The 72,089-nt window shown below is 42.0% G+C and overlaps 1 protein-coding gene across 2 annotated transcripts; it reads right to left on the bottom strand.

The window, feature by feature from the left end:
* Positions 1–52,482: 52,482 nt before the first annotated feature.
* Positions 52,483–71,241, bottom strand: LOC310908259 (overexpressed in colon carcinoma 1 protein homolog). 2 transcript variants are annotated; one of them, XM_083859098.1, is made up of 5 exons: positions 71,187–71,241; positions 64,092–64,116; positions 58,495–58,530; positions 55,099–55,233; positions 52,483–53,756 (listed from the first exon to the last, which is right to left on the bottom strand). In XM_083859098.1, exons 1-5 carry the CDS (start codon positions 71,227–71,229, stop codon positions 53,657–53,659), a joined length of 339 nt encoding a protein of 112 aa, XP_083715224.1. In that variant the 5' UTR covers positions 71,230–71,241; the 3' UTR covers positions 52,483–53,656. The 2 variants fall into 2 exon arrangements, with proteins under 2 accessions (XP_083715224.1, XP_083715225.1); XM_083859099.1 differs by lacking the exon at positions 52,483–53,756 and adding an exon at positions 57,443–57,522 and having other exon boundaries at positions 53,946–55,233.
* Positions 71,242–72,089: the final 848 nt, after the last annotated feature.

Below are 72,089 nucleotides of genomic sequence, written 5' to 3'. Positions count from 1 at the left end.
TAGGGCAGCTATCCACCTCCTGCACAGAGCCCAGTCTGGAGCCACTGGGACTCTGTGAGCTCACAGACCCACATGAGTGTTGGAACCCCTGCTGCAAGGCTGGGACCTTGGTTTTGTCCTGTACTATAAAATGCTTTGCATAATTCCTGTCCTTAAAACACAGCAGAAAGTTTCATAATCACTCAGAAATATCTGGGACCTATTATTTAAGGTTTTATAGAAGAAAAACTGTCTATTCTAAAAACTGTCTATGTCTATTTTGTCTAAACATCCATGTTACCATGCAGAAAGACAAAGCACCAGCAGATCTGCAGAGGATATCATCTGATGTGATTCTTTACCTGTGTGAAGATCTCATGAAAACAAAGGGCAAACTAGCTGGCACAGCTGGAGCTACCACATGGCTTTGCCTGAAGCTCTGGACATTGCAGTGTCCAGAGGGAGACTGAGCAGCCAGGAGTGGAGCCATAGACACCTGCTTTTGCTCTTTGCTTGGAGAGGAATAGTCACAGTACCAAACCTGTGCCTGACAGTGCAAGGGCCACCTCTCCCATGATGCTCCAACATGCTTAAAGAGGTCTGTGCAACATGGAAAAAGAAAATAGTTATTTCTCTCTCCCCCATCCCTCTTCTGCCTCTAGATACAGGAAACCTGCCCACTCATGGATGCTGCTGCCTCCTTTTTGTGCATTCCTGCACCTGGAGCAGCTGATACAGGCAGCAATTGTCTTCATGCATATGCTTCACACCTGCTGGCTTGTGTAGCCCACCATCTGTTCTAAAAACAAAGACCCTTGAAGTTTCTCAGAAACCTCACTTTTAATAGAAGTTCTTCACTGAAATCAACAAAACAGAATGCTGAGTCTCAGTTTTACTTTCCACTTAATGCCTCCCTCATGCCCTGGAGAAGGGCTGTATAAAGCTCAGTATATGAAGTCTCACGGTCAGGATGTCACCCTCAGAAAGACAGTATTTTTTGATGAAATACAGTTAACCAGGGTAGTTTAGGCAGACACTTACCTTGGGGAGAGGCCTGAATCCATGATGTTGTTGCCAGGTAGAATACTGAATGGTGCCTTAATGTACCAAGAAGTTATTTTAATGAGCATTTCTTTGCAGTACAGCTGCATCTGGTCTCCACATTTTCACTAATTTCTGCCGTTTCTGAATAATTTAAAATAGCTCCTGTTACCTCACTTTCTCCCCTTCTGCCCATTGCATTTTTTTAGTCACCGATGTCACCACTCTTTTCTTCAGTCACAGCAGAAGCAGTCTCTCACTCCCGCTTTGGCTTCTCAGTTTCCAGTCTTGTCACCTCACTCTTTCTCTGTTCCTGAAAATTTATGCTAGCTTGGGCTAAGCAAGTTTCTTTTGCTCCTATTTCTTACCACCTCTGGTTTTGTAGGTCTGGACTCTACACCGGCCACCTCTCCTTGTCCTTCTTGGTGTGCCTCTGAGGAGGTGCTGTTGTCTTTCTCAAGGCATGGTTATTTATTCTTCAATTTCTATACAAGAGGATATAATGATTCATTCTCAAAGATTACTTATCTTGGACTTCAGGAATGTTATTGTGTTATTGGATGCAAAATCAGTGCCTGAACTGTTGGCAAGATTATTTAGGTAATGTTCAGAAATACATCTAATAGCCATTTCATACCCCATGTAAATGCTGCCTTTGTCCTGACCTTGAAAGAAAATAGGTGCAAAGTTACAGATGTGTAAGAGACATGCCCACTCAGGTCTGGAGCCACACAGCTCCAACTTCTGTCCTTTGTCAACTAAAGCTATTCCAGTGGATGTTCATGGTCCCACTGCCAAGCCACCAAAGGGCTGATTCTGAAGGCCATTTCCTTTCCAGTCAGTTCTGACTTGGGGGTGGGGTTCACACCAGCCAGCTTCTCACCTGCCCTTGCCCAACAAGAAGTCAGAGACTCCTCTTCCACATGATGGATGAGTCCAGCTCCAGACTGAAGGCCACGGTTTGCCATAGAGCTAATCAGTAAGAGTTTCACTTTTCTAAGGCCTCAGCAAGACAGCTTGAAAGTGGATGTAAGAGCCATCAGGTTGGAATTAGGTCACTGTGAAAGCAGGACTTTCCCATGGACAGCACATATAACTGCCAAACACAACGTGAGTTCTGCCTCGATGATCTCATCGCTGAATAATTCAGTGAATCCTTTCAGTTAACATCAAAAGGCTTGAGGAATCTTCAAGGAGGGCACTCTCTCACCACAACCCTGTAATAGAGTTATCACAGGTGTGAGGGCTCGGGGAGCATGGGGAAGACTAAACTGATAATTGTTTCATGTGGGAACATCAGAAATTAATCTGCAGGTCCAAGGTCACCCAGTCATCTCTTTGGAGACCTTCCTCAGAATTGCTCTCCACACTCCGTTGCAAAGCGCAACACAGTTAAGTTGGCCTGTGCAGTCTCTCTGATAAATCACACATGAAGTTAGAAAGCAAATGTTGGCTTCTTCTTTCTAAATTACTTTTCTCCATTTTGTTTAAATCTTACAAGTTATTTGATTGTTTCTTTTAGTTTCCTTTTTGGCAGCCCTTGACAGTCATACAAACAGCTGCACAAATTGCAAAATAAAACCTCCCCCTTCTCTTTTATTTTCTGGTAAGTTATGTTGAGAAAATAAATATGAATGGCACAGATGTTCCATTTTTCTTTCTTCCTAAAACAGTTTATGACATCTTGCAAATGCTGGAAAAATATTTCTTTTAAGAAAGAGATTTCTTTCTCAAGCACACTGTGTTTCAGAGAAGTTTTAAGGACTGTTACAGAGCAAAGCCTGTTTTTTCTCTTTTTATTAATAATATCAGAGAAATAAACTGAATGTCTTCAAATTAATTTTACTGGTACTTATCTGGATTAGAAAAACTATTAAAGTTTTCAGTGTCATTCATCAGCTGCTACAAATTTGTACATTTATGTAGGCCCCCAACTAATAGCTTCAAGGAACAGAGTTTCAAAGGAAATGATACATCAGTTGCATTGGAAGATGTTTAGCGTGGAAAGTAAAACATCACCCCCAAACTTACAGGAAAAATAAAGAAGGTGACATTTTCTCTCTGATTATATAAAACAAAGAGAACTATGGTGGCTGAATAAAGCACTGCAATCAAATATATAATCACACTGTACTGAAAGTCTGCAAGTAGAGAAAACAGTAAGGGAACTAGATAAGGTACCATTCATCATGCATTTCTTCTGCTGTCAACTCACTCTGTCACTCTCATCATAAGTAATTGGACCTTTCTCTCCATCACAACCACATGGGCTGGAAAGGACCTTGAGAGGTCAGCTAGCCCATCCCTCTGCCCCAGGGCAGCATCAGCTACGCTTACTGTCACTCCTGACAAAGGCTTGTGTAACAGCTCAAAAATCCTACGGACAGGATTCCACAACACCCCCGGGCAACCTATTCCCCTGTCATGGGGGACTTGGACTTGGACTTTGGAGAGTTTTGTCTGGTGTCTCAGTCATGCCTGTCATGATTTAAATTCTTGGCTGCAAGGGCACAGAGGAGAGATGACTCCTGCTCACCTTCCATCACCCACCAAAAAGTGCTCTTCCATACAAACTGTGTCCCTAACCCACAAGTTCCCTTAGAAAGTCTCTTTCCCCGGAATATTTCCCATCTTCTGCAATCAGAAGCAGAATTTTGGCACAGTGAAAGTCAATGTCCCAATGCCCACTGTTCTCCCCACAAGGTTATAAATTCGACAAAGAAAATGAGAAAGCAAATGGATGATCAGTTTATCTCAGGGCATTTCCTGATTAACAGTAATTTCACAGTGGCCCCTCCCCTTTTAAACCCTCCTTTGCCCCACAGCTGTGGTACAGCCAATATGCTCATTTTGCTTTTCAGACACCCAGTAATCAAGAACTTACCCTCAGGTCTCAGAAAGAATGTAAGGATGAAACAACACCTTGTTTAAATGGTGCTGATAATTAACATTCCCGTAGACTAACTCCATGCTGTGGTTATGTTGTAATCAGGCTTACAGTTTTCCATAAAAAAGCATTTTGTGGAGGAAAAACTGTCTCCAGCTAAGTTATTGAGAAATGTTCCACACTGACCATTTTTTTTTTCCTCTTTGCAATAAGTTCATAGGTTTTATAAAGTAAATAGACAAAGTTTTCTTTTTACCAAAGAAAACCACAAGATTTTGATAGCAAGGACATGAAGTAGCCTGCAGTGCTCACAGGAAGCATCCACAGTGTGAGTTTGTGCCCGTGCACTTCCATCTTGGTAGTGAGCATTATTTGTTGTTTAGATCCAATCTGAACCAACTCTGATGCCACCCTGGCACACACAGGTTATGAAAAAACTATTTCTCACCTGGTAATTATAAATCGGAGTAATTGTCATCAGTAGTGCTGAATGAACCAGACTGGAAGTTAAAATAGAGTTCACTGTTACTACACCAATAGCTGAGAAAAAAAAGAGACAAATCCTTAAAGGTGATTGTTAATTGAATGATAATGATTTTAAGATGAATTGGGCAATTCAGTGTTAAAACATTACATGGGCAGAGCACGAGATGACTATAATTCTGGTTTCTATATGAAAAACAAAGAAAACAAAGGCAGGAAGAAGGATCATGGGGGGAAAAAACACAAACAAAACCACCCACTCCCAACTTCTAAAACCAGCTTTTATTTTTAGCCAAGCTCAAGTTGTAAAACTAGTAGATCCTGATACTCTACAGAGAAGTTCTTTATTTTTCAGTTTAAACTCTGTAAAAAGATATTATGAGGTTGAAAAGAAAGGTTCAATAGATCAAGACTTCCATGAGATTTAAATGTTACCATCTGCAGTATGAATTGGGGTCACCCACTATCATGATTCACTAGCAAACAAGGAAAGAAGAAAAGGAAAATGTAATCAAACAGCTATAGCACAGGCCATAAATCAGATCTCATTATTTGGCTCTGCCAAAGGCTTCCTGTGGGAGCACTTCCCTACTCCCAGCTTCTTCCATCTGCAAAATAGGAGCAATACATATGCTTATGCATAGGTATTATGCATTAAAGCTCCTCAGTGCAGCAGTGTAAATGGTCATTTACTGATTGTCAGTTCTATTCTAAAATAAAGATTCTTCAACTTCTGCTTACATTTGTTCCACCTCCAAATAGATCTTGCTCAATCACAAGCTATATATCCAGTATAATTCTTGCCTTTTGAAAAATAAGTTTCTTTGTCACCCCTGGTATGTAGTACTGCAATTTGTAAGGAACCAAAGGCCTCTGATGGAACCCCATAATGTGAACACAATAGGAGCAACTAATTGATTTGCACCTGAATTCTGAGTCATCCACAGGATGATTCTGTTTCTCAGCCTGACTGTAGAACACACAAACTCGCTTATGAATCTTGCAGAACCACTGCTGTTCAAAATATTTACATCAGAAGAAAAGAGCAGATGAAATTAAGCAAGTGAGATTTTTTGTTTGTCTAGTGCTCAAACTAAAACCTCGATCAAAATAGATGAAAACAAAAGATAAGGTTTTCATCAACTCTGAGCAAATAAACCACCAAAGCAATCAGAGCATGAAGTAATTACAAACCTGTGTGAAAAAACCACTAACTTTCAGATACACTGAAAACAATTTTAAATCCATTTATTTACTTTGACATAAAAATTCTATTACAACTCAATTGGCAGTTAGGCATAGCAACAAAGGAAGATTTAGGCATGTAAAATGCATCCCTAATACCACAGATCAGTCACTGCCTACCAGGAAGGTGGCTAAACTTCAACAGCCCCACAGATTCTGAGCTAAGACCTTCCCAGGAATTCATACATGCACTTGGGTGTCCACAGTCTTGACAAGACTGAGTTCTAGTCCATCTGCTGCACACCTAAAGATCCTGTTGTCTTCTTCTATTTATTGAAAGGATAAGCTTGAGCAGTTTTGGAACTCTTAACATAAGCAAGACGTCTGAACTCCTCACAAAATGGAATAATAAATTATTTTTTTAACAACCAATGCAGTTTTCCATTCCATCTTATATGTAAAATTCAATAAAAACTACAATGTGCCTGAATAGAGGGTTACTTCATCAACATGTCCTGTGAATATTATGGTGATATATCTTCCTGCCATCCTTCTTTCCCAAATTACCTACACTAGTCACCGTCTGTGAAAGTACAGGCATCCAATTAAGGAACAGGAGAGAAGGGGAAAAGAGAAGAGACAAAGATGCAAATCACACATTTCCATGAACAGAAGAATAGTATATGCCAGAAATTCCAACACCCAATACAAATTTTCAGTAGGGCAATGGTTCTGCTCTTGAGGCTAAAAGTGTGATCTAATGTGGAAATAACTGAGCTTCATATCAAACAACATTTTTATTGAAAATTCCACTTACGTTTTCACTTTCCTAAGTGATATTACACAGGAAATGCCAGTAGCTGCATAGATCTTTGAAAGAGAGGGTAGATGAAATAGGTGAGAGTGTACATTTCAACAGACCAGACTTAAAATAACATGTATTATGACTTTTATGAAAAAGCATAGTACCTACTTATTTTTCACTGATTTTTTTTTTCTTTCATTCTTGGGGCACACAGCTTTGTCCAATTCTCACTTTTTTTCTCATCCCTCACTTGAAGTTGTTGGGCTGGGTACCATACTGCTCATTACAAGGACTGAAGAATGTCCTTTACCTTTTGGGGTAAATGAAACAACATTTATGAAATTATTTCTCATCTGTGTGAGGTTTAGTTTAAAATTCATTGGCTCCCATGTCCCCAGAATCGTTGAGTAATTGGAAATTAAAAACTTCAAGTTATTTTTCATGAGTTAGAACAATAGCTTTTATATCTGTTGGCACATATAACAGACAGGGTACTGGCAACAGGCAATTTGCAGCATGAGTTGCCAATGCCTGTGTGGATATTTCTAAGAATAACTCAGTGTCCAAGAATTTGGCATGTTATATCACAAGCAGGGACTAGCTGACAGCTGTTTTAAATTACAGTGGACTGAATGATATTAGCTTTATTGTAGTTGGACTGATGCTTTGCTTTCTGTTAATCGTCCTAATGTTCTGATTTGTACTTTAGCCAGCGGTTGCACAGCATTTATTTATAACACTCAAGGTTTAAGTCACAAATGACAGATTGGTTGGATTGTCTTGTACACATGGAACATGATCAAAGTAAAGGACTACACAGTCAGGGAAATGTAAGCTTCTTTGCAAGGGACAGCCTATATATCCAAGGCTAGGATTTTCCTTGCAAAGCAGAAAAGACTGGCTCTCAAACAGACCTATACTAATTTTCCTAGAAGGAAGGCGTTTATTCGAAGTCTTGCATGCTATCGTGAGCTACATATTCACATCCCACTTCAATTTCTTCTTGGGGAATAAGACAAAAGGTTAGACATGAGCCTGCAAACTGCTGCGCACTTCAATTAATTACAGAGTTTGGAAGTAATTTATTTTATCAAGCACTAATGTCTACTTGGGGCCAAATTTTGTTCACATTATAGACAATATTTAATTTTCTAAAGACTTTTCTGGGAACAGAGTATGTCTATTAAATTTTCTTGCACATGAACCTTTAACAGTTCATTAGAAGTTTCCTACTCCTTCAGGAAAAAAATAAATGGACATAGATTTTGTTTTGCTCAGTTGTCAAAATAATGAAAGAAATCATTTACAAGGAACACCAAAAAGCTGAATATTCTGATTCAAGGTGCAGGATAGAATTCTTCTACTCTGTTTGTCACTGGGAAGCCTCAGAAGGATTCCTATGTCCAGTTTTAGCAACCATACTTGAAGATGCAGATAAATTTTGAAGTCTACAGGAAGGCAACAAAAGCCATAAGTCTAAATATAATTCATGAAAAGAAATGAGAACTGTGGGAAGGGGATGGCATAATAGAATAATATATGTTAGCAGGGTTCAACTATGTGAAAGACTATGATATAACAGGAAGGATAAGCCCATTCTCCATTTCCAACACTACTAAACCAAGATGCAGCAATAAAAGCAGATCAGACTCTTGGCATGGGTTCTCTCATGGAAAGGTAGCAAAGCGTTGAACTGCAGGCCAGAAAAAGTGGGGAATGTTTTTCTGCACAGATTTTTGAGAAGAGTTTGGTCATGCCACAGATGGAGAGATGTGTAAAGAGACCTCTCAAGGGCACTCACAACTCTGTCTTCTAAGACATGTGATCTGTAGGGGTTTTTATTACTCCTTCAATTTATTTGAATTTAATAGCCTGGATGATAACCTTTGCTATTTGTCTACTTCTACTATTACTATTTCTACTTGAATATACTTGGAGTCAATGCTGCATGCTATTGAAAGTATGCTGTCCATATGCTTTCTTGGTTCTGCTGAAGCAATGCCATAGCAGTGGTAAGACCTCACAGACATGCAGAAAAAATTTATAATAAGTAGGACAAACGAAATACCACACTTACAGACTGATCCCAAAGAACTCCATTAGCAGGAAATTGTGTCAGACCCTTCTACGTCAATGGCTTGAAAGCTAAGATTTTGTTTTGTTTTACTTTGTATTTCAGCCTACAAAAGAAAAATTAAAGGAAGCACAAGACAGAAACCAATGCCTGAAAATGACAATATGTGTCTCTGTATTTTAAGGATATTGCATTGGTCAAGCAGTAGTACAGTGAAGGTAGACTTGAGTCTTGCATTTAGCACTAAGGTCTACCCATCTTTTTATATATATAGAAGCCCATGTACATTGCGTCCTTTGAAGACTCTGCTTAATTATACATAGTCAATTTAATTCAGTAGAGTCAAGTCTCAGCTGGTTGTTGAATCTTTTCTCCTAATCAGCAAAATTGTGAAAGAAGGTGAGAACCTCTTTTTAAAGAAGAATCTGTATTTGTTTATTGGGAAAGGTGGGACAGGAAGGACTTATAGATATGATTGTCTGGTAAGAAATACTGCAGATGTAAAACCTGTAAGTGAAATAGAAATGAAAGCCAGCTTTGAGATATGATCATGGCAGGCAGGAAAACGGTGATTAGCTGGAGATAGGTTGAAGGACAAGAAAACAAAAGGACTCAGGAATGTAGCCCTTCCACCTGCCAAGGCATTAGGGAGAAAACACATAAGAAAATAGTCTTTAGAGTTTAGAATATAGGATGGTATGGTACTATAGTAGTTCTTATAGGCTGCATGCAAAGTTTGTAGGTTTTGTATCTTGCACTGGTTGGTCACTGTAAATTAGAATATTCAACACAAAAAGAGATATAATGTATTGTAAAAAGGTGATCTCGCTCTTGCTTTTCCCCCCACACTCTTGCTCTCACTCTCTTTTCCCTGCTCTCTTTGCTCTCTTCCCCCTGCACTCTGACTGCTGCCACCTTGCTCTCTTGCTCCCCTCTTCTTAGCTCTTACTCTCTTGCTCATTCTCCCTCTCTCTTTGGGACTTCCCTTCAGCTGAGGCTGGTGGCTGAAAGCAGGCCCTTTCTACCCACAACCCTTGCAATAAAACCACGTGTTCTAGTATAACTCAGATCAGCAGAGTTCCTTGTCCCTGTAATCTCCAGATCCTCCTACATTTGTTTAAGAATGTCTGGATCCTTCGTGGTCTCTGCGATAAATATGCATGAGAGAGAAAATTTCCATGTTCATATGGTAAAGTTTACTGACCATTGCTGGCTCTGTGGTCTCTTGCATTAGAAACCTAACAGTGAACACATCATTTTTTGTAAAGAGCCAAGACATAGTCAGTAGAGCCTGCTAATTTTGTAAAAACAGCAATAAATAATGAAAATAAGCAGAGTTGTCAAATGCTCCAGTGATAAATGGTAGTGATACCACCAGTGCTGCAGCTGTGGCCTCCTTCAAAACCTCCTTCAAAACCACTCTATCCACGGGTAAACCAGAACAGAAGACTTTTTTCACCAGTGTTCCTTCTTTCATGCACATGCACATACACACACACTTTTTTCAAAATTTACTTTTGTAAAAGAAATTCTCACTATCTACTTTATTCTTTTGGATGAACTCCCAAGTGCACACATTTAAGTCATTAATGTATTTATTCCTTTGTTCCACTGTCTCATGGGGATTCCCTCTAATTCAGTATCTAGGGACTGCAAGGGATTCATAGAAGAGAGAGTAAAACATCCAAATCTCTCATGATTCCAGAAGTGGATAATTTCTCTTTATCATTCCAGCTATTCCTCCCAGAGTTCTTCATTAAAATAACCACACTAAACCATTCTTCCTTCTAAAGGTAGGTAAGCTTTTGGAATGGATTTATTTTTAATCAGTGCTAACAATCTCTTATGGTCTATGGAGTATGCTCAATATGAAAGGGATAAATCTTCAGACTAAAGTATAAAAATCTGCTAACCATTACCTGGATTTTGAGGGTATATGTACCTCCAGCTTGCTACTTTGAACACTTGCCCCTTTGCCTGTCTTGAACTGGCTGAGGAATTTCCAGATCTGATGTATCATTAGAAAAAGGTACTGGATTGCACATTAATGATACTCATTGAAATTTAAACGTACTGGGCTTTCTCAACATGAAAAAGGAAGTATTTCCAAGGAATGCTTGGAATGTATTCAGCCAGAAAATATATTTAATTATATTGAAACTGAATCCTAACCTTATTATAGATGACTACCCTTGCTGATAGCTAAGGACAAAGAAGGATTTAAGGAAAGAATTGCAAAAATATGGTCTAGTGGCATAAGCACTAAACGAGGTTAAGGGACAAAGGTGCTAAACTTACCATACTTAAGCCACATTAATCTTTCCATTAGTACATAAAAAAGATCACAACTTTCCATCTCAAGTCATTATGTTGATGGGGTATCTTTGATCTGAAAAAACAGCAGTGATCCCAATGGGAAGCAAGAAGTGTTTTTGATTTTTATCTGTAAAGTCTAAAATTCCTTAGGTGAAATTCAGTATGAAACGCACCCAATGCAATGATGAAGGTGAGTGAATATGTCAACATCTGTGCTTTATTAAAGCTGGACTATTTTTACTAGGAACTGAACCAGAGAGACCAAATACCCTGATAAAACCAGAAACTCCAGGAAGGGTTCTTTGAAGGTATTTCTTGCTGTCATGTAGCTGAAAAATATATCTTAACGTTATTTTCCTACATGTTTAATATAACCAGTTTGGTCCACTGCACATGGTGATCCAAAACTGTCATCTTCTAAAAATGTACAGGAAATTAGACAGATTTCTCTTGCTCATCATTGGTATCAAATGCTTCATGAAAATGTGTTTTCTGATTCTCTGAGTAATGGCACTTCTAATAAAATACAGCTAAGTGTGGCTAGGTCTGGAAACTTAAAATAAATAATCAGAAGCATATCTCATTAGGATTAATTACTAGGATCTTAGGTTTCCAGAGATGTGATTTTTCTGATGAATCAATACTGTAAAGGGAGTATTTTTAAGTTCAAAATTCAAAAGAGCTATACTGATCCTGTGGCTTGAGTTCCTGTTCATCACAATGTTCTGCCTAGTTAACCAGTGCTGGAGTTAAGCCAACCCAGCAGAAAGGCAATCAGTGTTGCTCTGGAGACACCAGTGATGGTGATTGCACAGAGAAAATCAAGCATAAGGGTAGGAGGGAGATGGAAAGTAGAGTGTGTGGAGGCTGCTGGTTTAAACTCTGTGTTAGTGATGGAATCATTCCTTAATCTAGGTGAGCTTCAAATTAGGTCGTACTCACAATGCAGATGCTCCATTTCAAGAAAGAATTACTCTAAATGCATCTCTGTGCACAGACAGTAGCCAGAGCTTTTCTTCATGGCTGGGGAAACATTAATAAATGTTATTTTCTGCATTTTTACCTCAGTTCAAACTCTATATATTCATATATGGAAAAATTCAACTTTCATTAAGTTGGCAAGAGGCCAAAAAATGAGGTATCATACAAAACACAAAACATGATAAAAACTGCTGGAGACATCCTCTCTAAGCTATGCAAAGAAGATCCATCGCAAGAAAAATATCATCTGTCTGGTTGATGTTAATTCAATTACTATTAATGGTATAGTTCTGTATTTTCACAGAATTTCTCATGGTTCTTTGAAACTTGCTTATTAGCTATGCCTAGAGAACTATGGCAGACTTGCAAATTCTGTGAGATAGAAAATAATTTAAAACAAAGGCATTAGAAACCCAAAAGTAAATTACAAACTAATTACAGAAGAACTTTAACACTGCATAATTGGATATGGATGTTAGTCTGTCAAGATGTAAAGAGAGGGAAGATTAATTCAGTCTTTCAGAATTCAAAGAACTTTTGTCCTATTTCCAGCAAATTGCTCTGATGATAATACAAAAATATAAAACCAAAACCACAAATTGGTATCAATGTCAGTATAATACTGTCTCTGGAAGTTCAAAGGAAATTCATGACATATCAAGCCAGCTTAAGGCCACTGCATTTGAATGTAAGAACTAGTTTTCTTTAGCCAGTACAGATAAATTGTGATAATTCATGGGTCCCTCATATTTTTTTCCCCTTGGATCCTCCATTTGAAATACACAGGAATGTAGAAGGTAAACCAAGAAATTGATCCATCATAGTCTTTAATGCCAAACCTCAACCTCACAAGATTATCTTCATGTGCTTAGGCTAATTGCTGCTTGGATATATATTCATCCCACAGAGGTCCCATGCAGATTCCAATCCTCCACATCAGTTCAACAAAGATCTGCTCCACTCTCCACTTTCAGCAGTAGGTGGATGCATTTTCACTGAAATCATTGGGTCCTTGCAACTGGAAATTCCCTTGGGCTGCAGAGTTCAGAGCTAGACACAGACAATACCAAAGTTCAGGATTACATCTACAACTAAGGAATTGCCCTTCTAGAAAACCTTCATCTGTAGTTTGCTATCAGTACCATCACAGCAAAATTTTAATTCTTTTTCCCAACAGTATTCAAACTTTGCAGAATGTCATGTGTCCTAATATTCCCTTTACTTTCTCCTTGAGCTCTGGGGATTTGTCTCCCTATCAGACAATCTGTTCTAAGGCTCACTCAGAGCAACAGAATTTTTGAAGATAGATTCAAGAAGCAAAAGCAGTTACAGTGCATGTTGATGTTGTATTTTCTCTTTTCATTGTGTTTTCCAGTGTGAGATAATGTTTGCTTTCCTTGCTGCCAACATGTTACTATCTTCTATCTCTTGTAACATATCTACTAAGACCTTGTACATTCCAGTGATGTTTTAAGCCAGAAGCTCTTAAAGCACAGGTCATGACATATTGCCCAAGGGTCAGAAGCCTATTCCCTTCCCCGCCTCTGTTCTTCCTCTGAAACAGACTTGCTTAGTCACTTGCCAGTAGTCCTGGAACTGCAGCAGCACACTCTATAAATCACTGTGCCCATTCCTGAGTGCTTACTCTGAAGCCCATGGGAAATCAGCCTGGAGGATTGCAGGACACATCCAAGAGAGTCACACAGAACCCAAACAACTGTGCAATCACTGCGGGAGTGAGGTGAGGACACCTCATCACAGTGATTAGCAAGATAGATGACACAAAGGAGCTCACGATTCAGTTCAGTTTTCAAGTGTCCAAGGCTCTCTGAAGGATACAGATGTAGGGAGGCATATCAAAACTTACTGGTAACAAGCTTCACAAAAGCATTTTCTGTGTGAATCTGCCCCTTAGTGGAACAAGGACACAAACCTCCTTGCAAGTCCTTAAGAATAGTGCTCCCTGGTTATTTTAGTATGTTGTGGACAAAGGAGAACAAAAAGAGGTCTTCAGAAAACTCAATCTTTCCTTTTGATCCTCAGAATGTTAAGTGACCAAATGATGAAACCCCTTGAATCTGCCTTAATCGTGCAGGTAGCAAGAAATTCCCCATGCACCAGAGCTGTATGTGTCCAGTTCATCTGGTGTGTTTGGCGGATGACTCCCTCTACACAGGCAACTCCTTGAGATGAATCACGGCATTGGACTCTTTAAAAATGCTCTGGCATTGTTCCACACAGGTATGTGACGTAGATGCCAACTAGCAGTAACTTGGATATCATACCAATGGGAAATAAAAAGCCTGACTTCTGCTAAAATGAAATAATATGGATGGAGGAAACAAAGCATGTTATGCTTGAAATGAAGTCCCATCTGTGTGCCTGACACTGAAAATAGCTACTTTCACTGGGAAAGACACTTCCACTTTTCCTTTGGACTCTAGACACTTAAATGCAACTTCCTTAACCTTTTGGTACAGACTTCTGGCAGAAAAAAGCCAGTTACAGATGATCCCCTTTAGGGTGGTGTGGAAGACAACATGATTTAGGACAGAGGGATATTACTGCAGTCTTCTGGCTGTGTCACCTGATAGCAGTACACACTTCTTTTTGGGTATGGGTTATACTTGACATACTTGTGTTGTGGTTTGAAAGCAAAACGAATGAGAGGCTCCAAGTCAGAGATATAATTTAATAAAAAGAAAGTTAAAAAGGTAAAAATAAAATAAAATAAATGCAATAACACAAAAGGACCACTGACAGAGTCAGAATACAACCTGAGCAGGATGGTGGAAGCAGTCCAGGTGAGGTGCTCTTCCTGAAGCAGTGATCCTGTAGAAAGGTCTGGTAGCTCTAGTCCTCTGGGAATCCAGTAGGTAAGTGCTGCTTGCACTGTCCCACATACCAGCTTATATCCAGGTGAGAATGCTTGGCTCCTCCCCCTGGGCAGAGCATCTCACAATGGGATGAGGAGTTGTGAAGTGGGTCCTTGATGGCCCATTAAATAGAGATAACTCCTGGAGGGAGTTACCTGTGAGTCATGGGCCAGGCGTTGATGGGCCATTAGCAGAAGACACCCCAAAGGCAGGGGCTTGGGAAAACACTAGCCCACCTGGTTTCAACAGTTCATGAAGATGGTGATAAAATAAATACTTTGTGTACATCCTACACTGCAACCCAGGACATAATCCACCCCTTATTCTATTACCATCTACATCATATCCAAATCAATACATTCTTACAAAGATATGCATACACATAGAGAATAAAATGTTACACACTGTTCTCACTTAAAATTAAGTCTCCCTGTGGTACACAATGGGTTTCCCCATCTTTCTGCATTACTCACCAAGTGTGACCAGGTCCTTGAGCAAAGACAATCCCACAGATGGGTCTGCCTTTTCCTGAGGCGGGATTAATCCAAACAGTTCCTGGGACCCTCCTGTCACCCTAGAAATAGAGATGGACTCTGTTCCTACATACCTTGATGGCTTCATAGTACATTGGGCCCTAGTGTCAACCAATGCCGTATGTTCTTGTGCGTCAGATGTGCCAGGCCATCGGATCCACACAGTCCAGTAGATCCAATTGTCCCTTTCCTCTTCCTGGCTAGAGGCAGGTCCCCCCTATTCCTGGTCATGGCATACATTGTTCTCCTCCTGTACGTATGTTTCTGAGGTCCCTTCAAGAGGATCAGTCATATCATCATTCCTGTACCGTCTGGAGTTCTGAGAGACTGGGGCAACCTTGATTCTAGATGGGCTTCTTGTGGTAGGCATTCTTCTTTTCAGTTCACGTACTCGGGCTGCTAAGGAGGAAGTGGGTTTTCCATCCCACTTCTTCATGTCTTCTCCATGCTCTTGAAGAAAAGACCAGAGGTTACCCCGTGGTGTGTATCCTCTCTCCCTGGCTGGGGGACGCCTGCTGCTAATGGCAGAGACTCTCGTCGGCTCTGGTGAGATATGGTAAATTTCTTCCTTAAGTTCTTTTTTCAATTTCTGATGGCCTTCTTCAATCAAGCTCCAGACTTGCTCAGCCAGTCTTGTTTCCACAGACGAGACATGGGTGCGAACTGGGGCGGCGACAGTGTCCTCGTAAATTCTTAATTTATTAGCCAAGACACCCACCTTGTCCTCACCTTCCCTCCATTGCAGTGTTGCCAGGTAACGTGAGTACATCTCTGGTCCAAGCCGTGCAATTCTCAACCACATCCGGGATGTGCACTAGACATCATCTGGGCTTTTAGGAAATCTCTCGTCTTCTGAAAAAATGATCTCCAGCACAGCCAATTCCCTCAGGTGTTGGATACCTTGTTCTATTGTGCTCCATTTTCCTTGGTGCACTTGGAGGTCTTCTTTACAAAGGTATCTGTCTTTCACACTTGTTAGCAGTCGCTGCCAGAGGCTGAGAGGTTCTTGGGTTTTCCCAATCCCCTGGTCAATGACCACATCCCGGGACAGCGATCCCAGTTGCCTGGCCTCAATTCCATCCAGAATGGTGTCATTGGCTGCAGTGTCCCAGATGCAGAGCAGCCAGGTCAGGATGGACTCGTTGGTCTGGCGAGTGAATTCCCTTCGCAGGTCACGCAGCTCACCCAGGGATAGAGAGCGAGTGATGATCTCTATCTCTGTCTCCTCTGCTGGCTGCGAAGGTCCTGCTGCATTCTCGTCAGTCACTACGCGGACTGATTTGCTCCTTGACTTCTTCTTCTGAGTGGTGGCAACTGCTACTGGTTTAGGTGGTTCCAGCTCAGTGACGGTTTGTGTGGAGATGCTGACGGCACCTTTGGTTCCTTTCTCCTCTGTGACAGTCTGCGTAAATGTGGACACTGTTGCCTCACTTTTGGCTTCTTTCTCCTCTCCGATGGTCTGTGTGGATGAGGACACTGTTGCCTTGCCTTTGGTTCCCTTCTCTTCTGTTTCGGTCTGTGTAGACGTGGACACTGTTGATTCACTTTTGGCTTCTTTCTCCTCTGCGATGGTCTGTGTAGAAGAGGACACTGTTGTCTTGCCTTTGGTTCTCTTCTTCTTTGTGACGGTCTGTGTAGATGCTGATGCTGTTGTTTTGCTTCTCTTTCCCTCTTCCTCTTCCTTGAGAACACGCTGTATCACACCATGTAGTGTTTTGATCCTAAGCATGGTACGGGCTGTGCAGAGAAGACAAAGCAGGACTAACAACAACATAATACTGCCCTTGGTATTAAGAGGGTACTCAATATTTTCAAAAACTGCTGTGTGATGCCTGAAAAGCTGGAAAAAATCATTCTTTACTCCTCCCCACAGGGGCTGGGTAAGATTGTTGAGGCCCCAGATGTAGCATCCTAGACCAGAAAATGAATCCAAAACTGGGTATATATTTTGAATGCTGTTCATTGCCTCAGAGTTTATCAAACAATGGATATAATATACCAATAAGGCAATTTTAGTACCATACCCTGGTCTACACAGGAGCATTAAGACCGGCAGATAGTGCCCCATGTGTGGAAAAATATAGAGAGATAGGTATAAGACACATGTAAGCATGTTGAGCATCATAGCAAACAGGTGTCTTCTCCAATGCAAAACTGTAGTTCTGACTTTTCTCAGTGCCTCTGGCCCCACGTTGGGCACCAAAAAATGTTGTGGTTTGAAAGCAAAATGAATGAGAGGCTCCAAGTCAGAGATATAATTTAATAAAAAGAAAGTTAAAAAGGTAAAAATAAAATAAAATAAATGCAATAACACAAAAGGACCACTGACAGAGTCAGAATACAACCTGAGCAGGATGGTGGAAGCAGTCCAGGTGAGGTGCTCTTCCTGAAGCAATGATCCTGTAGAAAGGTCTGGTAGCTCTAGTCCTCTGGGAATCCAGTAGGTAAGTGCTGCTTGTACTGTCCCACATACCAGCTTATATCCAGGTGAGAATGCTTGGCTCCTCCCCCTGGGCAGAGCATCTCACAATGGGATGAGGAGTTGTGAAGTGGGTCCTTGATGGCCCATTAAATAGAGATAACTCCTGGAGGGAGTTACCTGTGAGTCATGGGCCAGGCGTTGATGGGCCATTAGCAGAAGACACCCCAAAGGCAGGGGCTTGGGAAAACACTAGCCCATCTGGTTTCAACAGTTCATGAAGATGGTGATAGAATAAATACTTTGTGTACATCCTACACTGCAACCCAGGACAACTTGTATGGAAACAACTCTGAAGTTAAAGCCTTTCAACAGAGCAAGGTCCACAGAGAGACGCAATGGCCTAATGTCCCTTCCCACAAACTTTACTTTATTTATACCCTTAGATCATCTTGGCTAAAACATCATTACTACAGCATCAAAATATTTAACATTTCAAAATATAGCTGAAAAACCGCTGTCCAGGTTTGGATTTTCCTAGAAAGGCCTCTACCAGGAGATAGGCTTATCTAGTTCATATTTCGAGATACATTAAAGCTATAGAGGAAAGTTGTGCAAAGACAGATCCTGCTTTATGAAGTGTGGATCCAGGGCAGAACTCCTCTTTTGTGGCAAAATTTTCAGAAACACTTAGGATTTAATTCCAAGAAAATTGCATAAATATGGCTCTAAGGTGATCACTTGTACTGCAAACTTTTTGGATCTTTATTTAGCTGGTTTTGTGATTAAATCATGGGATCAATAGAAGGGGTGGATTCACTTGTTCTGGTTGCAAAATGAGTGTTTTGAAAAATAATTTATATAAAGAAAAATATGGTAAACATGCAATTTTTAATGCCGTTAGGAGGGTAGAACTGGAACTGGACATGTGCTAAAAAAAAGGTTAATGTCACATTGTGTTGACTGCCAAGTTGAGGCAAGGCTACTGATTGCTGGCAACAACTCAGCAAGCCAGGAGTCATCTTTATGCCTTTTGGCTTGTCAAGAAGATTATATTTAAATTGTTTCTAGAGCTGAGAAATGTGTAAAGATGGTGTCCTTCTTCAGGAAATCATACTGAAGAAGAGCAGATGATGTCACTGTACAAAAGCACTTAAAAACTAAGAAAGAGAATTAATTCCTTTTTCATTGATGATCCTGTATCTGATTGTAAATATTGCAGTCCTCCAGCTCCTATAAATATTAGATTGTATTTATGTTGTTTTTAATTAGTTTGGACAAATAGTTGACAATTTTTTACAGAATTCCTTATATATACAAAAGGCTCTTGATTTATTTACTGTGCTCCGTAGGCTTTGCTAGATGAGTCACAGCAGGAGTAGGGCTATTAAAACACTGGAGAAGAGTTGGAGGGGGAAGCATCTTCTGTACAATGAGAAGCTGCTCATTGGTTTCTCACCTTCCCTGATCACCTTGAATCTTCAAGGTGTCTTTTCTGAATATGTGGAGCTTAAGGTTATCCATTATTTTTACCTAGGCAGAAGACAGAGCTTTCCAAAGCCCACAGGCATTACAGTTTCATCTCGGTGTGTACTGGGTAAAGCAGGGCACTGCTTACACCAGGCACTCTGCCCACAACCCACCCACAGGAACTTTCCCTCTCCCAGGGGATCCCTGGCCCCTGCTGCCCCCTGTGCCTGGCAGACCCTGCCCAGGAAAGAGCCAACAGAGGGCAGCCACAAATCCTCCCTGCAAAGCATGGGACCTGCTCCATGCACACCACCCATTTACAGACCATCTCCTCTAAATTCTCAGGTGGGACAGGATTCATACATCCCTTTCCTGCACAGGCAGCTTGTGCACCAGGAGGCTATGAGAAAACTTCTGGGGGATCACAGGAGTCTCCCATCGGCTCCAAGTGCCCCAGGCTGCTCTGGGCAGTGCTAATGTGCATTGCAGCAGCCTCTCCTGGCCCTGGAGATGACTTTAGCCTCCCTACCTTCAGGATGGAGACTTACATTAAACATGGGGAAGAGAAGAGGACCTTGGAGAGTGAGGGAGGCAAAAATAGACCTCAGCATGCCTTGTTTCTTCCCCAGCATTCTGATTTTGCCCCAAACACTGTGCAATGAGTCCCAGGCTCTTCTTATCCCCTTGGAAGGACCTGAGTGCTGGCAAGGGGACAGAGTGACTGCGCTGATACCATGGCAGGAGAGACTCTCTGTTTCTGGGAAAGAAAGAAGAGGGGATATCCCTTGAAGACCTGTGAGTTTTTTACTACACACTATTGCATGTCCATGGAATGTCCATGGAATCAAGTTCCCTCATTTCTGCTGTACCATCTGCTGTTTGAGCTGCTCCCAGTTTCCCAGTCCTCACTGGCAAGATAAAGGAGAGTGTTCTCTAAAGACCTGCTATATCAGCTTTCTGAGGTTCCTCATTAATATGGTTGTATAAACAGCTGAAAACTAGAAATTAATCTCTTTATAACTACTCACAGCCTCTCAGATTTTGACAGAAATGGGAAATCACAGCTAGAAAATCTAAATCCTGCCTTTGATCCCTAAACTTGGAACTAGAGATTAATTTGACAGATGTCTGAGCCTCATTAATATTGCTATTGTCTTTCTCTGAATAATGAGCCTGATGATCACCATGCTCCTTTGGGACAGGCAGGCTTTAATAGTACCCTCATTACCATAAAATTATGAACACCACAGGTGTCGCCCCTGCATTTCTTGCTTTCAAGTGTTTGAGTCTTTGCAGCAGCTTTCTCACGCTGCTTCACATAAACAATATTGTATTCCTAGAATTTATCAGTATGTTTTGCATATTTGTTCTCTGAGAGAGAATTTGACTGATGGTCATATTGACCAATGGAGTCAGGAGGTTGTAACCTCCTTGGGCCAATCTTGGCCCTCTGTACAAAATGTATATAAGCTACTGGAGTCAGATAATAAGGAGCCTGCCATGTTTGACCCTGCTGTTGCAGGCTGTCCTCTGTGAGGGTCCACACCCACGTCGCAACGTGTTGCCCCTCTAAGGGCAGGGGTAACACACACGAACTGTAGGGTTTTTCACACAGTCATGAAAAATGCATTGGAAAGGGAATTTTGCAATCTTTCCAATTTTGTTAAAATACTGTAGAAAAAATGGGAAATGCTGAAAATCTCTTGCAAAAGGATTGACATAACTGAGAATGTTGTCAGCTTATTTTACAGGCTCTGCTCATGGCAAAGTCGTTCAGGTAGCCAAGGACCCAGTGGCACTGGGCCTATGCCAGTGTGGCTGCAGCAGGAGGAATTCTTGAGGGAACGAGGCCACAGCCAGTGCTCCTCCATGTTCTGATGCTTATCTGGTTCCTACGATGGCTTGGGAAAATCAGAACCTGAAGCATGTCTGGACCCAGCAACTCTTGCATTCCCTTTGTCCTACTGACACCAGACCATTTCTGCTTCAAAATCTCACAACTGGGGGAGCTCAAAAAATAATTACAAAATGCAGGTCTATCTTTAAGATCAGTTCAGGAATTTACTGAGGGAAAGGAGATGTGGCTGGGAAAGAAATAGGAGAATTAATGCAATATCTGTTCAGGGAGTCCCTTTTGGTTTGGGAATAGGGCCAGTTCAATTAGCCTACTTGAAGTTCCCAGAAGATCTCAGGAGGACAAATAAGAGATGGCTGATGTAAGATTTTCAGGGTTTTCTGGCTGTCAAGACCTCACGGCACAGTTCCTGCTTTCCTGGCACTCCCTTCTTCACTCTTGGGTAAGGTGAAAAGAATGATTTCAGGAGCTGAATGACCAAGTCAGGGGAAAAAGATAATCTCTAGACCCAGTTAAAGAGGCTTGTCTAATTTTTTATTCTCTTGGGAATTACTAGGCTAAGACTGCGACTTCTACCACCCAAGTTACTGACTCCCATTCCCTTTCCCACATTTGCCAGAATTCTCTCTCTGATGAAGGTTTCCCCATCTCTGTCCTGAAAAGGATTCCATTAATATCTCCTGTCCTTTTGCTGGCAGTCTGTTCCAAAATGCACAATCCTGATTTCCTCAGCAGGGGTAGAATATCTTCTCTTATTAAAAATACCGAAGCACAAGCTTAGCCAGAGGTGTGTTTTATTTGACGTGAAGAGATGCAGTAAAAATGCTTCCCTGGGACAGCTTGTGTTTTAGCCATCCTGCAAGGTTTTGGCAAAAGTTTCCAATGTTCTGCTGGACTGTTGGCTTGAGATTTTGTTAGCCCCTTTCAAAAATGGCAGTTTCCACTCTTTCCAAGTGCAGATGGATGGAAATTTCCAAGTCTTTTGTCTGGAGCTATGGCAGAGGCAAAGAGAAAGCCTGAGTCTCCTTTGATTAATCACAGGGGAATGGAGTGGAGAAGGGTGATTAAAAGCTTCATTTCTAAAATTGGCTCCATCTGTGTATTTCAAACACACAGTGACCTAAGACAGTGACCACCAAAGTATTCCTTCCCATTATCATGTGTGGGAAGGATGTTGACCTGCTGGAGCTATTCAGAAGAGGGCCACCAAGATGATCCAAGATCTGGAGCACCTTTCCAATGAGGAAATGCTGAGATATTTGGGATTGTTCAGTCTCTAGAAAAGAAGCCTTTCTGGCATTTTTGTCCTTGAAGAGAGCCAGTAAGAAAGATGGGGACAGACTTCTTTGCAGGGCCTGGTGTGAACAAGGCAGAATAATTTTAAACTAAATGAAGGCAGATTTAGATTAGAAACAGGGAAGAAGTTTTTACCATGAGGGTTGTAAAACATGAACAGCAGCAGGTAGAGGTAATGGGATATCTGCACTGAAGGTGAGGAAGAGTGATCCCAGACCTCATCCACCACCAGAGTGGTCACTTTGCTGCTCATCTCTTGAGTGGTTGGGCCAGCCATGAGCTACCTTACACCACACTGGTGTTTATAGGCAGACTTCAGGGCACATCACAGGACTTTGAGTCAGAAGACTTAATAATTAGATAATATGATTAAAGACAGGTTATTTACGGCTTCTGTAGCAAGAGCACAGCATTCTTTCCCATGTAAACTAACTCAAAGTTAAGAATTGTTCTCAAATTATGTGGGATCAAAAACTTCACTAAATGATTATCTGCAGTGCAAACACACAGAGAATTAGAAACCAGGGAGCTCTCTCAACTCAGAGGAGAAACCAGCTGAAGCAGAGTCTGTCTCTCAAAGCTCAGTGATCATAAACAGCAGTTTGGACTAGTTAATGCCAGAACACATTATTTTTCTATTTAAAATTCTTGAAAAATGGGAAATTTACAATAAAACTGACATCATCAAATGGCATTTTAAAGACATCTCCAGCAAGTAGGAGTCAGTTCCTCCTTGGATTATCAGCTCTTTGCAGGGTTGAACAGGTTATGAGAAAGTGTATCCATAAGACAGAGTATCTTCTGGAATTGTCTCAGAAAACAGACTGTGGTTGGCTACAGCTGGCAGAAATTCACTAATATATGAACAAAGACTGTCCTTTTAGCAGTAATTCAGGAGCCCCACAGTGAAGAAAGAAGGTGCTCCAAGCCTCAGTTCCACCATTCACACTCCTGCCAGGCATAACGTGGTGCAGGGAAGAGAGCACTTGTGTCATACCAAACCAAGCAAACTCCCACTAGACTAAAAGAACAAACTCCCACTGCAGCTTGTGCCAGAAGAGCAAGGGTGAATTTTTGGCTTCAGATTCACAAGATCACAGGACCCAAGACATAACTGGCTGTCTTTGGGGAGGGCTTTAATGTTCTCAGCTTCCCTATAAGAGATCTGCCGCAGCAGAGCCGAGTCCCAGCCCTGCCACCTCTGCCTGAGGAAGGGCAGTGTGGCACTGCCTGGAGGAGGCAGGCAGGGAGGAGGAAGGTGGCCCAGGGCTCTGCCTGCAGCCCACAGGAACCAGCTGTGGCAGAGCACAGCATCCCAGAGGTCATAGAGCAGCTGACAGTCTGCCTCTGCAATGAAAGGACATTTGCTGAGCTGCTGACAGAGAGTTAGAGCCACCAAAGCCTTTCTCTTTGGTCACAGGATCGATATTCCTTGCTGGATAGACCCTCAAGACCAACTGCCAGACTGTGCACCAAGGAAGTCAACAAGATCTTTGCAACAAGCCTGCAAGATACAGGGTTTGGTCCTACAAGGACTTTTCTCAAATCAGTTTGGAGAGCTACCAGGGGAGGAAAAGAAGAAGAAAAAGAAAAGAAAGAGAAGAAAAATAAGAAGAACAGCCACCAGAAGACAGAGCTTAAGGCTACTGCACTTTGTTTATTTCCAGGCACTGAGAGTAATGCCATGAGCTAATGCTGCTCTGCCTGCTCCACCATTTTCAAGGTGGTCCTGTAAGGTGCTACGCAAGTGGGCCCTGGGCCAACAGGACACTTCTACATGTGCTTGGCTTTAAGCATGTGAGTAAATGCCCCTGAGTGCTGGTTGCTCTGCTGTCCTGAACTGGGGCCAAAGTGCTCCATCCCTTGCCAGCTCCTGAGATTAGCATCCAACAGGCCTCTCTTGGGAACAGTGAATACAACCCCACATGCCAGTATGCAAATACTTGCACCAAGTAAATCTATATCATCTTGTTTTCCTACATTGACATGAATGGATCAGTTCAGGAGATCCTGTTTCAAGCTCCTTCTCCTTTATGCCCACATGTCATGACTTGGATCCAAGCCCTTTGTTTCACAGTGAAGACATTCAAAATGAGCAGCCTGGAGGATGCTTACTCCTTATAATAGCATTAATCCTGTAGCTGTAGCACATTGGCTTTTCTGTGATCCCCATTGTGTTTTCTGGCTGGCATTTTCTCTGGTATGTTTTAGTTTTCAGCCCTCCACCAAACCTCTGATCCAACTGGAACAGCTTCTCTCATCCAACTGGAAGAGATGCCAAAGTGACTTAGAAAACACTGTTCAGATTCCATGGAACAAAGCAAACCACATGAATGGTCTATTAGCATTCAAATTACAGAATCCTTGAAACGCAGAAAGATAAACATGCCATCCATGTGAGTCCAGCCAGCCTAGCTCTGCTACATGTGAGAACCCAGGTTCATTTCCTACACAGAAGCCTTTGGTTAAGCACACGATCCAGCCTGCCACACTATAATTTCTTTGGTGCACTTCCCCTCTCTCTATTCACTTTTCTTGTGCATCCCTAAGGATGCACAGCACATTCTAAGGAGACAAAGACATTCAAACCTCCATCTCCAGGCTACAAGGAAAAGACCCAGTATGTCTCTGTCTGCTGCTGTCTACCAGAACAGGAGAGCATTTTATTCATCCTCCAGGCTGGCACCACTGTGATTTCACCAGTTAACCAGCCCCATCTTTTGTTTTAGAGAATTTTCATCTCTAACTAAAGAAGCTTTTATAAAGATGTTTAGTTTCTTGAGACCAAAGCCAAAAGTCCATCTTTTTGTAGGTTTCAAGGAGTGTGCAAAAGCCATTGACAACAGTCCAGTTGCTGATACTTCCAAGTGCCTTTTAAACATCACAGTGCAATGTTCGTGTGGCTAAGATGTGATGACCCCACACATTCCCTCTGTGTCCTCAAACTGGTGGTGTGCCCACTGGTCTAAAACTAGCTTGAGGGATCTATCTCAACAGTATTTCTGTCCACAGGAACAAGATCTACTGCTCCCATAAATATTTCTTTTCTTTACCTTGGATATCTAGCAGCATTATTTGGGGGCTGGGTGAAGAAACCAAAAGCTTCTTGCTCTCGTTTGGAAGTTAAGAAGAACAATCATAATGCACCACATTCCCATGAGAAGGCTGATATTTTAGTTCCATAAAACTATGCTTTTTAGGAAATTCCAGAGTGATTATCTGGGAAGTAGTTTGTAGTTACATGGATAAGAAGCAAAATCTACTGACATCCATAACCTTTCCATCTCTTACAGTGCAGGTTTCAATCACATTCTGGATGAAAGGGGAAACCATCAAAGGAGAACAGGGATTCTTTCAAGAATTTGTTTTTGTCTATCAGAAGAGGTATTCCTGTTTTTTGATGTATTTCCTTCTGTTCCTCAGATCATGTCATTTACTGCTGCTGCCAGTCTGAGTAGAATTTCCCCTTGTTACACCAGATTTAGGATGGCTTAACAGTGTATATCACTCTTCCACATAGAACCAGCTGCAGTTTCAGCAAGGAAGTTCCAAATATATGTAGTTTGGCTACATGTTTTGCAATGTGTTGCATATTCAATACATTTTAAGTTTTGGACCGCAGGGCATCATCATAAAAAGGTCAGCCTTGTCCAGAAGAAAAAGTGACCCTAGTAATTGAAGCTGTACAAGGCTTACTGAAACGTGTCCCAGTCCACCCATATTAGCTCAGGCTCACTTGATGGGACACATTTTAGCCTGTAATTCGTCTGTTAAGGCTGCTCTGCCAAGACTGGTTTAGAGTTCTGCCATAAAAATAGTGACACCCTTCAAAAGCCTCTTTGTTCTTGCTTGGCCTTCTCCCCTTAAAGAAACTGTCTTTTGACAGATGTCTTTTTATATAGGCAATATTATATGTAGAGTACATATATATGCACTATAATGTACTATATGTACACGTATAGTACATTATGTGTACTTCAGGTTTGTGAGAAGTAGGGCACACGAGACAGAAGGAGATTCCCTTTCTTCTTTCTGCAGTGGATACCGTCCAAAAACAAACAGGGGCACTCACCAAGGAATTCACCTCATCTTACTTTTCCTTCTAAGTGTATTAATGATAGTTGAATAATTTCAATATAATACCAATAAAAATCATTCAAAACTAAATTTTATTTTTATTGATAATTATGCAGAACAGTTTGCTAGATGTTGAAGTCCTAGTTGTTTCTGTACACAGTATTAATCCAAATTTCACCAGATCCACAGGATTTGCACTTTGTCATCTGAGGAGACTGCTGTGGATCAGACATCCCAGGCTTTTGCCTCCCTTTGTTGGAAAATGCTGATGGACAGACAGCTTGGTCTTCTGATGAGAGAGACAGCCAGCTAGTAGATGTCATGTTGACTATGGTGTAAGGAACTTTTTCCAGCAAGACACAGAGGGATCAATGATTGCAGTCATCCATGACACTGCAATTCCAGCATATACAACTTTCCACATAGTTTTCAGTGAAACCAAATATTGCCTTCTATTTTCAGTGACAACTCAAGTACATGGGGTTGAACTACATGGGGTTGTTTGTCATTTAATCCACTTCCCAGAAGGCCTTCCACAGAAGTGTTAGAGCTGGAAGGAAATTTCTCTGAAGTTCTTTATTACATCCTTGCAGGACAAACTTGTTTATCCATGTCAAACTAAGACCAGACCCTAAGATGAGTATCTCCAGTGATGGCAGTGTCACCACTGTGGTCAGACAGGGCATGGCGTGCGGAAGAACATGCGATGTATGGGAAAGATAGGGCCCTTCCCCCATCCCAGTTTAGCTAACCAATAAGAAACTAGTGATGATGTAAGTAGGCGGGTCGCATTGTGGTTATTTAAGACCACAGCAAGAAGGAATAAACACCATTGCACCATCCATCATATTGATGTCCGTGAGTCATTTGCCCGAGCAGGCGTGTAAGTTTGCCACCGTGTTCTTCCTGAACCAGGTTGCCTGCCTCAAAAGAAGGCAACAAGTGGTGCCGAAACCCTCGGGAATCGCCCCCCGACATGCGGGCAGGTGCGACCGAGGCAACGGGAGTCACCTGGACAGGTGAAGAACAGCTGAGGCGGCTGGACCGACCCCAGCGAGGGAGCACACTCCCAGTACCGGCGAGATGGAGGCCCTCATCAAGGTAGTTTTACAAATTCATAAGCAGTGGGGAATTGGGTGTAAGCCCAAAGATTTCGTAAGAGCAGTGACGCAACTGCTCCAGCTCAGTGCAATCGACCGTCCGGTGGAGATTCTCCACCCAGATTGTTGGAATCGATGCCCCCAGGTCCTAGCAGACGATGTAATGGCCTCAGGAACGGGGAAATATTTAAAATCATGGGGAAGGGTGACGCAGGTGCTGCAGAAAGCACTGCAGGAACAAGAAACGTGGAAAGCAGCTCAGAAGTGTTTGCGAGCTGTTCCAAAATTAGGTATCAGTGCTACTACTCAGACCACAATTGAAAGGGGTTCTGTTGAATTTAGTGATTCGCGGTGCGAAAAACGAGAAGTGTCGCAGTGCGAAAAAGGGGAAGTGTCATGGTCGCGGTCTGTCAGCCCTGCTCAAGATTTATTCACTGAGCAAGCAGAGCGACAAAAAACAGGAAGTGGTTTGTGGCGTTGGAAACGCGATTGTCGGGTTGGATTTTAAGGATTTTAAGGAGAACTTAAAGGAGGATTCTAAGGAGGTTTGGGGTAGACCTCCACCATATGCGCCACAAAATGGCACCGATCACCAAGAAGAAGGGCGTGGCACAGAGCTTGTGCCCGCCACAGATTTGCGCGAGCGGAAAAAGAAGGAAGTTGGGGGGAGGAGATCACGGTGTGTGAGAAGAAGTGGGTGAAATGCGTGCTTGAGAGTCCAAAGTCCAATCATGGAGCACGTCCCAAAACATTTCCAAATAAGGAAAGAACCTCCCCAAGCAGGAGGCGGAGGGAACCCAGGGGGCGGGACCCCAAGGGGAGGGAAAAGCCAGCCCACAGGAGGGGCAAGAGAGGGCGGAGCCCAACAAAATGATATCACAGCCTGAAACCTCGAGTCAGTCAACTTCCGGCTCTGACTCAGACAACAGCTTGGATGAGGGGTCGCACAGTTGGGTCACGGTTGCGGGTGAGTCAGATGCTGACTCTGAGGATGCGGTGAGGGTGAGGTGCAATGTCCTCAAAAGCCAAGTCCCTTTGCACACGTCTGAGAGGGGTCGCGCAAAAGAAATGCCTCTCACTGACTGGAAAAGGATTCAAATTGCATGTGCCGATTGGGCCCCAAGGACAGTCCTGGCTTTCCCAGTCCGGACAGAAGGGGGACAAAAGACTTACTCACCAGTCAATCCAAAAGATATACAAGCAATCGTTAAAGCAATTGCCGACAAAGGGATCAATTCGGCAATGGTTTCCAACTTGGTCGACAGCGTGTTTGGGAACAATGACATGCTCCCGTTTGATATTAAGCAGACGTGCCGCATGATCTTTGATGGGGCAGGCATGATTGTTTTTAAGCAAGAGTGGGAAGAGAATTGCACACGAGAATTAGCACAAGTGGTGGGAGAACAGCACCCACTCCAAGGTTCCAGCCTGCAGCGGCTCATGGGCACAGACCCAACCATGATCACACCACAAGCGCAGGCACAGCACTTGCGAGCTCAAGAAGTTGCCACCACTACATGCGCAGCTAGGGAAGCCATTCGCACAATATGCAGAGCAGTCGCCAAACCAGCCCCTTGGTCGACAGTTACTCAAAGTGAGAGTGAAAGTTTCACACAGTTTGTAGACCGTCTCCAGGCGGCAGTGGACACCTCAAGTTTGCCGGCAGAGGCCAAGGGCCCAGTGGTAGCAGAATGCCTGCGCCAACAATGTAATTCGACCACAAAAGAAATTTTACGCTCGCTGCCAGCAGGTTCTAGCATTGCGACAATGATAAAGCATGTCGCAAAAGAAGAGCACTTGGCTCCAATTCAGGCGGCAGTTTGCACTGCCTTGGCAAACATGATGGTATGCTTCAGGTGCAGCCAAGCAGGTGACACAGTGCAAGGCTGCCCTGAGGCAAACAACCCAACACCAATCCCACGTCTGTCGCAAGGTCACACCAGAGGACCATGCTGGGCCTGTGGAAAAAAGGGACACGTTGCCAAAGATTGCAGATCAAAGATGCAGGGAAATGGGTGCGGGAGGGGGCATTGGGCCGCATGCGTCCCCCTCTCAGTTGGGATATCCAGCGGCCCTCCTTCGCGCACGCCAAGTGGGGCGAGCAACTTCCCAGACCATTGCCCCCTCGGGAGGCAACCAACTTCATGATCTAGCCAACGCCCCAGCCAGAGCCAATTGCGATCCCAAAGCAGCAGGACAGTATAGGGGACGGAACCCCTGGGTGGCCCTGGCAGTGGAATGCGAAGACCCACCAATAGTATAGGGAATTTGCAGACAGTACCCACCATACTGCTCCCCCTCAGATGACACCGCCATCAGCGTTCCATTCCTGGTGGACATGGACGCAGACATGACCGTAATCCCATTGACATATTGGCCACTCAGCTGGAAGCTGGAAGAAGCTCCCACTGTAGGGGGAGTGGGAAGAGTTTCGGTCGCCAAAAGGAGTGTAGAATTGATTGCCATCAGCCTGCACACAGAAAACGGGCCAGAAAAGTCTGTTACACTCTATGCATACGTCATGTCAAATGTCCCACCTTTGCTTGGACAAGATGCTCTTTCCCAGCTCAGAGTCAGGGCGACAAATTTACCCTGAGGGCCACTGCAGCATACCCATCATCCCCAATCAGACTAACGTGGAAGTCATCAGACCTGGTGTGGGTTGAGCAGTGGCCCATCCCTGGGCCTCGAATGACAGCCCTTCTTGAGTTGCTTGAAAGAGAACTGCAAAAAGAACACATCGAACCTTCGACGAGTCCTTGGAACACGCCAGTGTTCGTCATACCTAAGCGCGGTGGCAAAGGCTTTCGCCTTCTACACAACCTGCGTGCAGTCAACAGAAAAATACAACCTATGGGTCCTGTTCAAACATTGCTGCCAGTCAATTCTGCAATTCCAGAGGGGCAACCATGCGCGGTGCTTGATATTAAGGACTGCTTCTTTTTGATTCCACTCCACGAGCAAGACAAAGAACACTTCACATTTTCGGTGGTGTTTCCTAACAGTCAAAGACCAAGCATGTGAGTCCAATGGCAAGTCCTCCCGCAAGGAATGGTAAACTTGCCCACCATCTGTCAAATTACTGTGGACAGAGCCTTGGCGCCAATCCGGTCAGCGAATCCAAGTGCCACAATTATACAATACATGGACGACATCCTCGTCACAGCGCCAACACCAGATCAAGTAGACTGTCTTGTGACGTCAATATCGCAGACTCTACAAGCCAACGGGTTTGAGATCACAGAAGCAAAAATAAAGAAAGGACCCTCAGTGACATTTCTAGGAGTGCAGATCACAAGATCTTATGTGACACCCCCGCAGGTGAAGATCCACAGAAACATCAAAACTCTCCATGATGCACAGCAGCTCGTTGGTTCACTCCAATGGCTTCGCAACTTCATCCTGATTCCACCAGAGATCATGTCACCACTGTATGAGCTTCTCAAAGGAAAGCACCTATGGGAACAAAAAACCTTAATGGAAGAGGCCACACGCTCCCTCAATTTTATAGAACAGCAGGTGTCCACAGCAATGCTCTCTCGGTGGAATCCAAGTTTGCAATTAGATCTATACGCGCACTTTACAAAAGAAGGGGGAGTGGGAGTCCTGGCACAAGGGCCCCCAGACACAGCAAAACCAATTCAGTGGGTGGTCCTTGGAAAGATGACACGTTCATTCACCCTGGGAATGGAATGCCTTGGAAACCTAATAATGAAAGGCAGAAAGGTTGCACTGAGCCACTTAGGCTTTGAACCAGCAAAAATATACTTACCATTCCGCAAGCAGATTCCAACCTCATCAGTGGCAATGTCAGAGCACCTAGCTTTGGCACTTTTTGGGTTTGCAGGAGAGCTTCGATATGCCACAAAGCCACCATGGACTCAGTCATTGGCGATTGTAGACATTGACTTCCCACAAAAAGTTATGGACAGACCATTGCCGGGAGAAACAGTTTTCACAGACGCATCATCAGCGACCTCCACAGCAGCAGTTGTGTGGCAAACAGAAAAGAAGTGGCAATGCATCAAGGCAACCGACAAGTCTCTTTCGGTTCAACAGTTAGAAGCAACCGCCGTAGCAATGGCATGCGGACTGTTCCAGTCACAACATCTCAACATCGTTACAGATTCTATGTTTGTTGCTAAGCTCTGTTTGGCAACGTCGCGACCAGGAGTCGCATCATCCCCCACAGCCGTCATGATTGAGGAAGCACTCTCCTCGCGACAAGGCACCATCTCAGTCATTCACATAAACAGCCACAGTCCAATCAAGGGATTCTTCCAGACCGGGAACGACAAAGCTGATGCAGCCGCAAAAGGACTCTGGACTTTGCAAGATGCACGACAATTGCATGATTCACTCCACATCGGCGCAAAAGCTCTTGCAAAAAGATGCGACATCTCAGTCACAGATGCGAGACACATCGTGGCCACATGCCCACACTGCGAAAAAGCCCCTTTGTGGTCAGGAGGAGTCAATCCGAGAGGTCTCAAGGCCTCAGAAATTTGGCAATCAGACTTTACACTCTGTCAATTGATGAAGCCCAGAGCATGGCTCGCTGTCACAGTGGACACATACAGCGGAGCAATTGTGGCAACACAGCACGCGAAGGCAAACTCCAAAGCGACCATCCAGCACTGCTTAACAGCAATGGCATGGCTTGGCATTCCCAAGCAAATCAAAACAGACAACGGCACAAACTTCATTTGAAAATCAGCCGAAGAGTTCGCCTCTAAGTGGCACATCACGCTGACACATGGCATTCCATATAATAGCACGGGTCAAGCCATTGTAGAAAGGGCCAATCAGACCTTGAAAAGTAAGCTAGAAACATTGGTCAAAGCAGAAGACTTTGACAGTACAATTCCACCAGCGGAACAACCATGTCTGTTGGCCACGGCCATGTTAGCGTTGAATCAATTCTCTAGAGGGGATGAGACACATTGTCCCATCAGGAAACATTGGGCAACTCAAGCAATGCAAGAGGGACCACCAGTCATGGTCCGAAATGAACGAGGTGACTGGGAAAAGGGATGGAAGCTAGTCTTGACAGGTTGGGGCTACGCAGCAGTCAAAAAAGATAATGAGATAAAATGGTGTCCACTCGAATCAATCAAACCAATTCTTTATAACCAAACTAATGAAAGTTGTGAGTCTCTCTCAACAGGTCAAGAGTCGTGAACACCCGTGGAACCCGCACAATCCGCAGGGGAGAGGTGAGAACCGAGCTAAAGACACCCCCATGGTGTCTGGGAAATTGGCATTGGTAAACCTTTGTGTGGTCATGCTTCTGCTGTCAGTCTCCACAGTTCAGGCAAGTCCACAGTACCATCCACACCAACCATATATATGGACCCTCCGCAATCAAAATAGACAACAGGGTGATTGCAAAGAAAATTGTGGCAGGTGCTCCCAGCTTTGTAGTAGGACTCAGAGATATATTTCACCCCCAAGCAGTCGGACAGGCACCGAATTACAGAACCTATTGGTGTCCGAGCTCCAACTCAGGGAAAAATTACTGTACCTACCCAGGGTACTGGTTTTGTGGGTACTGGGGTTGTGAGACAATTGTCACTAGAAATTTATGGAAACCAGTGAAAAGAAATGAATTTCTAGAAGTCAAATACTGGCCATACAAGTGTAAGCCACCCACATTCAGTTCAGGAGGCGAGATAATTCACAGAGGGAGTTGTACCCTCTTGGAGGCAGTGGTTCTGCAGCCTCATGACAGAAGCTGGGCCACAGGTAGAATGTGGTCGGTGTTCATGCACAGGCTCTCCAAAGATTGGAGCACAGTGGTGCAAATCACAAGGTCTCCTTTGCAGACACTGGCTCCCAGCGAACCTAGCAAAGCTCCAAAACAGGTTCCGAAAAGCACAACAACTAAGCCCAGTCCACAAAATCCCTTGTCCACTCACATAACACGTACACGAGACGCTTGCGAGGCAACCCCCTATGACCTCTTTTACCGCATGCTAGAGGCTGCATTCCAATCACTGAATGCATCAGAGCCAAATCTGACCAATTCATGTTGGCTTTGTTATGATGTGAATCCACCATTTTATGAGGGTGTAGCCCTTGACAATCCATTCACCCATTCCAATGATCCCAACCCAGCGCAATGTCGATGGAACACACCCCGAAAGGGAATCAATCTAGCACTCATCACAGGCAAAGGCATTTGTGTTGGCAGTCAGGAACTAGTCACAGCCAACAAGCACATTTGCAAAGTGTCAGTAGTCCTCAAAAGGTCATACTCCTGGGCAGTTCCCTCAGCATCAGGAGTGTGGGCTTGTCGAAAGACAGGTGTCAGTCCATGCATTTCAATCAAGCATTTTGATTTCGCTAACGACTTTTGTGTTCAAGTTGCAGTTATCCCCAGGGTTCTCTACCACACAGATGACAAAATAAATTGTTACTTTTAAAGAGATCTCCCGGTGCAAAAAAGAGAACTGATAACAGGAGTCACCATCGCAGTTTTGCTCAGCTTGGGAGCAACAGGCACTGCAACAGGAGTTTCAGCACTGGTGTCGCAAAAACAAGGCCTGATTCAGCTCCAAATGGCCATTGATGAGGACCTTCAGAGAATTGAGCAATCTATCTCCCTGCTCGAGAAATCTCTTTCTTCACTTTCGGAGGTAGTGCGGCAAAATAGGCGTGGACTCGACCTTCTGCTAATGTACCAAGGAGGTCTGTGTTAAAGGAGCATTGTTGCTTTTACACTAACTATTCAGGAGTAATTCGAGACTCCATGGCGGAGCTCAGACAAAGACTAGCACAAAGAAAAAGAGACATGAACTCACAAACCGGGTGGTTCAACTCGCTTTTCAGCCATTCACCCTGGGTAGTTACCCTGGTATCAGCTTTAATGGGACCGCTTCTCATGATCCTGCTTGTCCTTATTTTATGTCCCTGTGTTTTAAACAGACTGGCACAATTTGTCAAAGCTCGGCTGAGCAAGATTGACATTATGCTCTTGCAGCAAAGACAGTTGTCTTAACCCATTCTAACAGTTGCCAAAGTTAAGAAGTTCATCAGTTTAACAGTTCTAATCCTTAACCCCATGTTTTGCTGTTAATATCAGTTTAAGTCATTTACGCAGTTTTAACGCAGTTTGCAAACCTTGTTTATTCATAGAAGGGGGAGGAAATGTGGTCAGACAGGGCACGGCGTGTGGAAGAACATGTGATGTACGGGAAAGATAGAGCCCTTCCCCCATCCTAGTTTAGCTAACCAATAAGAAACTAGTGATGATGTAAGTAGGCGAGTCGCACCGTGGTTATATAAGACCACAGCAAGAAGGAATAAACGCGATTGCACCATCCATCATATTGATGTCCGTGAGTCATTTGCCCGAGTAGGCGTGTAAGTTTGCCACCGTGTTCTTCCTGAACCAGGTCGCCTGCCTCAAAGGAGGCAACACACCACCTTACTCAAAAGGCTCTACTTGTGTCCCATGTTGGGTTTGGGTTTTAAGTTATGCAATCACAGAAACATGTATGCACACTGACATGCACAAACTATCTTACTTCTGCCCCAATTAGGGCACAGCTTTCACTACGTCTTACTGAAAAGTAAAAATGAATGCAGGCAGTTCTTAAATTGAAGCTCCTGCAGGCTGATATTTTCAAAAATCTGTAAGCCAGTAAGCTTTATTTTAGTGCTGCAGGTATATATTAAAATCATACGAAAAACAAACACTTCCTATGTCAATGTTCATTCTATTTGTGCTTTCAGATGGCAAACATCACAGCAACTCCTGCCTGCAGTTTCTCTGCAAAAAGACCATTCTAGAGGTTTGAGCAAGTTGAATGTACTGACACCTATCTGCCTGCCCAATGCCCAGCTTCAGGAAAGACACAGTCATGATGCACACGACTCCAAAGCTACATGCACTAAAAGTTAAAAGATCAATTCCATGTATGCCAACAGCCTTTTGGGCAGCCTTCCAGTCTGCAGCTTGAGGGGATCTATTTCAAAATAAAAAAACAAAGGGAAGACATAGATGGGAATTAAGAGCTTTGAAATACAACCCCTGCAGCAACCAACAGGTCAATGATTTCTAAGATTTTTTCATTTATTTTTGGTCAACTATTTCACCTCTCAACCTTTGCCAGCAAGGCCACATACATGAATCCAAAAATGGAGTGATGAAAGAAGTCCTACAGTTATATTCTAGGTGCAGCTAAAAAGCTACTGCTTGAAAACCCTTATATTCTTGCCTCGATAATGTGAAGAGAATTTGAAAGAAAAGGGATCACTTTATTGTGGTTATGGTATTTCTACTACTCAGACAGGGAAAGAGTCAAATATGACTGTGGCTGATTGATTAACTGAGCTATACCTTGAGGATGTATAAAAATATTTAAGTCTTCTTTATCTTGGCTCCCACTGAGGTTGGGGCCTATCACTCAGGTCTATCCCTATTCTCAAACCAGTGAACACTGAACAACACAGATGAAAAACAGAGCCTCATCAGTGCTCCTTCCCTTCCTTTTGAGGTACCCCATAGCTCAAATTTGCCCTTCCAAAACCAAGAAAGGATTAGCAGAGGTACCAGGAAGAATTAGCAGATCAGCCACTCTCAAAGTAAAGAGAATCTGTAAGAAGGAAAGAGGCAATTGCTGAGTTATGTGCCTACAAACAAAAGTTTAGAGAAGGCTCTAAGGTTTGGTTTTATTTCAGCTCTCTCCTCCTTCCCTTAGCTCCAACTCTGGAAACATCACACTACAGCAGAAAAATTTGGCTGCCACTAGACTATCTGCAATGCCAAACTTCACACTACATGTGCTTGTCTGAGATTTCACAAACCTGATATCCAGAGGAACCAAGGAGGTGTCCAATTCTTGTGGCTTGGACAGACCCCTGCCATGTTCCAGATTTTGGGTGCTTTGTTTTCACTGCACAGCTGGATTCCTTCAAGTTGAGCCAACTTCTGGGAGCCACTCTGTTGTATCAGTTTGGGGAACACAAGTGTTGACATAGTGCTTGAATGGAGAGACCTTCAGGGAGTTTAGAAGGTCCTGCCAGCAGGACTGAAGAAGTGCCAGCAGGTATTGCAAAGACAGGGAAAGGCAGGAGGATTCACAGACCCTGGGCATTGCTTGGCTACATGCACATGGCTGAGCCATGCATGTGGTTACAGTAATTGGAATCCAAACACAAACTCTTCTGGGGACTCATTGACATTCAGCTTGTGTCAGAGCACAAAGAGCTGTGATGTTCCCTTTGTGGCACCAAATTAGGCCCATTAATTAGTCCCTAGGAATACACATTTCCTGGGTGCCACAAGTACTGCTTCTGGGGGCAATTTATTCCCAGCAAAGGTTCACCTATTCTAATTGTTCAGGTGGTCTTTTTCAGAAATCTAACTGTTGCTTTCAACTGATACAGTATAACAAAACCACAAGTAAATAAAAGAAAAAATATACTAGCTTTAGCACAGAACTTGGAGTTTACACTTTTAGAATTTGGACTAGGAGCCAAAGGTCACAGAAGACAGTGACACTACTACAGTTGTCTTCCATGGGCTATAGAACAGGGTCCTGCTCAGCCTTTTAGAGAGTTTGCTCAGCTATTTCACGTGCACTCTAATTTAATGGACAGGGAGAGAGAATGTCCAGCCCTTGCTTGCATGGAACATCTTGGTCCCAAGAAGTGGAATGGTTCTGACAGGCAAGTGCTCTTTTATACACAATCTACATACCAAAGTCTAAACAAGTTCTTGAGAAAGGAAGTCATTTCTAATAAAGACACTTCCCCCTTAAGCTACATGCAGTTAGACCACACTGGCAAAGGTGCCAGTCTTTCATATCTCAGTGTCATCCATCTCTCCCTCCATCTCCCACTTCTTTTAAAGCTGCTTCCCTGAGTTCAATTTCTTGCAAGCACAAGGAGAGGGAGCATAATCAGATTTTTCTTTATTATGTTTCAAAATGTTTTACCCTTCAAAGGTTAAATGCCAAGAGCTCTGTCTTCAGTGACAGATTTCCTACTGATCCACTACTCCAGATCGAGTACATGGGCAGAGGAGAAGGAATATTTCTTCTACATTTCTCTGTCTCAGCAGCACAGCAGTCTCCAAAACAGTTTTCTCTATGGACAGAGAAGCAACATCAGACTCAGCACAACTTTGCTGCCTTCTGCCAAAGGATCTGTTCATTTGATGAGGGTGGGATCTGAGGCTGTACGATACTGAAGTAGTTTAATTTACAAAAGTTGTGGGGAAGGCCAATCCAATTTGGAAAACAGGCTGAATAAATAAATTAATTAAATAAATAAATTAAATAATTAAAACAATAGCATGACTGACCTCCACAAACATGAAAATTATTCTATCACCACCCTCCAAAAAAAAAAATCCCTAAACTAAATCAGATCACAATGATTCATAAAACTTCTGTGCCTTTTAATGAAGCCTTAATTTAATATCAGCAAATTACATCATTCACTCACATACTAATTAATTAATTTCCCAAGGTTTTACACAACATGCTCTTTTCTGACTGTGAGTCTCTCTCATTAAGCATACTGCAGGTTTCTAAAGAACTCTTTATACAAAATATCACATATATATGATGAGGGAAAGACAGTGGGAGCATTTTTTTAAATGAAAGAACATCACAACACTAGACAGCAGTCAAGAAACCTTTAGAAAGCCAAGATTTTATTCCAAGTTACAATTGAAATGCAATTGAAATACTTTTCCAAGATTTTAGCTCCAGTCATGTTAGCTCCAGTCTAGCATGCTCACATTATTTTGCAGAACACCACCAATGCAGGAATAGCCATGCAAAGTCACCATGCAACTTCAGCATCCTTTCTCTGAAGGAAACAAGGACCAGCTGCTTTCAGGAAATGGCATACACCTTTTAGTTACTTTGCTTTATTTTAAGGACATTCAGCACAAGTTTCAAGTTAATTTAGATGTCTATGTGTCAGTGACCTCTGAGAAGAGCACAGCCAGGCTAAACTGATGAAGTCATCAAAGCTTCATCAAAGCTGGGCCCAGGTGCAGCAGCTCCGGACCTTTCAGAAGCATGGGCAACAACAGAATCCATCAGCTCAAGAATGGGGCGAGGAAGCTGGCACACAGCAGTGAGAAACACATCAAGGAGCATAGAAACAGCACAGCAGCATGGAAAGTCAGAGGGACTGGCAGGAGTAAGGGCAAGACCTGCTACTATGAAAGATCTTTATGCAAGCAGTGCTACCCTACAGTCACTTCCATCTCTGCCTCAGCGCCAGGCTCAGCTCTCTAGGGGTTTGAAATTAATGAAGGAAGGTCTAAGGCAACTTCTGCTCTTGGCAACTACCTTGCCCGTGCATCAAGCTCAGATGCCACGAGATGAAAGCTGAAATTTGGTGCTTCCTGAACTTTAGTGTAAAGCCCATATACACATAGAAAGACTGATATCTATTTCACCAAGTTAAAGCAAGGGTGAGGTAGCTTTCAGATAATTTCAAATAAAGCTTTTAAAAATAATGGCTATTAATCTTTTACAGACTTTCTGTTCCACACCTAATCTTGCTTTCAAGCAGCCATGATTACCCTACAGACTATTAGTTTGGCTGATTTACTGAAGGTTTCTTCTGGTTCATGTTGAGCAAGAGCAATGTTGCCGAGGCCTAGAGCCAAGCCTATTGAAATCCATAAAAAAATGCAGCAGCAATTTTACTGGGCTGTGCAACAGGCCTCAGCTACTTCAGGAGTAAAAGTGCTCCATTCTTACAGTCAGAGTGTTGGCAGGAGGAGGACAGCACATCAGCCAAATGGCAGGAAGATGTAGGGACATAGCCTGGGGTATGGCTGCGGGATCTCAGCAGGAATTCCTAATTCCAGGAGTTACAGATGAGCTACTGTTGGAGTGTACAGCCTGTCAGCAAAGAAATTATCACTGTCATGGCACTAGAGCTATTATCTCAATGAGATTTTAAGGAGTGCAGTAGTTTACATGGTACAGACTCAGTCAGTATGCACACAGTCTTTGTTATTTCCTTCAAGACTGCTGTAGAACAAGCAAATTACATTTACACGTGACTTTACTGAGGAAAAAAAAGCCTGAAAGTGCCTCTTAAGACTAAGAGTCATTGAGGATCATGTCATACCTAGGTCAGCTGAGAGGAAAAGTTCATCTTGATCCTTCTTCCCTGTTGTCCCTCTAAAGATGTCACAGAAGCCCTTCCTCCATGAGAAAGTAGACTTCTCCATGGCATACAGCCATTACCAATGTTCCAGTCATGGGAAAATATCCAAGCAGGTTTTATGTCTGGTTAGACAGCAAACAGTGGCAGAAGCACAAAGCCAGAGGACACTGGGCATCCCCTGCACTGCTCTGGCCCCAGAGAAATTGGTCACTTGCAGGCATACCAAAGGCAGGACCAGTTCACCTCCCATTGTGTTCCCAGCCAGCTCAGGAGCTCTGCATGGGTGTGAGACAAGTTCTGCAGTGTCCACATTTCAACACATGTGAAAATTTAATTTTTCTCTCAGGCTTGGCCTTGGAGATGGGTTACCACATTTCATCCACTCTTCTACAGAACAAAGGCATGTTTATTCATCTGCCTGATTGTTTTATCCCTCCTACACCAAAAATCAAAGGTATCTACACATCCTTCAATGCACCACTGGGGCCCACAGCTAAAGCCTCTTCTTCTCTCACTGTCTCAGCCCTGCAGGAGAACTGAGTCCATGGCATTTTCCTCTAGCAGAGCTGTTTGTGCTGTACTGCTGGGTTCTTGGTGCATTGAAAATGCAAGTTTGAAGTCAAGCCCTGCACAACATGAGGACTCATGGAGTGATGTGAGTGAGTAATGACAGGTCCTTCAAGTGCCCTGGGATGTCTCATACCTGCTGTGCACAAATCACTCCAAAGAGAAATTGGAATAGAGCCTGGGACTGGCAGCACAGGATCCAGAAATGTCTCTGAAGTGCTTGGGAAAGCTTTGCTGTGACACAGCTCTCCCTGCACGGAAACATGCCCAGAGAATCTCTGTAAGCCTGATCATCCACTGCCCTCCACAGCTGTAAATTACACCAAGACAAATTACATCCTCTGCACTTATTCTGTGCTGATACAGAAAGAATCCTTCTCTGCAATTTTTTTTTTATTATTAGTATGAAAATATCACCCCTAGTAATCACATTCATGCTTTTCCTGTGTTGGAGTGCAGTCCTCCTGCTGGCAGAAGCTTTTTTCCTAACATCACTAAATACATATGGAAAATGGATTGAAATAGCAGAGCTTCTTGAAGAAACTAGAGGCCAAGGGTGATGGGAAGTGTCAGAGGGAGGAACATTCCTGGGCCCACCAAGGAGAGCTCAGTGGGGCAGAGAAACAAGGCTGTTTGTTTCCTTTGCTCCAAGAGGCCCAAATGAAGAATGAGCCTGAAGTGATTGTCCATGAGAAATGAAGTGGCACTGCAAGGTAGCCAAGGGTGGAGAGGCACCCCCAGCACCAAACACACACATGGACTTGGGCTAAGCCCCTCTGATGGTCTGGGGCTGTTTCAAAGGGCCAGCCCTGCCCCAACACACAGCTCTTGCTTTGTTCTCTGCAGCAAAAACACAACTCTGCCTGACAGGTCAGTCCCTGGAGGAGAGGGAATCATGGGCTCTAAGGAAACTTTGAGTGTACACTGAACATACCTCCCTGGGCCCTTGGGAAGAGGAATTCTGCCAGCTCCCAGCATGTGGGATCAGCAGCTGGCTTCAACCAGGTCCAGCTCAGACTCATTCCTGACTAACCACATGGTCTCAGCAGCTCTCAAAGGCTGGCAGAGACCAAACTGGAGACAGCAGACCATGCCAGTGTCTGTGGCCCAGACCCCAGCTGGGCTCAGCTCCATTTGGAGGTGACCTCCACCTCTGATGGCAATGACCCTGACACCTCTCACTGCTTTGAAGGACCAGAAGTTTTAAAACTTCTCATTGGAAAGAAAGCATCTGATCTAATGAACTCGAATTTTTGTCACGCTAAGAAGGACCCTAGAATGAAAGAAGCTCTGACCTCCACAGACAGAAAGCTTTTCATTCCAGGTGGTCTTTTATCCCATTAAATACTCTCAGCACAGTGATTTTATTGAACCTTATCCTCCTCGGCCGCACGGGGAGAATCGCTCGCTGCTCCCTCCCTCCGTGCGGCCTTGGCCCCGCAGGAGCCGCTTCCAGCGGCCGGAATGGCACGGGCAGCGCTCGCTGTGGAGCAACACTGCTCTCTGCTGGGGAGCCGGGGCTGGGCTCCGCGGCCGGGGAAAGAGCAGCGTGCCTGCTCTGCCGTGAGCCCTGCGTATCCTTACCACGGCAAGGAATGCTCGTGTCTAAGTGGCACCGGACACAGCACTGATACAAACACACGGACACGGACAATCCTCTCCCAGCCCCTGCAGGAAGAGAGCAACATCAGATTTCTCCATGTAGAAATTGTCACCCTTTAACAAGCTGTAGTGTATTGCTGGTTTGCCTCTTTTCCATCTACACACACAGGAGACAAAGGCTGCAACCCTCCTTGCCTGCCTTGTGTGCTTTGTTCATTCATCCTCAGAGTCTTTGTCCCATCTTGGCTTCCAGAATAAGCAGGACCAAGTCTCCGACTTCTGCCAGCTTGATTTCTGCTCCATTGAGCCCACCTTCTCCAAAAGCCTCCACTACCTATTTGGGTTTCAATGTTTCAGCACTTCAGTAGCATCCTGAGGCAAGACAGGAGTCCCCAAAACTTTGTCACTGTGATGATCACCAGCCCTGAGTTTCAGGAGTGCTTTCAGCTGATCAATCTCACTGGTACAGCTGGGTCTGATCACTGAATTGCATCTTATTGCCCTTTCAAGCACCTCAGGCCTTTCATGATTTCTACACATCACAGAAAAACTCTTCAGTTCACCCCTGATTGCTGAATTAAGGAGATACTCCTGGGACTTCAGTGTTTCTCATTTTTCCCAACCATTCCCTGGATAGATATCACACAAGCCAAGTTCAGGAGAAGATAAGATTTCCATGTTGTCATGGAAAGAGTCTTGTGACTCTGCTCTTACCCTCACTTCTGCTGTTGCTGCACAGGGAACCTGCCTGCAGCCAGGCCCTATGCACTGAGGGGCATTGCAAGTACCTGCTTCCCTTTCCTAGGCCAGAAATTCAATTTGCAACTCTATTCTGTAAGTCAAGATGTCATTCCTTAAATGCCCTGTCCATGCACCTGACAGGTGTCCCCTGCAGAGAAAGAGTCCAAGATTTTTCTGATAATGGTTGACGTCAAAGGAAGAGCAGTGACAAATTTAACAATTGTGCATTGAGTCATAAGAGACTTGTGCTAAGACAAATAAATCACTGGGAAGAACATCTAATATGGGGGAAAATGACAGTTTCAAGTGAGACAAATGACAGTTTCAAGTGAGACAAAAACCAGCTGTTTACTCAGTCAGATCTTCTTCGGTATGTGAAAAGCTCCCTTGAAGTCCTTGTAATGTTTGGTTTTTTGCTAAAATGCATACAAAAAACATGCAAGCTGCTTCCAGGGCTTTCTGTACAGGTGCACTGGCAGCTGTTCAGCCCTGAGAGTGGGTGCAGTTAGAATTAATGGTGTCAAATGAAAAGAAGCAGAGGCATCCCCCTGAGCCAAGAAAGCATTGACCCACCACCTCGGCACCTCTGCATGTGCAAAACTTGGGTCACATGGTTTGCTGCTGTGCCTGCTGCTCTGTCCCCAGTGGAGCTGCAAACATCATGGAGACCTGAAAAAAGATCCACACTGTTGCATTTTAACAGGGAATGAAATCAGGGATTTTTGCTTTTCCTACTTAAAAATAAATAAATAAATAAATAAATAAATAAAATCCCATTTCCAAGCTGTCTCTGGAAACAGTAACAGGTTCTGAGGTTTTAAAGAGAAAAAAAAAAAAAAAAGACAACGATGGAACAAAAAACTATTTCGCTAACATGAGTAATGTTTTTGGCATTTGTAATGAAGTCAAGCTACTGGTTACTTCTCCATCTAGAAAAGAGTAATTTCCAATGAAGAAGTGCAGGGACCAGCATTTCAACAATAACCAGCTCATCTACATCATTATCACTCATGCTTTTCTGCTCACCTCCAACCCTTCCTCCTTCACCTTTCTTTAGCACACACATAAGAGGTGTTGAACTCTTATTCTTCAGCTGATGTAAAACACATTGGGGCTGTGTTTTTCCAGCAGAGAATCTTCTTTGGGGCAGCAGAAAGGAGGGAGAGGGAAGAGAGGGAGACCCAGTTCTTTGCAATTGTTGGGAAAATCCAAAAATTTCAGAGGTTTATGTCCAAAAAGGAGACAGAAGAGCCCTGCAACTTTATCAAATAAAGAGAGAGAGTCCACTGGGGCACACACCCACAGGGTTTTCTCTCTCGAGGTTTTGGAGGACATTGGCTCCTTTTATCCTAACTCCAGGCCACATGTTGCCCTTTTCCTTTCCCTCCTGGCTGAGATGCAGGGAAGGTACAGCCTTCCAGAACCACCTACCACATATCCCCCCCTTGAACCTACTGTTTTACCCCAAAGTTCAGAAACTCAGGCTCGTGCAGTCTGTTTCAGGAGCTGAGCTGTCTGAGCTATGCAACAGACCTGATGCCCAGAGTCAGTAGGGACATTAAGTCCCATTTCAAATACGTTAACACCCATACCTTCACCCATCAAATTGTTTGTAGGGACATGAGCTTTCCTCTCATAAGGCTGCCTGCTGGCTGTGTGGGGACTCCTAGTCCTGTCACCCAGCCTCGATGGTGGTCCCAACAGCCTCACAGACAATCTCACTGGTACAAACGCTGCTCAGCTTTCCCTGAAGAAGGAGTATCGAGACATTGTTCAAACAAAAGTCCTTTCCTTGAGCATTCAAGTTTAAAAACTGTTTTTGAAGGATTTCACCTAAGTGATTCAGCCAAGACTAACAAGCCTGTGGCATAAGGAAGGCTGGAGTTTCTGATTCCCAGCCCCTCATGTCTATTTTTAGCTCTAAAATCAGATAAAAAATAAAAACCAAAACCAACCAGGCAACCAACAGAGAACCTGCTGAAAAATAGGAGTTGTGTACTTTGGGCTTTCTTCAACAGGTAGCTACTTTTAAGTAATAATAGCAACAACAGGAAAAATAAAATTTAAGACATGAAGAGAATAAATGACTGATTAACTGTTTTTATGGTCTTGTCATCTGGGTGGTTAAGAAAACTTTATGCTTTCACATCACACTCCCAAAGGGTGACTGTCAATCCAAAGGCAGATTCTGGGCTCTCTTTTCAAATATCTCTCATACCTTGTTGTACGTACAGTAGTTTTCATGAAGCAGAAAGGGTACCACCCTTGTTCTCTTGAAGTTCATTCTAACCCATTCAGCAGCATGATGGAAGTTTTTGAATTCCCAGTAGATTACAATAATGGCAGAACAAAATAATTTGAGTTACAGCAATCTAAAGACTTGACATTTTCATTCTGCATTTTAGACAGCAACTGACAATCCTTGGGAGATGTTGCCCTCAGTAATTATCCATCTTTGGATAATAAAAGAACCAGCTTTCAGTAATTCAAATATAAGAAAGGGCATAAAAATTTGCATTTTTATTATCAAACTTCCACACAGGCAAGGAAAGCATAATTCCAGGCAATAAATTGCCCCAAAGCAAGAATAAAACTGTTATTATTATAAAATGAATAAACAAGTGTTTGCAAAATTTCAAGAGAAAAATATACTTTTTCATAAATATCTAATTAAGTTAATCTATTGTAGCATAAAAATAATATTGATCACATTGTCAAAAAATGTGTCATAATACAAATATATCAGCAAGCTTAATTTTGGTATTCAAATTTTCTGAGGGAGTGAATCTTGAGAATGAATGAGAGAGTGAATCTTTTGATCTTATTATTTATATCCTATTTATATCTTATTTATAATTTAGTAGTGCCCAAAGTGCATTGGGGCGGGGGGCGATCATAAGAACACAGCAGGATACAAACATTTATTTTAAGCTATTTTGATTTCAAGACTTTACAAAGTTCCCTGAAATGGCTGGTTGCCTTTTTTCATTGCAGAATAATAGCAGCATCTGTAAAAGACTAGTTCAGAGGTCTAATGAATCACTGGACAACAGCATTCATTTCTCTACAGAAAAAGTCTCAGAGACATATTTTTATGGCTTAGAGGACAATCTGAAGTAGCCCAGATGCATCATTTTTATATACTCTAATCTTTGAGACTTGACCTAAAAGCTCCTTTAGAGGCAAAGTTATTTAAAATAATTTGATTTTTAAGTTATGTCCACAAACTATAACTTTGTCACAGGCAGTGCCAAAGTGAAAAACAATACTGTTAGCATTCTCACTGCTAAACATTTTGTAAAATTTCATAACCCCTCATTTTAACACCAGCACTTGAGTCTATCTATAAAAATGAAACCATAAAGTGAAAAATAAATGACCACAAGGTTTGAAGTGATTGGTTAATTAATCTGGGAAATTTGGGAATTTGGATACATTTGGAAATTGGGATAGTAGACATAAAGCAACTTTTTTCAAAATTTGAAATAAGTGTTTTGAAAAAATGTAAATTTTTAGCTGCTAAAATTACATGTATAGATATTATGAAAACAAAACTTCAGATACTGTCCACTTTTAAGGAATGAGCAATTGAATGTTACAGAAACAAGAACGCTTGATGTGTATCAAGATTAGTTATAAAGGATTCCTTACACATTTTTAGTTTTGTGGGGTTTTTTAATCCTAAATCGCCTGCTTTGGGATTCTTTCTCATCAGAGCACCTTTTCTGTAAAGTTCTGGCAGAAGATCCAAGGTTCAGGGAGCTGTCATTGCCATCCAGGTTTGTAAGGCCATTTGAAAGAAAAGTATCGCATTTGAAGAAAATTATTATGAGCAATAGTGAGAAATTTGCTGTCCCCAATCAAAGCTGTTTCTAGAGGCCAGGCATGGTTTGCTGACCTACTTTGGTCAAGGATTTATGCAGCCTACAGGCTGGGATGAGACTCTCACACTGCTGGGAGAGCCCAGCAATGTGCAACTGATGACGGGATGATGATTAATTTGATTGTCACCAGCACAGCTCTGAACATGAGGCTTGTTCAGGAGGCACATAAAAGGAAAGCCAGTGCAGTTTTTTGGGTTCTGCTGCTAAGAGAGCGAGGGATGCAGAAAAACAAACTCCAGCTTAAGACTTCGGCCAGCCAAAGACCAGCTCAGCCTCTCCAGCACAGCAGTGTTTGTGCTGGCCTGATGCCCTAGGTGGGGATGATGTGGTGCAGCTGGCCTGGGGACGATCACCAGCATGTGGCTGCTCCTTTGGTGGGTGTGAAGCTGCCATACTTCGCTGAGAGCAGCAAAAAGACAGTGGGATCAACAGAGGGAGAATGCCATGGATGTGTCCTTCTGCCTCACCAGTCAATCAGCTCCTTCGCCAGGCCACTCTGACTGTTTGCATGGGCAGACAGCACAGAGGTGCACTGCAGAGCCATGTGACAGAACCAGCAGGCTGCAAGCTGGGGGGCTCCAGATTATGAAGAGCTACACTCTGTGTACATCAGCCAGACCCCATCAGCCAAACCCCATCAGCCAGACCCCATTTTCTAGGCAAGAAAATCCATGGATCAGCCACTGTGAGGAATTTATTTTTAGGGTAAAAACTCTACTGGGAGTAATTTCCCTTAGTATCTACAGGGGCATGCAGGTGAAATTGTCACAGGATTGCAACGACAGAACACTGGATACTACTAGCATTTGTAATGTTTAATATGGATATTTGTGTTGCTGATTCCTTATGTTGCTCCTTTTGTCATCATTTCAAGACACTCCAAAGAGACTCTAAAATGTGGCCAAGTCATCTCTCCAACTAATTTACCAGGAATGCTTACTCTTGCTCTGCACATCATTGCACAAACTGAAATGTGATGGAGATACTTTCCCATCATTTTGTGCCTTCCAACTTTGTAACACAAAATTTGAAGGAGCTTGCTGCTGTGGCTGGGTTAAGAGTTTATTTTCTTCAGAGTAGCTCAGATGTGGCTGTGTTTTCATGGATTTTTGCTGGAAACAGTGTTAGTAATTCAGGGATGTTCTCATTATTGCTGAGCAGGGCTTACACAGAATCAAGGCCATCTCTGCCTTGCACCATCCTACCAGCAAGTGGACTGAGGGCTCACAAGAAGCTGGGTGGGGACACAGCCAGGACCGCTGACCCCACTGACCCAAGGGACATTCCATACCTGCATAAAAAGCTCAGCATATATAGCTGGGGGAAGAAGAACCAAGGGAAGGACTTTCAGAGTGATGGTATTTATCTTCCCAAGTCAATGTTACAAGTGCCAGAGCCCTGCTTTCCTGGAGATTGCTGAACACCTGCCTGCCCATGGGAAGTGGTGAATGAATTCCTTATTTGCTTTGGTTTGTGTGTGAGGCTTTTGCTTTATCTCAGTCCACAAGTTATCTCACTTTTCCAGTTTTCTCTCACATCCCACCAGGGAGAAGCGAGAGAGTGGCTGCATGTGCCTTAGTTGCTGGTTGGGGCTAAACCATTTCAAGTAAGTGTCATGCAGGAGCCAAGGTGAGGTTTCAAAATCCTCATGGATAATGAAGACTCCTCAAACTGTGCCAGTACAAATCTCAAGATGACACAGTCACACATGCAGTAAATGCTCCCCCTGAGAACAATCAGGCAACATTGTCCCTGTTTCAACTGAAGCTGAGAAAGACAGCTGAGTAGTGAGGTGTTCAGGATAAAATCTCCAGCAGTGCCTACTTGGAATGCTCAGCTGAGCACAGGTGTGAGCCTAGCCCTTTGGGAAAACATAGCCTGTAGCAGAGGTTTTATGCCAGAATTATAAAGAATTATATATTCTTGCAGCAAACATTGAAGGAATATTTTTGCTGCAGATTATTTCAACCAACAAGAAAAAAAAAAAGTATGTTTTAATGAAAATACTTGAAAGGAGAAAGCATGAAATCTATTCTCATCTACACTGATTTGTTAAAGATTTGGATTAATTTCAAGTGTATGAACATATATGTTCCTACTACCAGTTATCTTTTTTCTTGTACCTCTGAATGAGAATTGTCTGTGATTGTTTGCAGGCAAGGAGAGGTAGACTGTTTACTCACTGGCTCCAATGAGAATTTGGCTTCCTCTTGAAATTCAAGGAGAAAAATATAATGCTGCTCTTGAGAAAATATTATCATAAATCAAAACTTATTTTCAAGTAGTGATTTTCAGGGCTCTTTTCACTGGAAATCTTGGATTTCTCAAGAAGCAATGCTTACACAAGCAATGATGTCTTAAACAAAGGCTCTTTAACAGTGCTGTGTAAATTCACCAACTACTATTCATCCTATTAAAATAATTTGGAATTTATAAAATCTCTGTCTCTCCTGGCTGGCTGTTTCCTTATTAGAAATTAATTGCCTGACAAAAATGGTTTGTTTCTATCCAATGATGGGAAGAAGTTCCTGGTAAAACCAAAAGAATTTAATTATTTATTTATGTACTAAGGTAACTCACAATTCAAAAGAGGAAAAAGAAGCAGGCAGCTGATTTCACGTGAGACTTCAAAATGAAGCATGTTGTTTTAATAACCAAATAGTTGGAGTTTTATCAGGTTGATATTATTTATACATTATGATCTGATTAAATATTTTGATTTTAGAGAAATTATTGGTCTCATAAGCATGTGAGGCTCCTACAAATGAACCATGTAGTAGGAGTCCTTCCAAGGCTTCCTCACAGCAATATCCTTTGGAGAATGAAAACTTAGATGTAGATAAGGTAAATATTCACAGCTCTAGGTTACAGTCAGACTCCAGCAATATACAACCATAAACATGATACTAGATAAAAGCTTGAAGGTGTGTGTAACCTCCCTGATTTTGTTTATTTATGTGTGTGGTTTTATGGTTGCATACTGCCAAGTGAAGTTTGATAGTGAGACAGTGTGGACTTTCCAAAGTTTGAATAACTCCATTACTGCAACGAAATCTTGCATTTTCCAGCAGTCTGGTATCCCCCACAAAACTGTTATGACTTGCTTCTAATTAACTGTCATTCTGAATCACAACCTCAGCTTTTATGGAGATGAAGACATCCTGCAGACGGCACTGAGATTCAGCCAATACAAAAAGTGGCAACAAAGGTGGAGTGTGGAATTTAGTATTTCACATTACTGCCATCTCTGGAACATAGGAATCAAAGACCAGAAACAAAATTCTGTGAGTGGACAGATTATTCTAGAGTACCAATAAGGTGCTGTGACCTAAACTAATCACTTGCACAGTGATTCATTAGTTATATCAGAAATCTAAAGTACGTGGCATAACTAAACCAAAGCTTAGGTTCTATCCCTACGCTGTTTTTCAGATTAAACTCTGTCTTCCTTTTTGTAGGTTCTGTAATCTACTCTCATACTACTCCTGTTAATTGTTTTTACATCTTGATTATTTTCTTAATCTGCATAGAGAGACATAAACTAAGGGAACACCAGCAGAAATTTTGAAAGACAGCAGGATATTTATATATCCTGGTAACACCCAAAAGAACCTTTAAGGTGCGTGGGCTCATTACACTGGACATTAGGCAAATAAAAATGAGACAAGTTATTTCCTTAAAGCTTTGAAGTCTCAGACATCTGAGGGTTGGAATGACCTGATAAGCCAACTCCCATTTCTCTTCAGTCTTAAAACAATTTGGCAGCTGTCTACTTCTTGCTATATTTTCTAGAGATTAGAATCACGGAGAATACCAGTGGATACTTAATTAAGGTATTTCCTTTTTTGCGTCATTTTCTATTCCTAACCTCTTTCTACATCTGTCTTCACTGCATAATAATCCTCATTCTCCCATGTGTTTTCTTCTTTCTAGCACACAAAGTCCCCTTTTATCCAGGCTTCATACTGTGGTATCTTTCTAATTATTTTCTCAGTACAGTTATGCTAATGAGAGTTTCACTGCACTCCACAGAATGATCTCATTCACGAGCTGAGTCCTATCTTCAGCTGTAAGTATTTTAATAGTGACCACATAGTGAGCAGTACACAGAAGGTCCCACAATAGAGGTGACAGATTTCTGCTGTCTGGGAAATACTTCCATGTTTGAAAACCCTGGAGTTACAGCAAAAAAAATTGTCAGATCAGGTAAAATGAAATAGCTCCTATCATGATAAACCTGAGTTCTGTACTTGATTGTCTTTAAAACAAGGGTTGAGTCATTTAGCTCAGCCTCAAAAGATTTCCTGCAATACTGGAACACCATTGCTCTATGGAAAGTTTGAGTTGTTATTTTCTTCATCTTGTTCTAAATACATTGCAAAACAAAAATACTCCCCAAATTCCTCTCCTTCAACCTGTTCTCCATAAAGCCAATTCGCCTGAAGTGTTTAAATTCTGTCAATAGGAAGCAATTATGATGTACTGCAAAACATCAGGGACTATAGCCAGGTAAGAGCTTCTTTTAGTGGGCACACACAACTGAGAAATTGTAGTAGCAGCCCGTAATAATTGTCACTTTTGATCACCATGGGAACCAAACTGAGGTCTACTTTGCAGAAAACAGATCAGCAGTGACTCACCGACTGCTTGGGAAGCATGATTATTGAGAATTGCTAGACTTGTGTGGGTGACAGGCAATAGTGATGCCATTTCAACCATAGTCCCATACAGCAGTCTCCTCTGCCAGACATGCAGGATGAAAACAAGTAAATTAGTACTTTGTGTTCATTAGAGATAAATTTCACCTTTATGATTTTCTGCAGTCTCAGCCTTGTGTGGACTCTGCTAGGAAAAGTTTTCATTTCTGGTGAATGAAGTTCTAACTGAGCTTACACTGGCTTTTACCAGGTCTTCTGCAACTCTCTTAAATGACAAGATTCAACCTGTGATAAATCTGGTATAAAAATTCGTAAATAAAATAATAATCAAATGTATAATATAATGGTGTTAATAAACTGTAAAATCTAGTAGGTAGAAATCTGTATCTCGCCAAGTCTCCGCGGCTCCAGTTGTGAAACAGGACAAGGACCATCAGACCAAACAAAGACGCTAGCCAGCCCCGATAAGAATCGCATCCCATCCAATGCAAGGAGAATTCCTTCTTGAACGGCGAAGCAGAATTCCCCAACGCCCTGGCACGATATGCATACCAGAATCAACATAAGACTGACTGGCTCAATTCGCATAAGAAAAAGACCTTCCTGGAACGGATCCACGAGACTCGGTGGCAAATCCGGGAAGGCCATCTAGAAGAAATTTGGACTATTTGGTCCATCCTGGACACCTGTACTGCCTCAGAGTGAAAAAACCCTATAAAACAGCGAACTGAGAATCGTTCGGGGTGGATTTGGGTGACCTGTACCTTGGTGTGCAGACCTCTCATCCACCCGGCGCGGTGCTGCTAATATCCTATTTTGTGGTTTTCTCTTTTATTGGTGATTTGGATCATTTTATTAATAAATTGTTTCTTTGTTAATCCGATATTTGCCGTTGCATTTATAACAAACCCTTGAACAACACAGAGGTTTAGAGTTGTCACATCACCTGAACTACACCGGGATGTATGTGGCATATAAAAGACAGGGAGCATTTCTGTCTGGACTACCCAGAAACTGAGAAGTTGGGCCCTTACAACAAAGCTCCATGTCCTGCATTAAGAAGAAAGCAAAATAAATGCACTTTCTCATTAGCATAATTCAAAAGAGAAGCTGACTTGGAAGTTAAGTACTTTGTATGAGACCAAAATTTACAATACAAGATATTTTGGGTGATTTTCAGCTGGTCACAAACTTTGTTTCAATCTTATGCTTTCTTACTCCAGAATTTTTCAAGATTCATGAATTCAAGCATAAAATTTCTGGGCTGCCTAAGAATCTCAGATCAGAGACTTTGAGATTATAAAGCCCAAATCCACTCTTTGCTGAATTATTTTCACTGGCTCCTCAGTTCTGACTGGAGAAACAGTAACCACTGCAAGGAAAATGGTATTACGGCCCCAACATTTAAATGTTTATTTTTCACAAATGGTAATTCAAGATGTTTTGACAAAACCAAAGTATATTCTTAAAAATAACTCTGTCATTCAATGGCTCCTTGTGTTCTGTTCTCAGTTCTCCCACTGAACCATCATTTCAGTGCCTAATATTCTCCAAGGATGCTGTCACATGCACAGCTGGCAGCTGGCATATAGGGTTTCTTTTCTATTCCTCCTCCTAACAGAAATATCTATAGACTGTAAGTTTTGAAAGAGCAGTTACACTCATTTCTTCATGAAATGATATGTGCTTTTATTAACAAAGGCTGCTCATCACACAGGAATTTTCATGAGCAGAAAATCAGTTCCCTAAGTGGAATTTGGCCAGGACAGAATACAGCGTCCTGTCACACAATTTCTAGATTCGTGGATCCTTGGGAAAACAAAAGACAAGAGTCTGCAAATTGAAGACAAGGGCATGGCCCTAGCTTTTTAGTTTGATGGGTACAGGCCAACATAGCATAAATGAATGTATGTCTATTTTAGAGGTTCCAGTCTGTGATGCTGCACATTTGTCAGTTGGTCAGTAAACTTTTAAGATTAAACGATGCAGAGGAACAAAAATATTAAGAAACCACTGTACCTCCCACGCATTCAGAGGATGAAACATTAAAAGGCCAATTCTGCAAAGTGCTCCAAGCTTCTCTGAAGCTCTGCACAGGAAAAACAAGCAATGATGTAAACCAAGGAAAGTACCCTTTGCAACAATCCCACCACCACCTGTGAGGAGCTGTTCATCAGCAATCACCTCTTTGCTCCCTCACCCACACACAGGGCTTCAGGTGTCAGTAGCAGAACAAGTGATGTTTGAGTTTAGCCCTGTGCACCTTTTTGGTGATTCTTCCCAGCAACTGAAGGACAGAAGTGGATTAACAACCAGGCTGATCATTAGCATCTGCTGTTGGCTTTTTGAGAACAAGCTGAATGCTGCTGTATCCTAGGACGACTGGTGCTTTTTCTGCTTTGGGAAAGACAAACGTGATCAGGTCAGGCATGGGCCTAATTGCCTTGTACTAAATAAACTTGTGCTATGCAAACCATGTTGGCCATTTGTAGAACATGTGAAGTGGAAACTATACCCTCATGCTATAGTAAGCATGTAGGAGAAAAGCCTGCATGTTTATCAGCCAGTGCTACTTGAGTCCTCACCAGCCTGGCTTGCAAGAACAAGACTCTTCAGGTATAATCTACAGACTTTCATTCATACTGAGAGATATTTCAACACCATATCATAATCTTCAAGTTTATTTCATCTTGGTTTGAGGTCGATGGTCAAGAATGAGATGCACGTATGTCTTCAGGAGCTGGAAGCCTGAAATCATTGATAGCCCAAGTAGCAGATTTCTAGAGAATAGCAATAAATAATGTCACAAATTATTAAAAGAGGACAAGCAAAGAATACTTTTAAGTATCTTTTTTTCTTTTCAAGCCTCACATCAAACTACCATTGTTTAAAAGTGAAAGCTGCAAGTTACTGGAAATCATAGTCATTAGCAGTTCATTGGCAGTAACAGGTGTCAGTGAAAAGGGCGGGAATTTCATGGTTCATGGCAGCTTATTTCTTCATGTCCTAATTTTCTGTTTTGAGTTTTTTTCTTTTAATTTTAAAAATGGTCATTAATGTACAGCAATATATTAACATGGTGCAGACTGGGGTTTTTTTGTTGTTTATTTGATTATTTAAAGCATATAGCATTTCAAGTCCCATTAAAAAGAGTTTGACTAAAGAATTATGCAAAAGGCTTTAATAATTTAAATACTCATTCAGCCATCTGTAAATGTACAATTTGTTTTATGTTCTATGTAAAATTTACAATTGCTATTAACTTAATAAATTTTAAAACCTCAACAATTTGCTAAAGTAGTAATAACACTCATTCTATTTCAATTTGCCATACTGGAGATGCTTACAGATGAGACAGGGATACAAAACTCCAACAGTGATCAAAAATCCTCTACAGGTGAGGAGGATGCAGCACTGGAGTTTAGTCCCACTAGCTCTGAAAATATATCACTTCATCCTTATGCAAGGACATATTTTTATTATTATTACATAGAAGGAAACACATAATAGTTCATTTTGTTAGTATTTTTTATATATAATGCTTTATAAAAGAGATATAGCTAAAGAAAAACATAAACAGATGTAAGTAATACAGTGAAGTATATTTTTCTTATTTGAATCAATTTCCTTGAGCAATATATTTTAACAAGGTGAAAATTAAACACTAATATTTGTGTCATGGTATAAAAGGGACAGTAATAATTATAAAGAACCTTACAGTCTTATGCTTGTTTCATCCCATTCTTAAGATTTCACAGCAAAAAATATTTAAATTTGCACTATTCCCAAAAAGATGCAAACTTGTCCAATATATTACTCTGAAGTAAAGTAACAATTAATTTACAGGAACCTACCATAGAAACTATTGAGTGGACAGTAATTATGGTTTTCTATATAAAATCTATCAAAAATTGTTGGAGAAAATATATGAAGCATAGCTGATAGCTGATGGAATCTGCAATATGGCCACAGAGAAATAAGTTGCAGATCATCAAAGTTAGCTCTTGTGAAGAAACATCCACGATGAGTTCACTAGTTTCATCTTTCACTGCAGAACAGCAGGAGGTTTCCATAATGCAACTATCATAGAAAACTGATTCAATGCTGTACTTTAAGCTTTACCCGTAGTTGGAACTTGCAACAGTTTGGATTTTTTGGTGCTCTGATCTCTCTTGCTCTCCAGAAGGCTGTGTAAATATCAAAATCTTCAGCACAAAGATAGCTCTCTCTAAAGCACTGGCAACTGGTCTTAGTAGACTGTTAAGAAAAAAAAAAAAAAAAAAGGAACAGATTTAGAAGACTGGGAAAGCCATTGTGGAAAAGCAAAGATGCAATATTCTGTACATGAACCAGAGAACTAAGCTGTCACTAGAAGCTGAAAGGTTTGTAGGCTGTGAACTGCAGACACATGTGCATAAACTTGTGGAGCTCAGAGGACCCTTTGTAGATTTGAAGCTGCTTATCTGTGGAAGACTTGAGTCAGCAGCTAAGCTCTGATCTTGCATGAACGAAGGCAAAGCACACTTTTTAAAATAGCCAAAAAGTGTCAAATGATCGATTACTATCCAGCCTCAGGCATTCAACTAAAGCACCTAGACAAGGACCTAAGTAACTCAGGCTCTGTTCATAAACCACAGATGGAAAGCTGTGACCTCAAGATGGTGCTTGAGCCTTGGCCTGGTCAAGGGTGCTGGTGTTTCTAGCTTGGTTACTAGCTTGCCAGGTTACTTAAATTAGCTGTGAAGACCACCTGAAGTGCTTCCTGTTTAAGACTGCTCCTAGAAAAGTTCTGGAGTTTTAACCAGTCATATAATATAGACACTTACTATATGTGTTCTGCTCTACAAGGCTTGCATCCAGCACTGGGACCACTCAAAGATGTTTCTGGCACTTCACCTAAATTAGGAAAGAGCTCTGCTTCTTATGGAAATTGTTGGGAACTTAATTTCCAGTTCCCCACTGGCTAAGCATCAAAACAGTTCCCTATCAAAATTTGTCAATCTTTGTTTAGTTCAAGTATTGAATGGAAACTTCATTTGGTTTTTTTATTTTTTTTTTTTTTTTCTGGAGACATGAACTTATAAAGATTTTTTTTTTTTAAACTTAGTCAAAACTCTTCACTCAGAAACACAGCCTATAACTCTTCAATATCCTATTTTAGCTAGTGGAAAATGGAGCCCCCACAGATACTCCCATAACAAGGGGAAAGCTCCCATACATTACTTAGTGTTTGACACACCACGGTCCTCGAGGTCCTTCCAAAAAAGGAGATATTTTCTAACTGCAAAATCCTCATCCTGGAATTTTTTTTTTCTCTGCAGATACTTACCTAAGCACTGCTGATGTACCTCATCTCTCATGGGAGCTCTGAATGCCACTAAGGATATTTGATTTTTATTTGCTCCCAAATGAAATAACACAGAGTTTCCTTGTTTCTCAATTCTCACCAAGAAGATGACTTTACTACTGTCTAATTTATATCTGTACCTACTGAGAACTGGTCCCTGGTCCAGCATTTAGAAGTTATGATCCAGCTGGAGATGTAACTTGGTGGCTCCCAAACCAACTTAGAGCATCACAGGGAGCATTGCTACTTTGTTTTGTTCGACAAATACATGCCAACTACATAATGTTAATCCAAATATACCTTGGGCTGTTTGCATCTTGATGTCTTTATTTCCTTCTAATCTTAATTAGAAAGCAAAAGACAAAGATGGTTAAAATCTTTTAAAAAAACCAAAACCCATGCAAATAAGTTAGCACTGTTCCAAAACCAGCTACTTTTATTTTGGCTAATAGTGTTACTGTTTTTCATTTTCTTGTTTTGCAGCAAATTTTGGAAGCACCAGTCAGTGACTAAACTCTGTGTTGTACATACATGACAGCAGCAATTTTTTGTGTTAAATCAAAAAATATTACATTATTTCATAATTATATGTTTATGACTTGTCAATTAAGTAGCTATAAATCTAATGTGTTTTCCCACTGCTCAAAAATATAATGGGGAAAAGAAATGGTTTCTGCTGGGTTTCATGTAAGAACAAAAATAAACCTGAAAGCAAGCTCTTGCTAACTGTTATTACTGGAATTCACCACAATGCAAGTAAATACCTTCAAAACTGAAAATAGTGCTGGGGGCTCTGCAAGTGCATCTATCACAGCCTCTTAGTCCTAACAGGGGTTTGTTTTCTTTCAATTCAGAGAGCATTCAGAGTGTGGAGAAGCTGTTCAGAAACTGTGTACCTACACTGTCAGCATCTGCTCTAGGATCCTTCTGCAAAATCGTGTTAAAATTTAAATAAATGCAAACACCCCTTTGACAAGTATAAATAGCCCCACAGCCTTAAAAGGCTTCAAGGCTAGCCAGTCTGTCTGAAGTAATAATTGATTTTTAAAGGACATACATCCTAGGAGATAAAATGATCCCTGGAAAGCAGGAGAAGCGCAATCCACGACCTGCCAGTACCTTTGGGTGCAGCTTTTGTTTGACTGGGAGCCATGGCAGCCGCATCCGAGGGCAGGCCCACGTACACTCCACCATAGTTCCTGGTGGAGAAACAATTACAGGCATGTCAGAGCTCACTTGGGACACTTCTCCCTATGATAGGAGCTATTTTTTTCACTCAGGTTCCTGATATTTATCATGAGATCCCCATGGTCCTGTGACACCTATAAACTGCAACAATAAACAATAAACTCCACCTGCCCAGCTTCTTCTGAGTATATCCAGCTGAGGACAGAGATAATCTGACACTGATGTTTGACGCTGGGACCACCAAAGCACCACACTTCAAACAACACACACCAATTAAACAGCACTTTGACCTCATTAATAAATGCAACCTGCCTGCCCCTGCTTAGGGCCACACTTGGAGAACATGTTAGTAGAAAGGAGCACAAGTGTCTTAGGTACTTTCATAGCCCAACCCTCTCCCCTTTGTGGACTTGCAGAGGATACTTTCTGGCTCCAAAGAGCCTATATGAAAAGCAGGGACAGATGAAGGGAGGTAAAAATCTTGGTCCTTAAAGCTTCTGCTGTGCCTAGAGTTACTTGCAGAGGCTCCCTTTACACTGGTCTGCCCTGTTAGGTAGTGAATTAAATCACAGCTCCTCCAGCTCCTGGGATTCTGAGCCAGTTTCTAATTTGCTTGATGATAGACTCATACTTCCTTCAACTTCCAGCCCAGCAGAGATCTCCCACAAGTGCTAATGGCACCTTCTGTGGCGGTGTTGGTGTGAAAGCAGAGGCCACCAACCCTCATTGAGCACATCACCTATAGCTGTGAGATAATGTGCTCTTTTTGCCATGAAGTTCCCACCTCCCCAGCTCAATAACAGACTGGGTAGACTCATCAATACTTGAGTCCGTGTGAGATTTCCTCCTCTCTTTTCATTTCTCCCATGCTTTGTTGGTGTTGGTGAGAGTTAGGAGGAGGGAAGGAAGGATGTGTAACTGGTGGCAGGACTCACTGCAGCCTATTGCAAATAAAGTTAGCCCTGGTTGAGCAGAGCACCTACCTCCTTTTGTCATCATCTGATATGGATTCTTCTGCTCTGCAACATCAAAAGATATAAAGCATATTAGCAAATTGTTTCTTTCAGGTGCTCCATGACCATCTGGCTAAATTCAGAAGCAAGGGAAGAACTATTACTGACCCCAGTTTAATTCAGGACATCCACCATTCAACAAAGTACTCACAGTATATATAATGTACAATATAATGTACAGAAAAAATAAAGGATTGAGAAATTATGCAGCTGACTTTTTATGATCTCCACCAATGACATCTGAAAGTAGATTTGGGAGCAGAAACAGGAAAATTAACACTCTTCCTGAGTCCCCACACTACTCCCCACATAAAAGGAACATTAAGGCTATGCATATAACAGGAACAAGCCTGGACTGCTATTTCCCCAAAAGAGAAAAGAAAAGGACTGAGTATCTGTTCTGGCATGTGAATGAGGATTAAGAGAGAGAAACTTTCACAGCAGCTATTACAGAAGCCAGAAGCTGTTACAGGGCATCTTTATAAAATAAGGCACTGCAATTCCTGAATTCAGTTATTTGCAAACCAAATGCAGTTATTAATCCCATATAAATGGGCAATCACTTCTCCTTTAACTTTAGGGTAAAATCACAGGTCAGTGTGTACATCAACAGAGAGTCACTGAGGTTTGATTCCTCCCACTTATATACTGCCCAGCTGAACTGGAGCAGTGGATAAAGTAATCAGCACTCATGTGAAGGCAAAAGTAATACAAAAAATATAAGGGATTAATTCTTGCTCCTTCAGTGTCCAGTGCCTGTGCTGCAGTCTCAGTCTGTGTCCTGACATCAGTCTTCAGACAAATCACTCACCCATCTTTGATTTAAATATTTGGATTTTGTGCTCTATTTCCATGGCTGGGTATGGATGGGGCAGCAGCTGCCCTTTAGCTTAGTCTGCAACCAATTTATTTATTCTAAAAGGCTGATGTGCCTACTCCTTAATCTTTAGGGCTCTATGCCCTTACAGGGCCCTAAAGTCAGTGGGATTTTGGCCTGAAGAGCAGAGGGCTCATTGCAAGATATAGTCTTCAGTTCAAGAAAATGCCCTTAAACCTCCTGGGAGGGGAGAAAATGCCTTAAAAATACTGCTACAACCCAGAAATCTTCTGACATCTACCTTCTTTCTAAGGGGCAGAACATTACCAACTATCCTTTCTGGATCACCACAGCAAATAAGGGTACACAGGCCCTTTTAATAGCAGAGGCTTGGAGTAAATCTTATTATTCTGCAATTTTGCTAAATTATATTTAGGGCATGGCACTCCTCATTGGCTATCTTTGTCTACATCTTACCACTCAAGAAAGACTGATCAATATACTCCTTATTCCCTGGCCCTTCTGCCATCCCTTCCTGGAGGAACTAGAGCCATTTCAGAAGGCATTTTCTATCTTCTGTGACCCCACGTAGTTACCTAAGTCATCTTACAGCCCTCACGCACACAGCCAGAGAATGCAGAGACATTTTTTCTTGAGGACGCTCCTACAGACTGTGAAGCTGCTCTGTCCTAGTGTGGGCCAGTTTCTCCTGAAGAAAATGGAAAGCCTGTGCATGTCAGTGAGTGGAAATGAGGATGTGTTTTTAGGAAAAAAAAAATAAATTCAACTTTAAGAAAGGGACTTTGGGTCCCAAAAGTTCACTAACAGTCATTTCTGTTGAACCAACTGAATGTGTCACAGGATTGATTTTCTCATACAATTGGGAACATTTTCTATAATCCAGATTAACCATTGTCCAGAAAAGAATCCTTTAAAAGCACCGACAACTTCATGCACAGCTTGAAGCCTCTGAAATGGAGTTGTAAGAATAATAATCAATATTGTCCAACAGGAAATTAATGTCATTTTTTTTTAACAAAGAAAAATATTCTAGTAGTTAACAGGGCCATTTTCTTCTGTTCCAGAAGTGTTTTGTAATATGGCATCACAGACCATTACTGTAATTCTCCCACCAAAACAAATTATCCAGGTCTATGATTAAGCAGATAAGGGGGTTTTTAAACATTTTGCTTTCTTCCTTTCCTCTTGATAGCTATAAATCAAAGTACTAATTTTGCAATACCATTTTCTTCAAATGCATGACAGCAAAAATAATCTGGGATTGTACAGACAACAGCTCTTGGGCTGGGCGATGACTGGGGCAAGCTGTTGTAGCCCTGCCATAAAAGAGGGCATGAACAGAGATAGGAGGAACATGGGAGTGTGAGAGGAAAATAAGAAAAATTTTCAATGGTGATGGCAATTAAGGAATAAGCCATCTTATATGCCTTTCTGAGGGCTCGGAAGAAATGCTGCCCCAGTTTATTTACTATACATATTCACACACCTCTTGCCTTCACACACAATGGCTCAAGACCCCCTTTTGAAAGGTACCCACTAATTCTGTATGTTTAGTGTCTGCTGAGTCACTGAGGCAGGCGCTGCTTCTGTGCCCAGGCTGGGTGAGCACAGGTTGCTCTGGGAGCAAAGCTACAACAGCAACACTTAACCACATGGGAGTGAGATTAGAGAGAAGCTCCTTTGATTTCAGCTGTGCTCCCATTGCCACATCTCCTGGGCTCACAGACATGGACACAGGAGTGAAGCAGTCCTACAGGGACAGCAAGTTAGGATAGGCTTTTCTGCACCAGGAACAGACAGCAAAAGGAACTTAACATTCCAAGGTGCTTCATGCTGACCGGCTGCTCTGTCCCTGCCTCAGATGCTGCTAACATCTGCAGAAGAACTGAGAGCACGTTTTTCAGCAGGGAGTGTGGGCAGAGTCCTGGAGCCAATAGGCAGATTTAACAGCAAAACCACATAATGGCATTCTATTTTCAGCTGAATAAGTGTTTCTTTTGGTAATGTTTTGTCTGTCCCAGGAGTCTTCCTGTCACCCAAAGTCTGAAAAACACACTTTGTTCATCTGTCAGCTTTTACATCCATCAGTCCTATGTTCATTTGATGGTAAAAGAAGATGCCCTTTCTTACATATTTTAAATGTCAGATGACAGGCATTCACACTAATTCATTCCATCCACATTTTTCTTACCTCAGTTTCCATGGTTCTGTTTGTGCTGAGCATTATAGAGACTCTTTCTAGCTGTGCTCAGTAGTCCCACCAGAAATGATTCATTGAACTTGGAACAAATGACAGACAACTACTCCTCAGATTCTTGGTGTTTCTTGAGAACGGGGGCCTTTCATTTTGATTTGATGCATTTCCTCTCAATATTTTAAAACAGGCTTGAACTGCTGTGTCCTTTCCTTCCTACTGTAACTAATCCTCCCCCAGACTTAGCCATGCACTGAATACCGCAGGTGTTGCATTACTTTCTAGCCTATCCTCTACTTCTCATACAGCTAAGCTGTTCCAATTAGCAGTGATGAATGTTTCTTTATTAGTGGGGCAGAAGCATGGGCTGAAGCTGGCTGACAGATTCTGGGTTGGAGCAGAGAGGGCAGACACGTTCTCAGAGCATGTCTCATCACCACACAGCCCTCAGAGAGGAAGAGCCCTTTGCAGAGGAAGATCACATTAGCATCTCTGTCTTTTTGGTGAAGAAACTCCAGTCCCAGAGGGCAAAGCAGCTTCCTCACAGTCACCCAGGAGGGCTCAGAGCATGATCCAGCCCTCTCCCTCTTCCATCTTGCTTGCTCACTCTGGGAGACATGGTGCTTTGGCAATGAGTCACAGCCAAGAAATGAGAAACCTCGAGTTAGAATAATCAGATTCAGTATCAAAAAACATGTAAGGATGGACACACCTAAATGCTTTTCTGGGTCAGAACTGATATGACTGAAATTTGACAGAAAAAAAAAAAAAAGAGCCTTTTAAAGAGAAGCTTTAGCTGATGAAAGTAAAAAGGTGTAAAAAGCTTTTGTGGATCTATAATATTAGTTACTATAAATCTGCTTTGTTCATTTCTATGAAATGAAAATAATTTGATAGTTTACTTCCTTCTTAAAAATCTTCTGTTTAATATTAGAATGCCTGATTAGGGCTGCCATTCCTTGTTAGTAGATGCATGTTTCTAACATCTAATGAGAAAGTTCAACCATGCTATTACTCATATGGGTTGTTTGGCTGGCTCCACTACCTTTAATTTGAATGAGTAATAGTTCCAGGACTGAGCCCTTCACTTTGTTGAAGATTGCACTAGTAATTAATTTTTTTCTAAGTTATCTCGATACTATTTTGAAACATGGCAGATGAACTCACACTAATAAGTAGGATGCTCCCATTTTAAACTCCTGCAGTCTGGCTCTGTAAATGCTTACACACATATAAACACAGTTCTACACATCCACATACCTCTAAGCACGGGAACATGCCTACAACATTCATAATTTAACAGTGCATGTGATTTTGAAATTTAAAACTACTGATGAGCAAAGAGAAAGATACAGTTCTAAATCTGTCCTTAAATCATCTGAATTGAACAATAAAAAAAGGCCCTGATATAAATTAAACCAGTGGGTTTGTAAATACAGAAGTACTGAGGGCAGTGATGATGCAGGCTGCATCAAGAAGAGGTGCCTTACAAGATTGCCTTCTGTAATTTATTTATTGCCTGGCACTGCAAGCCCAGAAAACAGACTACAGAGGTAACACAGATCTCAAGAGTGTCTGTGGCAACAGGGTTGATCAAACAAGTGACACCTGTTGTTAGTTCTCAGCTGTGCTCTGTAATAGCAAGGACAAGCCTATTGTTAAGCTCTTCCCTCCGCTTGTTTATCTGAGTCGACTGCCCTCATTTCTACACCAGGATTCCTCCATCTAATTAGAGTAGTTATTCTAAGCGAAGTAAATAAAACAGAAGAATGTTCCTATTGCATAACATAAAAATCTTTCCCAGGTCCCTCAGTCACAAACTCTAGTGGCAAACACCAACTACATAAAATAAGGAAGGCAAGACCTCAGGAGGAGCTCTTTATGGTTTTCATTGATAGATAAGTATATTTATGGCTGAATAAAGCTTTCCCTGTACATTCTTGTATCAGCAAATAAGAATAGTTCTAAAAAAGACCTCACACATTTAGAGAAAAAACAGGATGGGTAGGGCTGCCTTCTGTTACCCTGTGTCAAACTAATAGATACTATCTTTAATGCAGAGAATACCTAGAGAAGGCGAGTACTTTGAAAAGGAAGTTGGACGGGTTAGTGGGTCTCATGCAAAGAGGGGTAATTTGTCTTAGTGGCTTTCTAAATCTCTCACTGAGCCTGGTGGAAATTTATGTGCTGGCTTCATACAATTACATGGCCTTTGGAAAAAGGTGCACTCGCACACGACAGGGAAAAGCAGTCAGAAGTAACATAACCACCTCTGCTAGACAACTGTCTCAACAGAAGCAGAGAAAAGAAATTTCTGTTAGAGAAATAACAAGCAAAAAAATCTATAGAAAAGTAAACAAGAGAAGGAGTAGTTTTGTGGAGATGAAAGCTGTCACTAAAGACAGTAAACATCTGGTTGTGTCGATTATATGTTAGGAGCCAGATGAATCATGTATGACTAAATCTAGTATAAGGCTAGTAGGACTGAAAGTATGTCCAGGGTTATATATTTTAAAAAGTAGAGTAAGTACTTACACATCTTTCGTAGTCCCTGTCGCACCTAGGGGGAAAAAAAAAAAAACAAAAAACAAAAAAACAAACAAAAAAAAAAACCAACAAAGCATGTTTACCAAGTAATGGCATAATCCTCTAAACCAACCAACAGTGCAGAAATTGTTTTTCTGTCGTTCTGTCCCAAACAACACAAAAATAGCAACAAAAATTTGCTACTGCAAGAGAACACATTCCTCATGGTTGTTCAGATTCTTAATATATCCTTAGTGATTATCTACACTATCCCTTAAATTTATCACACATCAGCCAGACTCTCCGTGTATGAAAATTATGCTGCTGTGGACCGGTGCCCAGGTGCAGTCACTCAAGATGGGAGCAACATAAAAAAAAGAATCTTTCTGAATTTTATATGCTTCCATTTGCTCAGTCCTCTGGTGGATTTGTCTGCCACAAAGCTGGCACAACTAACCAGGCAATTACTCCCAAATGCCTGATTATTCTGCCATTTGATGCAGTTGTAGAGCTGGCAGCATGTGTATGAAATGCCGCCTTGTTCTTCCTGCCAGATAAACAAAGTTTTATAAAATGACTACACAGAACTAATATAAACATTGGGACATAACCCATCCAAAGCCCCAGACACCAAACGAGATCAACCACCCCTTAATTCATCTTGCTATTTAACAAAAAAACCAAAGAGACAAAAGCTGTTACCTGGTTGCCTGGTATAAGTGACTGACTTCTTTTGTTTTCATGACTCAGATGTTTATTGCTGGGAGACAAAAATTTCCCCGAGTACAAGCTCTTTCTTGTTCCTCCCAAGTTACTACTGTTATGTTGCTCTTGCTAGTATATAATTCAGCTGAGTAACCAGTAAATTATCCTTTCTATTAATTACAGAATTTAGGGCAGGCATTAGAAAAACCTTTTACTTCTCCTTTCCTCATAGTACTTAGCTTGAAAAGGTGATCTGAGCTCACTCTGAATCAGAGACTGAAGTAGCCAACTCCAGAGAATTTTTGAGTTTGGAGGAAGTTGTGGTTTTTTCTCCCATGGTACTTCATTTTTTGGAATACTTTTACTTCTTCTGCTGAAAAATATACATAAATTGCAAATACCTTTCATTTCCCTTTGATGTGTAAGAATATGCCTTTTGCATACTTATTTTAAATGAGGAAGAAATAGACCTGCAAGGCTTTCCAGCTCTGTCTACCTGAATAGATTGCTCAAACAGCAGAAAACATCATCCTTTATAGCTAATCCTGAACAAATTGTCATTCCCATTTCCTATGACCTGACTATCCCTGCTTTTCCCAGCACAACACAGAGTAGACTCATGTAAGACTGTACACATTCCGTTAGTCTTGCTTCCAGAGTCAGCAAGATCTCACTATGGGTACATGTATCAGCAGAAAGCCTTAATTAAGTTGGAGGCAGTATCTCTAGTCACAATAAGCTCAGGCCCTTGCTTTAAAACTTTACTCCACCAGGCAGCTTTCTGAGACTTTTTGGCTTTGCAGGCACATGTATGAAGCATTACCTGTAAACCTCTCAAATTACTTGTGTCCAGGTGGAAGGTTGGCATTGCTGTGCAAGCTCAATCTCTGCTGATGTAGGGAAGACACTTTCTGCTACTAAGGCTAGCTCATCCAGAGTCAGCTCAGGAATGAGCCTTCAGGGCACCCCCTTGTACCCCTAGGCAGAGCCCAGGCATCAACAACACTTCAGACAACATGTGTTTTAAAAAGCCAGCTGGAGCTAGCAGGATTTTTAATTCTTTCCAGAAGAAACTATTCCTTTGCTGTGCCTACTCTGCATGAGGACCATGACCTTATTTTTAGTCTAAACTTTCTGCAATCAAAATCAGTTTCTCTAAAAAGGTTCATGGCCCTTTTTGAGGCCTTTGCCAAGACTTTTCTGAGTCTAAGCACCTTGGATGCCAATCTGAAAAATGTGTCTTCCTTGCAGGAAATACAGCAAAAGTACAGTGTTTAATACACAAACTGAAACCACAAGCCAAGTGAGAAGAAATGTGTGCCTGCAGTACTGCTACACTCCCCAGAGGTGATACTCCAGTTCCAGTCAATCACTGTTTGCACTTCAGTGCCATATCCATGTTCAGTGCCATGCCTGTCCTCAATGCATTATGGTACAACTCTGGAGACAGGAGATGTCGCTCAGATCTATCAGCCTGGGCTTTGTGTGGAGCTATACAAACCAGTGTTTGGAAACATGTCACTAACATTCACGCATGGCAGCACTCATTTTCTTGGAATATAAACAAGGGTACCACTGCTGAAAAATCACTGCAGTGTTTTGAAATGTATTTCACAAAAAAGCTTTGAGAACAAATTATTTAAAAAATCACTTTTTAAGAGATCAGTTTTACTTATATAATAAATTCAAAAATACAGATAAAAAGAAATTAATTGTTTTTCTACTTTTTTAAAGGCATAGCAAACCAGTTTATCCTCACTTTCATTGATGGGATTCCATTAATTTCAGTGGGGTTATTTCTCATCTTCAGTAGCAAAAGTGAAACCAGTGTTTAGTCCAAATTCACTCAAGTACCACTAAGATATCTGATGATAAATCTGAGAGTGTTTCCGGTTAACAAAGGAGTTTTCTTCCTGCAAGAGTTCTGAGTTTGTAAATGAACATCATTTTAGCTAGGTGTACTATAAAAAAATCTCTGGGTAAAAACTTCAAAGGTTTTGTTCATAAGGAAGCCTGAACATTCCTTAAACATAGATATTATTTCTCAAGAAACTAAAAAATCTCAGTTCATACAAATGTGTTTATTTGTAAAGTCCAATCCATTCACCCTCACCCTGTTACTTCACTGACATATTTGTTTAATTCTTGCATGTTTAGTGAGGAACACAATTTTATTGCTACTCACATTCCTTCTGCCAGAAGTTCAGCCAAAGAATGTTGTTCACTACTGATGTACAAATGCTTTACAGCTCATTCCATAGCAGCAAGGCTTAGTGCTCTCATAGATATGATGGTTTCCATAAATGACTTGAGAAGAGACTCACATATATAAAGCCTGTCCATTTGTTTCCCACTATAAGAACTTGGCCTAAAAAAGGTAGCACTTGACCCTACAAGCCTTGTCTTGACAGGCTCTTGTTTGCTTGGTTTCTCAAACCTAACCTCAGCAAGAGATTGAAGAGTAGCTTCAATGTGTAAAGCCACATCCATAAAAAATAGGCAATACTGAAATGTCCTGAATGACCTCTCTGCTCATACCATTTACACAGTAGGACCATGGGTGCATTTGGGCATTTTAGAGCTGCAGAACAAGAAGAAAGAGTACAGCCTGCAAACAAACGTTGCCCATTCAGCCACACATGGCTCTGAGCCCCAGTGATTACAGAAGAAAAACATTCTGTATAGAGCAGTGGAGCTGTGATCTCTCAAAAAAACCCCACAGCATTTAAACAATCACATCAAATATAAGAAGAATTTATTCCAAAGCATCTTCCATTAGGTGAGAGGAGGTTTAGCTCTTGACAATACCAGAGGATTTCAGTAAATGAGAGCCTAATGCGAAAGATGGTTGAGAGACATTGATGGCCACAGAGGATATTCCTCTGTGCTGAGAAATACATCAAGAATGAAGGTGAGATGCAAAAGCTTCAGAAAAATGTAAAAAGCATGAGAGACAACCACGCACGTGAATAAAATGGATACAAAAATGCTAGGACCTGACTTCTGAGCAGATTATGAAACATTTTCCTAAAATTTTTTTAATGAACAATGCCCTATGACATTTTCTTACACATCAAATTATTACAAAAAGCAAATAAAACCCCTCCAAATTACACACACATACATACATGTGACTGTTAAGAATGTGTTTTCTACTGCAGGCTTCTTTCTGATGTGCTCCAACAGTCAGCAATAAAGAAGCACATTCTAACATCAATAAATTTATTCTATTTATACCCCATTGTAACTGAGGACAGAATATTATCAATTTGTTTCACATTGATTATTTCTTCAGCTCATCAGGTGGGAGTTCTGTACACAGATTTGACCCAATCAATAGGATGGCACAATGACTTCCTGGGCATTGCACCAAACTTGAAGTTAATAAATCTGTTAAAACTTGGTGTGAAAGTTCTCCTTCATCATAACTTGACTGTATTTGAAGCTTTCCACAGACTAACAGCTTCTCTATATATTTAAATTAAGGCTAGACTGACAGCTCCCAAAGAGTACCATAATTTAAGGTGCTGTCATTGCTTCTACAATAGATACAGAAAGGAGGAAGCAGTTCAAAACTTTTAGGCAAGAATCATTAGAATGAAGGGAAATGCCTTAACTCAGTAGAAAAAAAAAAAAGGGATATTAATGTTTAAGAGCATATTTTTAAAAGACACAAAAGAAAAAAAAGAGAAGAGCTATTTTTAAGCTTCCAAAATTCCAGGAAATAACATGAAAGAAGGATATGTAAAATGAGACAACAAAACATAAGGAAAACAGCAAATAAAAAAAAAATAATTATAATCCAGAATTAATACGTAAAATAGCTAGGTAATTTAAGAAGGATGTATATACAATAGTTTACTTGGATAACTGAAGTTGCCATTTCTCAGTTGAAGAGCTTTTTGCCACTGTCTGATACTCTGGAAAAGAACATTTGAATGCTGTGAGTTATATTGGTGTTCTAGAGTACTGCACCACAGACTGAAATATTATTCTAGATCACGTCTATTAGTTTAGATCTCACAGACCATAGAGCTGAAAGCTCTGATGTCATTCTAGCCATGCAAAAGAAGATAATATCATTAGCTGAACTATCACCATATATACATCTGCTTAGGAAAAATCAAATTAGGCTACAATAGAAATTTTACCAGAGTAAGAAAATGAGGATTGGCATAACACATCTAATGTGTTCTGTGAAGTATGCTACAGTATTATACTTAGTCATACGATATGACAGAGAGTGCTACAGGTTAATTACATGTTATGTACCTCTAGCTTTGACATTACTGATTACTGAAGAGTCATAACTTTAGCATTAAAAATGAAGTCATGCTGCGCACATCACAAAATCTATTTGTATTTACACAGTCTTCACATCTTTTGGTAAAATTATGAGTTGCATTTCCTTAAAAACTCGAGGATTCAGAATACAAATTTTCTCCTTCCCTTTATAAAATAATTTTACTTTTATTAGACACACTTTGTAAGGAATGTTAAATGAAGTAAATAAATAGTAGACGTCTGATGTCTTACTTTTATTACCAGCTGTTTGTTATTTTAAGACCATAGACTGCACAGAGTAATTCCTGACTGACAATGGTGAAAGTGAGAAGAGAACTGGACCTTTCAAGAGCTGCATTGGATTTAGAGAGTTCTATCAGTGCAACAGTAATAATCTCATTATACTAAAGATGTGTTTTACATGGCATTGCTGGTTTTAATCTGCACTAAGCCCTTGGAGACCTGTGGAATATTTCTAAAGAGCATGCAAAAGTTTAAAAAAGCGTGTATTCGAATATTTTATGTGTAACATGTAAGTTTAACTATCAAAGGGGTCGGACCGTCAGTGAAAACACTTTACGTATCTACAAGCCAAAACCTATTGAAGACAATTACCTCTAATGCAACAGGACACATTTAAGCAAACTTTGAGTTCAAAATAATACTGCTGTCAGAGTTAGTCTATTTGACATTTACCCATTTGTACCCTCATTCAAGTTCCACAAGGCAGTCAGATCAACATTAACTTAAAAGCTACCACAAATGGACTAATAATCAACTCAACATTCTCATCTGAACTTGTCTGAAGCTTGCACTGGTGCTTTTACCCAGCAAACAGAAATGGGATTTGAACAAGCATCACCCCAGTGGTATGAAGCTAGACTGGTCATACACTGAAAGAACTTCCAGTCACAGCAATGTGGGAATCAGCTAAAGGGAGAGAATTCATTCATGCAAACAGGACAGCTCTAGTAAGAGCACTGAATGTTCAAGCAAATTCACACAGTGCATCCTTTATGAATGAGAGAGGCCTCTGATAGATGTAGTAGCTAAAACCTAACTTACAATCATTTAACAGAAACTGAGTAAGGAATGGCAGAATCACATTCTCCTTGAAGTGTGAAGTGCAGAGTTGAACAGGTAACCAGAACACACCCCACAAGCACACACACATACATACACCCTAGAGAAGGCAACATCACTTACAGGCAGGACCAAGTCAGGACTAGCACCACCCAAGACACCACTGAAGCTCTGGTTAAATGAAGTCAAAACAGTAAGAGATAGGGACTTAATAATTCTAAGTGGTCCAACCATTATTTTGCTGTGTATTTTCAAGAGCTGAATGCTCACAAGTGCATCTGAAAGACTTGATAAAAGTACTGGAACAGGTGGCAATGTTTGCCAAGTGCAGCTAGGATGAAAAATGATTGAGAAATGCTCATATTATAATTACAGAGTGAAGGTCTACTTATCAGTTTCCATGTACTTTCCTATTCTGTGAGGGCAGGAGAGAGGAAGAGCACAACAGCACCATCTTCCCAGATCTTATCTCTTTTGAAAATAGCAATGAACAAATAAGGGAGCCAGCTGGACGCACCAGCCAGCAGTACACATTAACTTGCACGAAACCTCAATCACGGAATATGTTCCAACTTCTCCAACAAGCAAAAAGAGAAGATGTGGCACAAATTCATTTCAGAAGTGGCATTCGTGGCCTTATAGGGAAGCGAAGAGGATGGAGCTGACACCCTCGGCGGGATCCTTACGTCCACCTCCCGGCCTGGGCTCGCCGTGCCTCGGGCAGCTCCTGTCGGGGGTGGTGATACCAGCGACAACCGGGCACTAGAAAGCCGCCGGTGCCCGCAGCAGGCCACATCACTCTGTCCCCCTTGAGCAAGCGGAGCAGCCTCGGGAAAAGCAGATGCTCTTGCAAGAGGGCGGGCAGCGATTTCTGCGGCTCGGACGGGCATCCCCCGAGCCGGGGGCTGTATCCGTGCCAGGTGCGGGTGCGTGCCCATCGCCGCCCCCCGCCCTGCCGTCCCCGCAGGGCTGCCCAGCATGGTGGGGATGCTCGCCCAGCCCAGCCCGGCCCAGCCCGGCCCGCCGCCCTACCTCGCCCGCCCGCGCCGCCGGCCGTGGAGTTGCCGCAGCCCATGGGCGCTGCCCTGGCCGGCGCTGCGCCCGCCGGTGCGGTGTGGTCACGGGAGACAGCCGGCGGCGGGCGGAGCCGGGTGGGAGATAAAGCCGGGGGGACCCCTCCTCCTCTTCTTCCTCCTCCTCCTCTCCCCACCCATCGCCCGGGAAACCGCCGGCCCCGAGCGCCGCCGCCCGGCCCCGGCCCCGGCCCCTTACCGCACCCCCTGTTCGTCCCCAAGGAGAGCCACACCCCGCCTCCCGGGCTGTCCCGTCGTCCGGACGGGCTGGAGCTGCTAAGCCGGAGATATGGCTCAGCCCAGGCTCAAGCCTGCAGATTCCGAACGACCCCTATCCGCAGGCAACAAGCCCAGAGTGTCCCTGCGCAGTGGAGATGCTCCTTGGCTCACGCGTTTCACAGGGGCTTGGGGACACCCCTCATTCGCCAAAGGGAACATCGCTGTAACCACAGGACCGGGCTGCAAATTCTACATCTGCTATCAATAACACCCTGTTCACTATTTTAAGCAAATCTTTATGATTGGTTTGGGTATTTCTCTTATAAGAAACATGATGGTGAAACTGAAGACCCATTGAGTTGAGAAGAGCTACAGATTCACCTTCCCCAAGTAGTATCAGCAGCACTGAGAAACATGAAAGATAAGTTTACAAATTCTTCAAGCAATCATTTTCACTCAACATTTGTATAATTTACCAAAAAGAATTTGCATCTCTGTTAACCCAAACCTGTCTTCCACACAGAGAAGTAAAATACTTTAAAACCTTGACAGCTTGGTTACTCCTCCTCCATCCTCAAATGACCAGGAAGCTGAAATCTAGTGGATACATCTAGATACAACTGCAAATACTCCAGATAGATAG

Source organism: Zosterops lateralis, assembly GCF_965231275.1.
Source record: "Zosterops lateralis genome assembly, chromosome: 4".
In the NCBI taxonomy this organism is placed as follows: Eukaryota; Metazoa; Chordata; class Aves; order Passeriformes; family Zosteropidae; genus Zosterops; species Zosterops lateralis.
This window is presented reverse-complemented; position numbering and strand designations above follow the sequence as displayed.

What these genes read in the sequence shown, in the direction of transcription:
- LOC310908259 (XM_083859098.1), bottom strand. Translation starts at nt 71,229, where the DNA reads ATGGGCTGCGGCAACTCCACGGCCGGCGGCGCGGGCGGGCGAG. An exon ending in ACAGGGACTACGAAAGATGT is followed by an intron (nt 58,531 to 64,091) that starts GTAAGTACTTAC and finishes TTGATGTTGCAG; the next exon opens with AGCAGAAGAATCCATATCAG. An exon ending in TCAGATGATGACAAAAGGAG is followed by an intron (nt 55,234 to 58,494) that starts GTAGGTGCTCTG and finishes TTTTCTTAACAG; the next exon opens with TCTACTAAGACCAGTTGCCA.